Raw genomic sequence first — 72,089 nt, forward strand, 5'->3', positions numbered from 1 at the left:
ATGATCTCTTAAAGGTCTGCAGAGGATGGACTCAAAACGCACTTATTCAAAAGAGACTGACAGTTCAGAAGCAGAAGCACTGCTGGAATGCAAGGTGAGAAGAGTTTGTTCTTGTTCCAGGGATTCAGAAAACACTTAGGGTGCCTAGTCATTCTGGTAGAGAAACAACTTCAGATTTTAGACACATAAATCAGAAAAAAAAAAAAAAGGTACCGTAGCTCCAGTCCTATGTTTTGGATTCTAGACACAATACCTGAGTCCAAAATAATGCTACAGGAGTGGGAGGTCTCATCTCCCCAACTTTGAAGTGGCTGAATCAGTCCGCTGTGCACTCCGGACCCCTCTTGTGGGACAGCCAAATAAACAAGGGCCCTTGGAATAGAAAAAAACATTTTTAGAAAACAACTATCTAACCTAAGCTTTCCTGACTTCCATTTTATTCCCTCCCATTCATTTAAGAAACTTGACTTTAAACTAGAGGATACTTGCATTCAGATGAAGGAAAAGCTTCGCCTGCACGTTGTCCTTCCCCTGGGCAGACTGTGGCTGTGGAGCATACGGTTTGCTCTTTTGACTGTTCTGGCCTGATCGTGGGGTGGCCCAGTAATTCCGGCTTCCAGCCCCACTGGACTTTCTTTTCATTTTTTTGGTCCAGTGCAGGCTTCCCTGAGTGAAGTAGAGGGAAGACAGCTGCTGCCCTTCCCCTCAATTCTTGCTTAGCTTTGAGGATGAGCTGTTTTCAGGCATCATAAGATTTCCTGGATATCAGAGGTTAAGCAAAACTTGGAGGATTTAATAGGCTAGTGAAGTGAAGTGAGTGAGTGAAGTGAGTGAAAGCCGCTCAGTCAAGTCCGACTCTTTGCCACCCCATGGACAATAGAGTCCATGGAATTCTCCAGGCCAGAATACTGGAGTGGGTAGCTGGTTCCTTCTCCAGGGAATCTTCCCAATCCAGGGACTGAATCCGGGTCTCCTGCATTGCAGGCATATTCTTTACCATCTGAGCCACAAGGGAAGCCCTTAACGGACTAATGAATCCTCAATTATCCCACAAGCATAAATGATTCAGATATGTCCATTCACTAGTGCTTTTGACCTTAAGATAGGAATATCACTATGTGTCAGCCCAAAGTACATTTTAAATCATTAGGTCTAAGAGCAACTCAGTAAGGCAGTATTATTACTAACATCTTCATTTTAGGGGAGGAAGGATTAATGTACAAGAAGATAGAGTAAGCTGCCTAAGGTCAAACAGCCAGCAAGTGTCAACACTAGGAATTTAGCCCAAAGTCTTTTTTTTCTTTCCACTCAGACATTCCACAGCCTCAAAGGAGGGAGGGGTCTTAATCCCCTCAAGAGGCCCCATACCTGCTGCAAGAATGCCAAGCATGAACCCTGACCCAGCATGATTGCCGCTCGACCTCAGCGAGTTCACAGGAAGGCTGTCTCAGTTTTCCTTTAGGGACAAAGAGGTGTGTGAAAGCTCACAAAAATCTCCTAAACTCAACAGAATCTGGTCTCTGTCTTCTGTCAGGAAGGAAATTGATGATTGATAGCCATACAGGTAGGGGTTTTCAGGCTTTAGAGGAGGGCAAGGGAAAGAATGGAGAGGATAAAGTTCTATAAAAACACTCATCATAACCATTTATCAGCACAGCTGTCCAGCAGAGACACCGAGCAAGTGTCTGGCTCAGTGCCTGTGGACAAGAAAAGCCAGATAATTGGTGAAAACTCTTCTGAGGGTCAGACGGTTCTGTTCCCTTGGGGGAGGGAAGATTTAGAGGGATTCGGGACTCAGGCAGGATTGTCCAAATGCATGGATTATCAACTCTCTCTTGTCCAGTTCTCAAGTAGAGAGCTTCACTTTTAAGTCTTATTTAAAGTCTCACCTCCTCTCTTGAATTATTCTCATGTAGCCAAGGCAACAAAACGTAACGCTCTCATTTTATCCTTTCTCTTTGTTCCAGCCTACCTGACCTCTTCTGTTCAGTTTCCCAGTCTACCCAAAAGAATTAACGTTGCTATGATTACTACTCTACTAAACTGGAAAGCTGAAAAAGCCAGACAAAAAGTCTTTAAGAAAGGACAGCTCTTCTCATTAGTGTGGTTAATCCGTAAGGGAGGCTATTCATTCCAAGAATGTTCCTGAAAGAAAGTGGCCAAACAGATGGGTAGGTTTGGTTATAAAAGATGGAAAGTGTGAAAAACTGAGTATAGCTCCTGGCCCAGAGAAAAGATGGCACAAAGCGTCAGTTGTCTCTCCCCACAAAGTCCTACTCACAGAGCTTGTGAAAATATTAAAAGACGTGATGTGCATTCAAATGTGTTCTGAAGAGTGAAGTGTCATATATATGACCTACCCTCAGCGTGATTCTGTGGTTGAAAGCTGACCCACGGCCTCTCCTCACTGCAGTCACCTGCCCACGCCTTCAGGCCACTTCTCCTCGGTGCTCAAGGCTGAAGATCACTCCGTCCTGCCCTGTCTTGTCACAGTGATCATTGTCGTCTCAATGGCTACAACACTGATGACGCTCCTAGGACCTTCGCCTCTCGCTTCCTTCCCTCTGTTATCTTGTCTCCACGCTTCCTTAGATCAGTTCAGTTTAGTTGCTCAGTCATGTCCAACTCTTTGCAACCCCATGAACCGCAGCACACCAGGCCTCCTTGTCCATCACCAACTCCCAGGGTTTACCCAAACTCATGTCCATTGAGTCGGTGATGCCATTCAGCCATCTTATCCTCTGTCGTCCCCTTCTCCTCCTGCCTTCAATCTTTCCCAGCATCAGGGTCTTTTGAAATGAGTCAGCACTTCGCATGAGGTGGCCAAAGTATTGGAGCTTTAGCTTCAGCATCAGTCCTTCCAATGAACACTCAGGACTGATCTCCCTTAGGATGGACTGGTTGGACCTCCTTGCAGTCCAAGGGGCTCTCAAGTCTTCTCCTTAGATACTTACCATACAATCTCAGCTGTAAGCATCCTGCTCGCTGCCGCCCCTCCTTTCTCTTCAGCTGCTTTATTTCGTGTCCCTCATCCAACCACCCATCGATTCACCAGGATCCAGTGTCCTTCACCCGCTCACGCCTCACTTACCCAGATTAACCTCCAAAGCAAACCGTTTCAGCCAGCCCCCCGGCTATCCCTTCACCCGCTCTGTGTCTCTCTTGTCTACTGAATTCTTGCAGCCTCGTCCTGTCCACAGCTCCACCCAGGCTCAGAGCTACTGCCCGATGCTGCCCTCAGGAAGCTGGGAACAAGGGCAGAGGCATCTGTGACCCAGGAACGTTTAATGACGTGATTGCATCCTCGCATTCATGACAAATTGCCTGGCAAGTGTATAAAGTTACAATCTCATCTACAGTGTTCTTTTGGGAGAGGAAGGGGCCCCCAGTTCCTCCACGTGGTCACTTCTAAATCCTACCCTGGATGATCCAGGAGGTTGGCTGCCACCTGCCCCTTTCCTCTGAGCTTACAGGTGGGTGTTCAAGGCAGAGCAGGCACATCTGAAGGCTCTGAGGGAAGAGAGAGCCTCTGGTGATGTTGCGTTTCCGGAAGGGAAAAGAGGCCATTGAGACTGAAGAGCCAGGAGTGGGAGGAATAAAAAGGTGTAACTCTGCAGCTGTGAATCAGCCCAGCAGCCATCGCACCCCACAGTTAGAAACTTAGAATTGTTTCTATGTGAGGTGGGAAATCATAGGGTACAGTTGACTAAATTTCAAACTGACTCGTCTGGCTGCCATATAACAAAATTATTTATAACAACAAAGTGAAGTGAAGTCACTCAGTCCTGTCTGACTCTTTGCAACCCCATGGACTGTAGCCCAGCAAGAGTACTGGAGTGGGGTGCCATATCATTCTCCAGAAGATCTTCCCAACCAAGGGATTGAACCCAGGTCTCCCGCTCTGTAGGCAGACACTTTACCATCTGAGCCACCAGGGAAGCCCCTATAATGACAAAAGTAGATGTTAAAGAGCAACAAGGAGGCTGTCATAGGAAGTCAGGTGAGAAATGATAGCATTTGGACCGGGGCCATGAACCTTGGAATGGAAAATAGAGTTGCCATCTGTTTCAGGGACACAAGTGACCAGACTTGTGGATGCCAGGAGTGGGATGTACATTGGATATAAGGACGGAAGAGAAAGAAAGGATTCAAGGATAACTTTTAGGATTTTTGGTTTATTCAGCCGAATGGCTTATGGAACTGAGAAACAAGCAAATGTTGGGAGGGGGGCACAGGATCAAGAATGGGTTTTGTTTTATTTTATTTTTATTTAATTAATTTATTTTGAAGTTTGAAATTTTTATTTTTAAAAATGAGGTATAGTTGATTCACAATGTGTATAAAAGTGATTCAGATATATATATATATATATATATATGAATATATATATATATATTCTTTTTCAGATTCCTTTCCATTGTAGGTTATTACAAAATGTTGAGTGGAATTCCCTGTGCTATATAGTAGGTCTCTGTTAGCTACCTCTTTTGTATATAGTAGTGTGTATCTATTAACCCCAAACTCCTAATTTATTACTCCCCTCTTTCACTTCGGTAATCATAGGTTTGTTTTTTCTCTCTCTCTCTCTTTCTGTTTTGTTAATAGGTTCATTTATATCACAGACATGTTAAGTTGGAGAGACCTGTAGGATCTGCAGATGATGATACCTGTAGGAGGTTGCATTTATGAGACTGAAACCCAGAGAGGAAGTTAGCCAGGAAATGTGAAATTGGGCATTGTTGGGGGTAGAAGAAACTCAAAGGCACAAGAAAGAGCAAGATAACTTAGGAGGAGAACTGTATCAGCAGAAGGAAGACTTCAGAGCCCAGGACCAAGCAGGACAAATAGCAACTGGGAAAGGTTAAATGTAGGAGGAAAACCAACCACAGACACAGGGAAAGAACGCGGAGAGCAGACAGCCTGCAGAATTCGCTTGAGTTACTGGGAGGGACACGCGCTGGCATTTAAGTCTCTGTTTCTGAAGAACAGAGAGACGCTCACTCAAGTTCACGCTTTCTTCTCATATGGCTTTCCCACATCCGCCACACCCCCTAGGCCTGACTTCAGATTAAGCCAAGATACACATCTAGGGATTTAGTCAAGGAAGGAGAATTTGCATGGCAAGGAGGTAGGGAGCACAATCTGGAAGATCAAAAGAGGCTATGGATATTTTCCATCATCTCTCTGTGTCCTGGTTCCCTAATTTTACTTTTAGGGAAGTATCGATTTCTAAGTTCTTCCTTATTTTCAATTCAGAAAGAAAAATGTGAGAGGGAGGAAGAAGGGGAGAATAGTACAGAGAAGTTCAGCTAAATGACCACTTCTTGACTAGATTTTATAAATATTTAAATATAATGCACAAATCAAGAAAACTGTCTTTGCCACTGTTACTAATACACTGAATATTATTAGTGCAAATATTGCAGGGAGCATCTTTTCTGAGACACATAGAATTGTTTTTAATTATTTTTTTATTGGAGTATAGTTGCTTTATAATGTTGTGTTAACTTCTGCTGTGCAACGAAGTGAATCTGCTACATGCAGACATACATCCCCTCCCTCGGGGACCACCCTCCCTCCACCATTCCGCCCGTCTGGGCCACAGAGGGCCCTGAGCTGAGCTCCCGGCGCTGCTCCACTGCAAGGGCCCGCTCGCTGTCTGTTTAACGCAGGGTAATGTATATATGTCAGTTCTAATCTCCCAGTTCTTCACATCCCTTGTCGGTCCCCGCCCTGTGTCCACACATCCGATTTCTACTGCCACATCTCTATTCCTGCCCTGCAAATAGGTTCATCTACAGCATCTTTCTAGATTCAACATATATGCGTTAATATACAATATTTGTTTTTCTCTTTCAGACTTAGTTCTCTCTGTATTACAGATTCTGGGTCCATCCACATCTCTACAAAACGCGTTTTTCCCCCTTTTAATGGTGAAGTAATATGCCATTGCATATGTGTACCACATCTTCTTTATCCATTCATCTGTCAGTGGACATCTAGGTTGCCTAAATAAAATGGTAAGGGAGCTGATAGCCTTTGGGAATCATCGGAAAGTGCTGGGAGAAGATGTCTACCACAGCACCATACACTGAACTCCACGTATGTAAGTATCATGAGGTATACGCATGATTCAACAAGTAGACAAGGGTTCCCTGACCTTCAGTGACCTTTTTTCTCTGTTTTCCCTATAACTTCCTGGAGAAAGTTTTAATTTTTTAAAAAGGGAGATTTCTCTGAGCCTGAGAATGGAGCTTGTAGTTTTCTATCCGAGACTGTCATTAAGATAGCCTGGGATCTGTGAACAGAGAAAATAGGACTAAGAGCAAGAAAATGGAGTATCAGTGGTCTGGAGTCTTACGGATGGAACAATAAGTACCATTGTCCTTACTTTGCTTATGCTGTGGGTTGGATATGGCACTTCGGTAGAGTAGTCAAATAAAAGGGATCAGGGACAGACCCAAGAGAAATCCTTGTTGATTTTTTTGTTTGTTTGTTTGGGGATATGTTGTTGCTGCTGTTTTACAGAATTTTTGTTTCCTGGCGGTCCTTGTGGTGGCCTTTAGTCATCCCCACCTGGTATTCACCCTTTATGAACTTCCCTCTTGCACTGTATCAGGAGCTCTCTGTGTGGCCCTTAGAATGTGGAAGAAGTCTTGGGACATTATTTCCAAAGTTAGGTGGTAAGAGGCATTGGGCATCAACCTTGCCTTCTCTTTTGGATTATCACTCTGATGGACTCGAGTCTCTACTGGTGGCTCAGATGGTAATGAATCTGATCTGCAAAAAGTTCAATCCCTGGGTCAGGAAGATCCCCTGGAGAAGGGAATGGCTAGCCACTCCAGTGTTCTTGCCTTGAGAATTCCATGGACAGAGAGGTCTGGCAAGCTACAGTCCCAGGGCCACAAAGAACTGGACATGACTGAGTGACTTACACACTACACTGCCCTGAAGGAAGCTAGCTCCGTGATGTGAAGGCTTTCAAGGAACTCCATGGAGAGACGTCTGCAGAGAGGGCCTCAGCGCTCCAACCAATGACGATGTAACGAGCCCTCTGGGAAGCCGAAGTTCCAGCCCCTTTGGATGACTGCATGCCTCTACTTGATTTTCCTCCCCTTTGATGTCATTGCCACAGTAAGAGTGCTGCATACAATCTTAGGTTGAAAATAAGGGATCTATTATTTATACTTGATGATTCTGCACCACTTCTTCTAGGAATCAGAGGCCAGAACCTACAGAGGCCAGAATCATGTGGATCAATATTTAAAGGGTCATTAGCTGGACTTTTGGTTTCTAGATGAGATTATTAAAGTATAATTAGGGAAACAGAATCAATGATTTCCCCCAATACTAATATTCAGTTGTATGTGTATACCTTTTTTGTTTATGCTTTTATCCATAGATAAGACATTTGGGTGGTTTTCAACTTTTGACTATTGTGAATAACACTTCTAAGAACATTATTATGCAAATATCTGTTCTAGTTCCCGATTTCAATTCTTCTGTGTTTATACCCAGAAGTGGAATTGCCGGTTCAAATGCTAATCTTATGCTTATTAATTTGAAGCCTCACCACGGTGGCTGTACCATTCTACATTCCCGCCAGCAATGCCCAGGAGTCTCGGTTTCTCCACATCCACGCCAATACTTGTTCTGGGATTAGCACCTTGGGGAAACAGGTCGCAGGGAGTGTTCCTTCCACCAGGCGAGGACAAAGGGAAAAGTCAGTTGTCTATGAACCAGGAAGCCCTCACCCTGACTGCCAACAGCATGGTCTTGGAGGTCCCAGCCTCGGGAACTGGGAGAAATGTCTGTTGTTTAGAGGTCACCTGTTCTAAGTGTTCTGTGACAGAGGCCCAGACTGACTGAGTCAGTGGCCTTCATCAGCGCAGGCCTGGTGCCCCCCACAGGCCTCTTCTCACAGCCTGTTGGAGGGCACAGCGTCGCCCCAGGGAGGAGAGACTGATGGACCGGTACACACGCCCCACCCTCAGGAGAGTCTGCTCCTGAGATACCGTAGGGAGAGCGAGGCTGTCTTTTCTCTCAACTTCCTCGGCATCTTGGGTGCTTCTAATTCAACTTGCTGATCCAATCTTTTGCCAAAAGTGTCTGCCCTAATAGGTTTTCTTTTTTTTTTTTTAATTGGAGGATAGTTGATTTCCAATGTTGTGTTAGATTTTGAGCACATTGAGTGCAAGAATCATTCCTTTCTCACTTTTGTGCCTCTTGAATTGGACACAGTGCTTGGATTATGACATGATCTCAGTAAATATTTGATACATTTCAAATATATAATATGAATGCTGTGTGCCTAGTCACTCAGTTGTGCGTCTTTGTGACCCCATGGACTGTAGCCCCCCAGGCTCCTCTGTCCATGGGGACTCTCCAGGCAAGAATACTGGAGTAGGTTGCCATGCCCTCCTCTAGGGGATCTTCCCAACAAAAGGATTGAATCCAGTTCTCCCGCATTGCAGGCAGATTCTTTACCATCTAAGCCACCAGGAAAGCCCATATAATATGTATACATATATCTATATATATGCACAGATACATATATGCATATAAATGTATATATATATGTGGATACACATGCACACATGTATGTATGTATACAGGCACACACATAGGTCCATACCACACACACATATACACATATCACATTGCTTTTACCAAGTATCCAGCACTAAAACACTGCTCTGGAGGAAGAGAGATGGTTGTTAGTGATCAACTAGCCGTCTTCCTAACTTTGGTTTGCAGCTATAACTTCCATCTTGTGTTTTAGTTCTGATGGCTAGAAACTCATTTTGGTTTCTGTGCTTAAGACTTTCTTTTCCGGTAAAATCCACCGTCCTTCTCTAACTAGTCGTGAGTCCCAGCACACTTGTCGCTTCTTCATGAGGCTCTGTGTCCCGGGCTGGGGCTCTGCGGTCAGCAGTGAGCAGGCTCCCTAGTGCTGCCTTTCTGGGCATCCAGCTCCTGGCTTCTTCTTCACCTCGCTCCCTATAGCTTATGTTGAACTTCCCAGATGTTATCTGTAGCTGTGGACCTGTAACCTGCAGGCTAGATGCACCTGCCAGACTGGATCTCCTCTCATACCTGGGACTATCCTCTAACTGCCCACATAGACATATCTTGAGCTCTCAATTGCTACACGTTCTATAATGGAAATGTAGCAAACTCAGTGACTCTTAAAAATGTGGATGGCTATAAATCCCTTTTGAGCAGCTGTTGAGAACTGTTAGCTCTCTCTGTAGAAAAAAAGTATGCAAGTATACATAAAAATTTGTATCTACTAAAGAGGTAAATGGACTTTTGAACTGAAGGTCTAGTGACCTGGCAGATCCGGGGTGGTTCAGGAGAAGTAGGTAGACACCACAGCCATCACTGGGGATTTCCCTCCTAGCTCAATCGGTTAAGAATCTGCCTGCAATGCCGGACACCCAGGTTTGATTCTTTGATTGGAAAGATCCCCTGGAGAAGGAAATGGCAACCCAGTCCAGTACTCTTGCCTCGGAAATCCCATGGACAGGGGACCTGGTGGGCTACAGCCCATGGGGTCGCAAGAGTCGGACACGACTGAGCGAACAGTCCACCACCAAAGCCGTCATTACGGTGGACAGAGTGCCATCTCAGTTGTCCTTGCTACTGGACAGGAAAGGGCCTGGAGACCTTAGTTGCCGTGGGGGACCGCTAGCTCAGGGTGCCAGTTATTCAGCAGGACCAGACTCCTCTTACATGTGATTTACTTTCAAAAATCAAAGCCTCCAAAGTGGTTTCTAGAATAGCCCGCAATGTTGTGATTACTGAACAAGAAAAAGGAATATATTCCATCTGTCAGCTGGGGACGATTGACACCTTCCGCTTAATGATTTCAGGGCCAACAGAAGCGTGGGCAAACCGAAAATCCCACAATCTAAACTTTTAAACATGTATCAATAATGCGGAATGAAAAAGAGGGAATGTAATGATCTTAAGCAGAGAGTATTTCAGACCTTTTTAGAACAACAATCTTGCAAGTGATTTGGAAGACTGGCGTGAAAAGAAAAGCAAAATCAAAAACAATGTCTGGATTTCACAGCTGTTAAAAGCAAAAAAGAAGAGTCGTGTGGAGGTTTAAACTGAAGTTTTACGAATCATTCTTTTTCACACAGAGGTTAATCAACCTTAGTTATATAATTCTGAGGTGAATTGGATGAAAACTTTTCCGTATTATATGCATTGGAATGAGGATTAAGCCCATGGAAGATATATAATATGCATATGTCAATATTACATGTTTAGGTTTTCTCATTTTGCAAACTGTTGCAAAAATGTCACATTGTATTCATGAGATTCTAGTCAGACTCCAGTGGTAGATTACCTACTCTAGTGAAACTAAGCAAATATCACAGGCTACCAGGATAACAATGCTCATCAAAGAATTAACTTTCTAAAAAATTTCAGATAATGGAAAAGAAAGAATCTGCATCATCCATGACAAACAGTTTAATTTTGAAGGGAACAATTTTTTTTTTTTGCAATGTAAAAGAAGAATTCTTCCCTGGTGGTTCAGATGGTAAACAAACCACCTGCAATCTGGGAGACCTGGCTTCAACCCCTGGTTGCGAAGATCCCCTGGAGAAGGGACCAGCTACCCACTCCAGCATTCTGGCCTGGAGAATTTCATGGACAGAGGAGCCTGGCAGGCTACAGTCCACGGGGTGGCAAAGAGTCAGACACAACTGTGCGACTTTCACTTCACTTCACTTATATTTTCGGTGATAACTAGGTAAAAGCTATTTATTGCATAGATTTTGTGTAGTTACTCCCACTTCATTCAAAGTGATTTTTAAATAATTTTCTTTTTTAAACTTTTTTACATCTATCACAAGAATCTAGAGCTCAATTACAGCTATGCTTCCCTTAAGTAAATGTGAAAATAAATAAATGAATAAATAATCTTTCCTTGCCTAGTCCTGACTTCCTTGTTAAAGAATTCTCATCCTTCAGTTTTGAGGAGAACATAAAATCCTCTTTTCCTTTTCCCCAGATAATTCTCTATTTCTCTTTCTATCAATATAAGCAGGAGTAGCTCTTGAGAAAAAAGCAGTTAAAATGTAGTAGACTCTCCTACTATTCACCAACATCCAGTGCCCTACACATCTAGGCCCACGGGAGGGTCACACTTCTCAATTCCCTTGCATTTGAGTGAGGCCATGTGACTGATTCCAGCCAGCGGGTGGAGGGTCAGTTCCTTAGCTGAGTATTTCATTGCCAACGCCAGACAGTTCAAAGGAGTCTTCTCCCACCACAGTAGCAACAACAGCCTGTGTAAAGATGGCTCTGCCATTGCTTTGGACTCTAGAGACACTTGGATGAACAGAGCCATGAGCCAAGACCCAGCTAACGCACTTTGGAGAATGGCATAAGCTTTACTGTTTTAACCACTGAAATTTTGGGAGAGTTAGTTAGCACAATATAACCTAAGCTATTCTAACTAACACAGAGAGAACAATTAACAATAATTCTAATAAAACAACTAACTATATCTCTAATACAAGCTGATATGGATTTGCTGTATACCATGTGTCAGACACTTAAAGCTACCCTGTAAGAGAGTTATTAATATGATTCCTATTTTATAGATGAGGCAACTGAGATCCTGACAGATTAAATACCAAGATTACCCAACTAAGCATTATTAGAAGGAGAATATGATGTTAAATAGATTTACTCCCCAGTCTAACTATTCACCAGAGTGACATTCTACTAACTGCCCAAACTCTACCCTCTAAGATTTCATCAGTGTGCTCCAGGAAAAATAATGTTCTGGGCTATAGCTCCAAGAGTTCCATCTTCTAGTCAGCAATTGCTGATGAGAAATATTTAACTGCAAAACAGTTTTCTACTCCCCTAATAAAACTATTTAAAAGTTTCAAAGCTGAACAAATATTTAGGGAATATCTATTATGAATTAGGCATTCTATTAGGTTGACTTTACATATGCTTTTAAATTATTCCTCCTCAAAATCCTTTCCACTTATAATACTATTGCCCCTTCTTTATAGAAAGAAATTAAGGGCCAGGGAATATATGCATGTAATATGCTCAAGATCATCCAGCTTGGAGACGGCAGAGGAAGAACTCAAATTCTGTTCTGCCTTAAAACTCCAGGCTTTTTCTATTAGGAGAGAAATGATGCGTGTAAACAGTAAATGAAGCAGAGCTGATTCTTCTAGGATGGACTGAGCCTTGAACACAGTTGGCTCAGAGGACTGAGACTCTCTGCCAGCGTGGTTGGACCGTATCTCATCCTGCTGGTTCAGTGTTGGCTGTGTGCAAGCTGGTGACCCGAGAGCCCTGAACTGGGAACGACTCTCCTTGGAGCCCTTACAGGCCAAGTGCAGAATGGATTTCCAAATATGCCTGAAACATCACTGCAAAAGCCGCAGACACGCCAGCTGACCTGACTTTCAGCTATTCTAAAGGTTTCCTCTGGAACACCCTCCAGTGAGCACCAGGGTTTTGATTACCTACAACTTGTTGTCTTCTGTACCAGTCTGATCTCTCTTTCAGCCCATGGTCTGACATCTGTCTTTCACTGGGTCCTTCACTGTAACCCTTCCACCTTTGTACTTCCAAATACCAATTTTAAAAACGCATTAAGTAGACATTTTCAGACTTTACCCTTTAATAATAATACTGACAACCTGCCAAATTGGCACTATTAACTCCTCTCCACTACAATTCAGATTTGAATTCAGTGTGAACACAAGATTGCCCCAGCAGCAGCAGGAAAACAAGGAACACTTGATTCCTGTTATACCCAGTCTTAAACATATTAATATTTGGCCAGTAAAATTCCTCAGCAAGTTGGCAGTGCCTTGCTCCAGATGTGATAACAGTATTTTTTTTTTTTTTATCATAATACAAATAAGTGAAAAGCCCTGCCTTGTACTTACTCTGAACTTTGAAGTTTCTTTATGGAATGTCTTGAGTTCCTGATGCCTCTCTATGTGAAAACCTTTCCTTTTGCTTCTTTACACACTGCTTGTCAAAGGTTAAGACTAATTGTAACCCTGACTTTGTTTTTGAAGCTAAATCAATCAAAAGTGTCAATGTCCTTAGCAAACAGACTTGTGGTTGCCAAGAGGGAGGGGGTGAGGGAAGGGATGGATGTGGAGTTTGGGGTTAACAGATGCAAGCTATCATATATAGAATGGATAAGCAACAGGGTCTTCCTGGATAGCACAGGGGACTATATTCAGTATCCTGTAACAAACCAAAATGGAAAAAGAAGCTAAAAAAGAACATCAGTTCAGTTCAGTTGCTCAGTTGTGTCTGACTCTTGTGACCCCATGGACTGCAGCACTCCAGGCCTCCCTGTCCATCACCAACTCCCGGAGTTTACCCAAACTCATGTCCATCGAGTCAGTGATGTCATCCAACCATCTCATCCTCTGTCGTCCCCTTCTCCTACCCTCAATCTTTCCCAGCATCAGGGTCCTTTCCAATGACTCAGCTCTTCACATCAGGTGGCCAAAGTATTGGAGTTTCAGCTTCAACATCAGTCTTTTCAATGAATATTCAGGACTGATCTCCTTTAGGATGGACTGGTTGGATCTCCTTGCAGTCCAAGGGACTCTCAAGAGTCTTCTCCAACACCACAGTTCAAAAGCATCAATTCTTTGATGCTCAGCTTTCTTTATAGTCCAACTCTCAGATCCATACCTGACTACTGGAAAAACCATAAAGAGCATATATATATATGAATATATATGTATATATATGAATCACTTAACACTGCAAATCAACTATATTTCAATAAAAAATAAATAAAAGACACATCCTTCTAAAAAAGTGTTAAATTCTTTAAGATTCCTTCCATGAGTGGCATTTAGACTCTTCTTTGATACTTGTAGTTTATGGAGCTGAATTTTCCTGATGGAAGAATCTGAGCATTGTTGGCAAGAGGATCAATGTCCAATGTCTGTGTCATCTCTGTCTAAACTTTCTATCTCCAGAAGTCAGATGTAGGATTGCTAGAAGCAGCTTTTCCTGCCAGACTTCCAGCAGGAAGCTGTTTAGATGGTCATTATTATTTCCTTTCAAACTTTTTGATATCACTGGAGTCACAGATGTTTTAACAAGTAAAAATAATCAAATGTAACATACAGCATGGTAAATAAAACAAGAAAATTATATTAAAGTTTTACATCTCATTAGCCCCAGAGACATGACGCCTACCTGAGAGAAGTCACTGGCTCTTCTTTGGATATAATTTCTTGAATTTATACATTTATGTTTGAGCCTATTTTTTCCCTTTCTTACATCACCCATCTCCCCCAATCTCCCCTCCACCACCAGCCCTACATGCAGACAACAAAATCAAAGTAAAGAAAGAATTTAATTGCAAAAATGGCAGAACTTCCTAATAGTAATTTCGGCTTTTCTTAGCGCTTCACTTAAAATCAAACTGTTTTCAAGTGAAAATGTATGAGGCTGAAATAGTGAAGTAAACAAAGTCCTAAACCCCAGAAAATTTGTCCCCGATTAAAATACAAACGTGACATTTCATCTTCTAGTTCAGTACCTTTAAAATGTGGTAGAACATCAATGTCCCCTGAGATTGTAAAAAATATTTTTCAGTCTCTTCAATCGCTATTCCCTTCTCCACCTCACACACAGGCATGCGTGTACACGTGCACACACACACAATCATACCCACTTACACATACACTTGGAGTTTTGTGGCAAATGAGTGTGGCTAAAGAAGTCTGAGAAGCTGGTGCTCCTGGTGATTCGTAATGTGTCTAAGCATCTTAGAAGCTCTACAAAGTTGTCCGGTAAGTGGCTTCTGTGATGTTGTGTTGCAGGATCATTGTCCCAGGAATGCTGATTTTATTTGGGGGATTCATAGCTTCAGAAATGCCCGACTAGAAATATGAGTAAGAATCAAGCAGCAGATTTGCAGCAAGCGCTGGCCAAACTGGAGCCCTGCGGGGGCGTCACAGAACCGTGGCCGGCGGTAAAGGGACGTGTCCGGGAGAAAGGCCTCAGTCTGAATCCGGCTTCACAACCTGCGTGTGTGTTCGTGGGCAGAGGACCTCACTTCCCTGCAGCTCTGATCCCTCATTTTATAAAAACCAGGGCTGTGAATATATACCTCATGGTGATATTGGGAGAGTTTGGCACACTCTGAGGGCCTGGAAGACTCCCGAAATAGAAATTCCCCAGGAATGTTATTAGACGTATCAAAGTCTCAACGCATAATGTTCTCTATCATGTGTTAGTAAATGGTTCTAGAAATGTCAACCAAATCAACTTCCTCCTTATTTGCTGGTAATTACAGGTTCACCGAGTCTTTTTTTCTTTTGGATCCAAGCAGGTAGCCTCCCTGAGTAACACGGGCGTGAGTTCACGACTAGAAGCAAATGTAAAGAAGAAATGAGTCAGCTTTTCTCAGCCCATGAGAATTATCAACACCAGTATAGTTCTGAAGGCATCGGGGAAAGAAAGGGCATCTCTTTATCTTGCTGCTTTTCCTGTTAATATTGACTGTGATAGCATGACTGTAACATTCATTCTTTATTACTCTTGTGACTCTGAAGTTCATATCATTGATAAATAAAACAAAATATAAGTGTGCTATTTTTCCTTTTCACATATAAATACACTGATGCATGGAAATGAACCATAAAATTGCAGTAAGAAAAGCAACTCTAGCATGCCTACAAAGAGACATCATGAAGGGGAAAGGAAAAAAAGGAGAAGAGATAGTGCTGGCCACTGCCCCTGACACGAGTTGGGTCCTGTTTGGGATTGACGTGTACACACCGCTCTATACAGGAACCTACTGCATAGCACAGGGAGCTCTGCTCAATGCTCTGTCACAACCTACATGAGAAAAGAATTTGAAAGAGAATAAATACATCTACGTAAAAAAATAAACTGTATTTTGTTTAAAAAAATAAACGAATTGAGTCCTATTTCTGAATGGAATTCCGTGATATGAGCTAAAGCAGAAACATGGGTTTGGACTGACAGTTGGATTTTCAGAAGATGGTGTCTGAAGCAAATGAGGAAGCAAATACCCTTCCTTATGCTTGATGTGGGCATCACACAGCATTTTTGTTTTCTGATGTCTTTTTTGGCCATGATGCGAAGTTTGTGGGATCGCGGTTCTCTGACCAGGAAGCAAACTCAACAGTAGTAAGAGTGAGGAGTCCTAAGCACTTGACCACCAGGAGAGTCCCTTGGTAATCCTTTAGATACCATGTCACAAGAGTGCTTGTCTGATGTTTCAAATACTCTTAGCATTGGTGAGTTTTGAAAGTAAATGGATATGAATTGTGTCATAACCAACATACCATTAAATGAGGATTATCTCAGGAGATTCCTGTAAAGTTGCACTGATATTTTTGTCACCCAGATTTTCTTCCCTGAAAAATCCTTCATTGCTGTGGCCCACCATTGCCAGGAAAGACAGTCTTGAAGATATGAAGTATCGGTTCCTAAAAAAGTTGAGAACACGAAAACAACTCTGCTTTATTCAATTGTTTAAAGAAAAAACAAACAAGAACACACAGATATTTTCTGAGATTCTTCTATATATCAGATATTATGGTGGGCTGAAGTATTAGAGAAATAAGGCATGCGTGCGTGCATGCCAAGGTGCTTCAATCATGTCAACTGTTCGTGACCCCATGGACTGTAACCCTTCAGACTCCTCTGTCCATGGGATTCTCCAGGCAAGAATACCGGAGCGGGTTGCCATGCCCTCCTCCAGGGGATCTTCCCGACCCAGGGATCAAACCCATGTCTCTCACATCGCCTGCACTGGCAGGGGGATTGTTTACCACTAGCACCACCTGGGAAGCCCTGAAATAAGCCACATACACATTAATTCATTCAATGGACGTTGAGTGCCCGCCACATTCCACACTCTAGATTAGTTTCTAGTTGGCTAGTGGCAGGGCAGGGGTGGGGAACGTGATCAGTATAAGTAAATTGCAGACAAATTAGAGAAGGATGAGGGATACATGCTAAGGATAAGATGCAATGTTGAGAAATGAAGGGTGGGAGAAGGGAGCTGAAACAGTAGACAGGGTGGTCAGGGAAGGTCTCACTGAGAAAATGTGCTTTGTGTAAAGATTCTAGGAAGTGAGGAAGTGAGCCCTGTGGAAACCTAGGAAATGAGCATCCAGACAGAGGAATCAGCAAGTGCTGGGCGTCTAAGCAAAAAGTGTGCCTGGCACGTTGGAGGAAGAGTTGGAGGCGGGTGGCTGAACAGGGTGGAGGAGGCGCAGGAGATGTGATCACAGGAGGAATGGAGAACCAGGTCATGAGGGTCCTGGTTGCTCTTAGAACAGCTCAGGCTCTCACTCTGAGACAGAAAGTCATTAAGGGCTTTGTGTTTGTTTAGTTTAGTTTTTAATTTTATTCTTTTAGCCTTACCGCATAGCTTACCAGATCTCAGCTCCCTGACCAGGAATGGAACCTGGGCCTTTGGCAGTGAAAATCTGCAGTCCTAGCCACTGGACCACCAGGGAATTTTTTGGCTTCCATTTTAACAGTATTACTTTGGCTGCTGTGTAGTGATGAGAGAGAGGGGAGAAGGTGGAAGCAGGCAAACCATTTAGGAGGCTACAGAAATAATCCAGATGAGAGATGATGTGTCTTGGAATAGAGTTAGGATGGGTAAGAAGTGATCAGTTTCTGGGTACGCTTCGAAAGTGTATCCGAAAGGAGGTTTTTGGTGGATTAATTGTGGAAAAGAGAAATGCCGAAGACTCCTCTGGAATTTTCAGGTTGAGCAAAGCGTGAGATGAAGTAGACTGAGACATTGGCATCTTAGTAATGTTAGGTTCGGGCTGCCTGTTAGACAGCCAGGTGGTCATGGACACAGGAGCTGGGAGTTCAGGGAAGGAGTCTAAGCTGGAGATATAAATTTGGCAATTGTCAGCATAGAGACAGCAAGAGTCAGACATGACTGAGTGACTTCACTTTCACTTTCCACTTTCATGAATTGGAGAAGGAAATGGCAACCCACTCCAGTGTTCTTGCCTGGAGAATCCCATGGACGGAGAAGCCTGGTAGGCTGCAGTCCATGGGGTCACACAGAGTCGGACACGACTGAAGCGACTTGGCGGCAGCAGCAGCAGCAGCAGCATAGAGATGGCGTTTAAAGTAATGCAACTGGATGAAATCATCTAGGGAATAAATTTTTTGTATAAAAGAGGAAGGATCCAATGGGTGAGCCTGGGATCTCTTTCAAGTTTAGAGGTGTGGAGAATTGGAGAAAGCAGCAAAAGTGAATGAGAAAGAATAATCTGTGAGGTAGCAGGAAAATCAAAATAGGAATAAAGCAAAATGTAGAAATTGCTCTGACAGAGAGGGAGAGAGAGAGAGATCTCAAAGTGCGAACTCAGTCAAATGCAACTTAAAGGTCAAGGAGAGATGAGGACTCAGAATTGACCCCTGCATTTAGCAACACAGTGACCTGGAAGCACATATAAAAGAGAAATAATAGTGGAGCAGAGCTCAAGTGCCAGTGTGTGGTTTGAATCCTGTACACGAGGCTGACCTAGAAAGCACAGATTTCTGGACTCCATTCCCAACGAATTGACCCTCAAAGTCTAGGATGGTGCTTGGGAACATTTATTTTGAACATTTTCCATTTCTCCCAGATGACCAGCCAGATTTGGAATCCTGCAGGTGATTCACAGTCAGGAGAGCAGAGAAATATTATTTGGAGCAGAAATTTTAAGCTGAAGAGGCAAAGAGAAGCTAGGAAACCTTGTTGCAATGCAGCCAAGTGATGGTAATGAATACGGGAAAGGAGCCCAAACTGCTTAAATGAGGGGCAGATGTATTCAGAAAAGGAGACTGAAGCTGAGTGCTGCCAGCCTGGCAAGTCCTGCTAAGGCTGTGTAAGTAACAGAGTCACAGTGCACTTCTGAGCCGGAATGGACATAGTAAACGTGATGTTTGTGAGTATTACCTATTACCTGCGGTGATGTTTTTTAAAGAAGGGAATTTGAAAGTGATCCATTGTAAAATTTCTCTTTAAACTTAGGTAGTCAGCATTTTGGTTTTAGGCTCCTTTGTGAGCCTCGGTTTTAGGGTCTCCTAGACTTCACTTTCACTTTTCACTTTTATGCATTGGAGAAGGAAATGGCAACCCACTCCAGTGTTCTTGCCTGGAGAATCCCAGGGACGGGGGAGCCTGGTGGGCTGCCGTCTATGGGGTCCTACAGAGTTGGACACAACTGAAGCGACTTAGCAGCAGCAGCAGCAGCAGTCCTAAATTAGTTTCCAGCCACTGTCACCTCTTTGTGATTTCTATTGCCATTCTATCTCCTGCCTTTATTTATACTTTTCTTGAACAGTGATTCTCAATCAGTAAGCTCTAATATTCTTACAAGTGCACACATTTTGACCAATACATAGTACTTATTTTATTGTGACTGATTTTAAATACCATGACAACTACATTTGTCGGGCAGAATGTAGCACTGAGGAATCTTACGCTGGAATATAATGTAGAGAAACTCAGAGGTAAGAGTAGGGGAACCATATGATTAATCGTTAGCCCAAGAATGCTTCTGAGAGGAAAAAGTGCCACCGATAATTACACCAGGACAAGAGGCACAAACTGGACTATTCAGGTAAACTAGGGCTTCCCTGGTGGCTCGGAGGTTAAAGTGTCTGCCTGGAATGTAGGAGACCCAGGTTCAATCCCTGGGTTGGGAAGATTCCCTGGAGAAGGAAATGGCAACCCACTCCAGTACTTTTACCTGGAGAATCCCATGGAGGGAGGAGCCTGGTAGGCTACAGTCCATGGGGTCGCAAAGAGTGAACTCAAAGAGAATGTATACATCTAACGTGGAATGTGGACATCTACACATCTGACTTTCTTGCATAATTCCCTAAAAATGATTACTCAGAACAGTTTCTCTGAAGGTTTGTTAAAAATAATTAAAAATTAGAGACATAACCTGTGTTCTAACACTTCCATTAACTTCTAGGAAACTCTCCTTAGGTTGCATTTCCTTTGTCTTCGAATATCTTCTGGTATCTCAAAACACGAAGAAGAAAATGTCAGCATGACCCTGACAACATTTTTCTTAAAACTTTACCACGTGGTGTTGAACCTAATGATGGATTTTCAATCCATTCTGTTTGCCAGTCTCACAGTATTCAGCGATCTCTCCTTCTGGAAACATGCCCTACCGCCCATCATCTTTTTTTATTGGAAACATTACAATTTCCTCCTGTGTAAATGGTCTAGAAGTGCTTCACTGATGCTTTTTTCTCCTCCTTTTCCAAAGTTGTCTGTATTGCTTAAGGGTAATTCTCAATGCATCCTTATGCCCTTTCTTTTCTAAGTTGTTTTCACCTGACCCTAGAGTCCAATATCAATCATGCCCATGACCCCAAATCTTATACTAACTTTTTTTCATCTCTCTCTCAGTTGCTGGATTTCTCACTGTATCTCAATTTCAGCTTATTTCAAGCAAAACTCATCACTTCTTTCTCATGATCAGTCCCCACGTCTGACTTTCTTGCACAATTCCATAAAAAGGTTGACTGATGGATACTTTGTTACAGAACAGCACAGCTTTCACACACCCACACTGCTTTTCCAATGCTTGACAGCAATAGTCATCAGCAATTTTTCATTTTATGATTCTGCCTCAGGAATCTCAGCAGTGCAGTTAATTCATATAACCAAGCCCAAGGCGTGGGCAGTGCAAAACTTGGGCAGCCTCCCTACTTAGGGGCAAAGATTGACTCTATAATGTTTCCAGTACGGAGTTGCTGAGCAGAATGTGTGACTCGCAGGCCAGCTTATCCCCAAGAGAAAAAGGAGGGAAGGGAGAGGGTCAGACTCCACTTGTCCAGTTTTTCTTCCAAAACTCATCAAATTAAGTCAAAGATGCCAGGAGTGTAATGGAAATGACACTTCCCTTACACAAAAAGAAAAACACAGGCGGAAAGTACTCAGCTCCACCCCCGCCTCCACCAGTAGTCCCATTCTTTAAAACTACGTGGGCAGCGAGTATCAGGGTGGAGTCATCGAATCGATCACAGAACCCAGCAGTAAATGAGAGTAATGAAGTACCCTACATTTGAAAATAAAACCCATCCTCAAACCGTCCTCCACAGTGGCTGCATCAACTTACATTCCCACCAACAGGGCAAGAGGCTTGTCTTTTCTCCACACCCTCTCCAGAATTTATTGTTTGTAGATTTTGATGATGGGCATTCTGATGGTGTGAGGTGATGCCTCGTTGCAGTTTTGATTTGCATTTCTCTAAAAATGAGCGATGTTGAGCATCTTTTCATGTGTTTCTTAGCCATCTGCGTCTTTGGACATCTTTGGAGAGATGTCTATTTAGATCTTCTGTCCATTTTTTGAGTTGAGTTGTTTGTTTTTTCTGGTGTTGAGTGTCATGAGTTGCTTGCATATTTTGGAAATTAATCCTTGTCAGTTTTTTGCTATTATTTTCTCGTATTCTGAAGGTTGTCTTTTCACCTTGTTTATAGTTTCCATTGCTGTGAAAAGCTTTTAAGTTTAATTAGGTCCAATTTGCTTATTTTTGTTTTTATTTCTATTACTCTAGGAGGTGGGTCATAGAGGATATTTCTGTGCTTTATGTCATAGAGTATCCTGCCTATGTTTTTCTCTAAGAGATTTATAGTTTCTGGTCTTACATTTATGTTTTTATCCCATTTTGGGTTTATTTTTGTGTTTGGTGTTAGGAAGTGTTCTATTGTCACTCTTTTACACATAAGAATAAAACTGCTATATGAGCCAACAATCCAACTACTGGACATACACCCCGAGAAAGCCGTAATTGAAAAAGACGCAAGTACCACGTTGTTTACTGAAGCACCATTTACAATAGCTACTGCATGGTGGCAACCTAGATGTCCATCGACAGGTGAATGGATAAAGAAGCTGTGGTTCATATACACAGCGGAATATTACGCATCCACAAGAAGGAACACAGTGGAGTCAGTTCTAATGAAATGGATGAAACTACAGCCTATTATACAGAGTGAAGACAGACAGAAAGAGAAAAACAAATATCGTAAATCAATGATCAATGTATATGTATGGAATCTAGAAAGATGGTCCTGGTGAACCTGTTTGCAGGCAGCAACAGAGATGCAGACATAGAGAACAGGCTTGTGGACACAGTGGGGAAGGAGATGGTGGGACAGATGAAGAGAGTAACACGGAAACATGTATGCTGTGGCTGCTGCTGCTGCATATGCAAAATAGAGAGCCAGTGGGAATTTGCCGTGTGACTTAGGAAGCTCTAAATGGTGTTTAGTGACAACCTAGAGGGGTGGGATGGGGTGGCGGGGAGGTTCAAGAGGGAGGTGACCTAGGAGCCCATGGCTGATTCGTGATGTATGATAGCAACCAGCACAAAGTTGTAAAGCAACTGTCCTTCACTTTGTTGCTGTTCAGCCACCCAGTCACGTCTGCCTCCTCGCAACCCCACGGATGCAGCTGCCAGGCTTCCCTGTCCTTCGCTATCTCCCAGAGTTCACTCAAACTCATGCCTGCTGAGTTGATGATACCCTCCAACCATCTCAACATGTGTCCCCCTTCTCCTCTGGTCTTCAATCTTTCCCAGCATTAGGGTCTTTTCCAATGAGTCAGCTCTTCACATTAGGTGGCCAAAATAAATAAATTTTAAAAAAATCTCATTTTCAGATTGCCAAAGGGAATTAAAATCCAAAGATTAAATCCCCAGAATTCAAAGTACAAAGCATCAAGTCTACAATCAAATCTTCTTGTCCTGTGGATTAAGTTCACAGGAACTAAAGTACAAAATTCATTAACCATCCCAACTTCCAGTTCTGTTCAGTCTCAGCCAGATGGTTCTTGATGCCTAGGAATTGCTGTGATTGCTTCAGTAGCTACAGGCAACTCTGTCTCAAGCCAAGTTCCTCATGTTTCACTTGAGAGTCCCAAAAGATTATCTGAGAACTGGCCTTACCAAATGACCAAATTTAGAAAACAAGCCAGTCTTCAGGACCCTGGGCCAGTTATTTTGAGCAAAGATTTTTTCCCTGGAACCTGGGGAAAACCCACTGTATTCAGTGTTGTCAAAGATCCTAACAGGTATTCATGACATCGGTGTGAGAGAGGACAGATGACAAAAAATGTGATTTCTGCTTTGCCAGGATGCTAGTTACTCCAGAGCCAGTGGCTCAAAATCTATGATTGAATTTAAATTCATCTGGGAAATAGTACTCAGTAAATTTGATTTGACGTCATGTATTATTGTACCTTGGAGGTAAATTCGACTATATTTATTCTTAATTTTCTTCTGGAGGCTAACATATTTAGACATTGCTGCTTTCTTGCAAGCTTTCGAAATCAGCAATTGTGGTAACATCAGCTACTAGGTGTTATTGAGGCGTGCTCCAGTCTCTTGAAAAGCTCTCGATTTCCATTGAACCCATAGTTTTATTGCTCAACTCCTGAACGAAATGGAGGGCCTACTCCGTGACTTGAAATCACTTCTCTAGTAAGCAGGCGTGTTCAGGTCTGAGCCACAGTGGCTCTTTCTACTGCCTCTTCTTTTGGAATCGCTTCAGCCTTAAAACTCTGCCCCAAGCATGTTTAACCAACCAATTTACAAGTAACCAATTCATATGTAACCGACCAATTCAGAGCCAACTTGAAACTGCATGTGCTTCTGGAGTTAATTCTTGAGTGTGGGCAAGCCTCATTAACTCAAGAATTGCCTCTTTCAGATGTAAAAGCAAAATGAGGTTTGGGACAGCTAATCCAGTGCTACCTAAATTAAGTGTTAGTCCCTCAATTGTGTCTGTCTGTTTGAGACTCTATGGACTATGTAGCCCTCCAGGCTCCTCTGTCCATGGAATTCTCCAGGCAAAAATACTGGAGTAGGTTGCCATTCCCTTCTGCAGGGGATCTTCCTAACGCAGGGCTCGAACCTGGGTCTCCTGCAAGGCAGGGAGATTCTTTACTGTCTGAGCCACCAGGGAAGCCCTAACTGGCCCTGATTAGAAGCAGAGGCCAACAATTGACGGTCCACAGTTGTTTTCATAAACATGTTCCTTCATATGTGTGTTGTCTATGGCTCTTTTGCAGTATGACAGCAGAGCTGAGTTCTTGTGAAAAGCCCCTAGTGCTCTAGTATACAAGCAACTCATCCTTTTGCAGCAAGGAACAGTGCATGGAATTCTATCCCCCAGTGCAGAGAAGGTCTAATCTCACTGACAGGGTTCAAGGCTAAGGACAGCCACATGTATTCTCAGTTCACCTCACACAGCCAATTTCTGCTAAGCAAGCTCCTGGGTTGGCACATGACTGAGGTTTCCCAAGGCCTGAGGCTTTTCTGAGTCTTATCCCCCATTTTGTTAAGACTCGGTACAGACCTGCCTCTATAAAAAGAGTCACTCACTGGTGGCAAGGCTGCTATAAAGTTTATAGCAATGAATCACCATGGTCAAAGTCCCATGGTCTGCACCTAAAGGCCTAGAGCTGTCTACATGGGTTGTTATAATTAAAAGTCCACTGTATAAAACTCAGTCTTTTATCCTTTAGAAGCCTCTACAAACCACCAAGGTCAACATGTCCTGTCTTCATATTCAAGTTCCAAGCCCCAAATCACAGGCCTTGCCCTTCAAAGCCTCACTTTCTATTATTTGACTTCTCAAAGCCACTGGCCAGTGAACACAATATCAAGGTGCCTGTTGGAAGCTAATAAAGAGCGCCCTATACCTGACTTGATTCCAGAACAAATTAAGAGCTAAGTAAGGAGTGAAACTGGGCTTCTCTGATACCTTGGTGGCAAAGAACCCTGCCAATATAGGAGGTTTGATCTCTGGGTCAGAAAGATTGCTTGGAGAAGGAAATGGCAACCCACTCCAGTATTCTTGCCTCGGAAATCCCATGGACAGAGGAGCCTGGCTGGCTACAGTGCTTGGGGTCACAAAATAGTCAGACATGGCTTAGTGATTAAACAGCAGCAACATGTAGAAGGTAAGAACTAAAAATAAAGAGAAAAGCAAGAACTTTAATTATCTTGGCTTATTCTTTTAGACTCTTCTATTCCTTATCCAATAACTGATGTAGAAAACCCAGGCAGGCCGGCGTGAATCCTCCTTCTCCACTGTCGGTCGTGTTACCTTTGGTTGGCCGTGTGCTCAGTCGTGTCTGACTCCTTGTGTCACCCGGGCTTGTTTGTTTTCCTCTTTGACCCCAGTTTCCTCATCCAAAAATGTGGATAACAACGTTCCTACCTCACTGAACTCACAAAGGTCTGTAAACCACTAAACATGCTGCCCATCCCATTGTAAACGCATTGGATTCAAAGATGTTTGTAAAACACTGAGCATCTTGCCTAACCATTGTAAATGCTCAGTTTATGATTCTTAAAGAAGGACAAAGGACGGTTGTCGTTTAGTCACTCAGTTGTGTCTGACTCTGCGACCTCACGGACTGTAGCCTGCCAGGCTCCTCTGTCCGTGGAATTTTCCAGGCAAGAATACTGGAGTGGGTTGCCGTTTCCTTCTCCAAAGGATTTTCCCAACTCAGGGGTTGAACCCATGTCTCCTGCTTGGCAGGTGGATTCACTGAGCCACCTGGGGAGCCCCAGGGGACAGCTGTTCCTATGTTATCTGACATGCAAATAAACAATTGCTTCATTCCCTATTGTTCAGGTAACTGCTCTCTCTCTGAAACCAAATCATAATGTATTTATTAAGAGAGATTTTTCTTTTTGCTTTTATTTTAAAAAATCTTCTGGAGACTTTTAATAAAGACGCAAAAGTAAATGCTGTGTAAACTGGAGGACTAGATTGCTTTCAAGTATGTCGGTCTGAAATTCATGAGTCTTTATAGAATAAATGGCCTTTATTTTTACTTGGATATCATCAAAAAATACCCTATTCTGTTTTACTTTTAGTTCTGCTTTGTATGGAAAGATTATTAATGATTATACACAAGGTGTTAAATAACTCTGAATCATAAAATGAGGCAATTCTTTCTTAACTTTCTTCCATTCCTTCTGATTATGTCAAGGAAAGATGTCTCAGGTTCAAGTAAAGAAGACTTTATCACCTTAGCAATCTTCTTTGTTAACAGAGAGGGCAGATCAAACTGTAATTACTGCAGGAAACAGTATTGAGCAGAAGTTAAATAATACTGTATTGCTTTTATTGTGTGTATTTTTATGTTTAACTCCTGTTTTTGCTAAAGTGGCTACTAAAACATCATTTAAAAATTATTTAAATAAAATAATGAGCCATTTAAAGACAAGTATTTACTAAATAACATCTCAATTGATATCCATATGCAAAAAAAGTATGACTGTAGCTACCAAATAGCCCCAAATTGGGAAAAGTCCCGAGAAGGTGGCTGGCCACTTCTCTTCCTTCAGACTGCAGGGGCTCTGAATGGTGAAGTGAGAACCTCACTCACCCCTCTGCGGCTGGGAGGAGCTATCAGCAGGGTGACGACTCAAGGGGGCCACATTGGAAGGAGTGTTTACCTCACCTCCCACTCAGCCTGCCTTTTCCTCATGGGCTGCAAGCAACAGAAAAGGAGCTAGGAAAAAAAAAGGAGACTGGAGTAGGAATAAGAAGAATATTCATTCTCAGATGGTCTGGCCATGGCATATGTTTCCTAAGTGGGAGGAAAAAAGAGAGATTCTCTGATGAAAAAAAAGAGACAGCTGTAGTCTGAACACATCTCATATCATTTGAACCCAGCAATGAAAATATCTTAGTAGTTGAAGCTATTGGCTTATTCATGGACTAGCTGACATTTTGCCTTTCCTGTTTTAAGCAGGCCACTCTCCAGTATGAACAGGAGATAACATTTGCCACACTGGGCCTTATCTTGCTCTTTCTTTCTCCTTCTCCCTTTCTAATGTGTTTACTCCTCTAGATTCTCCTGAGATGATTTTACATTACCTCAAGAATATTTGCCTAAAGAATATAAAATAATTTCTTCATTAAGTTTAATAAAACATTCAACAGGCAAAGAACTTGAAAACATGAATTAGGAAATTTTAGTCTTATAAAGATTACTCTTAGATGTCTACAATTTTGTCATGCTAATATACTAAAAGCTGACTGGAATTTGATTTTTTGTGTGTGCCTTTTTTAACCATGCCCTGCCGTCGAATGAACAAGCCTATGATTAATTATCTAATTCTTAGTATTCATTTACAAATTATCTCTATCAATGCTAAGATTTTGCATATGCTTACTGGAGCGTGAATATTTCTTAGTTAAGAGGAACTAAGAAGCCAGATATTGTACACAAAAAGTATTTTAGAGATGATCCAATTTGTCCAATTCATTTTATGAGTAGGCAAGCTGAGGTCCAGAGAGAGGAAATGAACTTGCAGGGTTATGCCACTAGCCACTGCCCAGAGGTAGGGAGGGACCTAGCCTGACCCCAGCCTTCCAGGTAAGGAACGCTGTTGCTGTGTACACCGTGTTGTTCATCTGTAATACATATATGACTAGTAACATTTGTTTTAATCTCCTGTAACATATCAATCTTGACAATCTTCTGAGTTCTTTAAAAAAATAGATAATTCTCTCAAATTAATCATACAAAGCCATCCATTACTCTTTTCTTAACATTTTATTAAACACTTCATATCCCCTTATGAGTCGTAAACCTAAACATGCACTTTCCATTCATGAAAGTGAAAGTGAAGTCGCTCAGTCGTGTCCGACTCTTTGCGACCCCATGGACTGTAGCCTACCAGGCTCCTCCATCCATGGGATTCTCCAGGCAAGAGTACTGGAGGGGGTTGCCATTTCCTTCTCCGGGGGATCTTCCCGACCGAGGGATCGAACCCACGTTTCCCGAATCTCAGGCAGACGCTTTAACCTCTGAGCCACCAGCATCCTATAATTGAGATCAAAGCTCTCACTGAAGCTTTCTCAAGAGTTAAGTCTTCCATTTCCCTTTTCAGGAGTTTGAACTTTAGGAAACTGTACCTCTTGTAGTTAGCTAGGGCGTCTATCCATCCTGTTTTCAGAGCAATGTCTTTTCTTTCATATTTGTTCCTTTGATAAATAATGTTGTGGCATTATTGCTGAAGGGAAGAGAGAATAAGATTTATCATCTAGGCTTAAAATGAAATATTTTGAGACATAGAACATAGTGTTTTAATCTGAAGAGTGATTTTCCATGTAGACACATACATCACTTTCCAAGATAATTTACGTATGCAAATGGTTGAGTAAGCTCACCCTTATATATACTACAGTGAAAGTGAAAGTTAGTTGCAAGTTGTGTCCAGCTTTTTGCGATTCCATGGACTGTAGCCCGCCAGGCTCCTCTGTCCTGGTAATTCTCCAGGCAAGAGTACTGGAGTGGGTTGCCATTTCCTTCTCCAGAGGAACTTCCAGACCCCAGGATTGAATCCAGGTCTCCTACATTGCAGGCAGATTTTTTACCAACTGAGGTGCTAGGGAAGCCCTAGTAGCTATATATACTAAAGATCTATATGTACACACATATAAATACATACACCAGTAATATCACATTAATGTACTAGTATCTCTAAATTATACTTCTGGACCATAGTTGTAAGGAGTATTCCAGGCAATGATCTAAACTGTAGCTAAATAGTCAATATAGTCAGCAAAACATTTAAGTAGTATCATTTATATAGGCCACATGTGATAAATCACCTATTGAAAATGATGTAAGAATCATATTACTCTCTCAGTTGCTAATAGAAGTTGCTTTTGTTGTTTGTTCCTTTTTTAATGAGTAAGAAAAAATATGAGAGAAAAGGAGTATAAAAATTTAGTCTGAAAGTTTTAGAAGTCTAAAATTAATTCATTTCTGATTTTCATATTAAATAAAACAAGAATCCTCCCTCTTAAAATACACATAAAATCAGGTACAAAAATGAGGGATTTCCCTGGTGACTCAGAGGTAAAAAAACATCCACCAGCAATGCAGGAGATGTGGGTTCCATCCCTGGGTCAGGAAGATCCATTGGAGGAGGAAATAGCAACCCAATCCAGTATTCTTGCCTGGAGAATCCCATGGACAGAGGAGTCTGACTGGCTGTAGTCCATGGGGTCGCAGAGTAGGACGCGACTGAAGCGACTCAGCGTGAACGGAAATGAGGAGAAGAAGAAAAAGACAATCTTTCTGCTAGAGAACAGAGGAAGGTTGGTGCCCTGGAGTCTAGTGTTCCCTAAAAAAAAAAAAAAAAAAAAACAGATAAATACCTATTGAGCGATATAAATCCTTTTAGCCACCACCCCAAAACATGGATGCACAGCTCTGCACAGCCTTGGGTTACCTTTATCAGTTCAGTTTTGATGTGATTAAACAGAGAATCTTAGTCTTACGTTTGATAGCTACAAAATCTTTAAAATAAAGGAAATTCTTTCCTCTAAATGCCCTGAAACCATAGACAACATTTTGTAGGAAAGTACATTGGTGCATTTTTTTTTTTCTAGGATATTAGCTCACAGAATCCATTAAGGCTTCAAAGGGATTTTTGGCTAACAAAAGTCAAGAACCACAATAAAGGGGTAATGAATTGGAATGGAATTTCAAGCACATCGAAGCAGTTGGGGAAAGATTCTGGGTAGGCCTTCTCTTTCAACAACCTCAGATATGCAGATGACACCACTCTAATGGCAGAAAGTTGAAGAAGAACTAAAGAGCCTCTTGATGAAGGTGAAAGAGGAGAGTGAAAAAGCTGGCTTAAAACTCAACATTAAAAAAATAACAAAACAAAACTAAGATCATGGTATCCACTCCCATCCCTTCATGGCAAATAGATGGGGAAAAAGTGTAAACACTGACAGATTTTATTTTCTTGGGCTCCAAAATCACTGCAGATAGTGACTGCAGCCATGAAATTAAAAGGCTCTTGCTCCTTGGAAGAAAAGCTATCATAAAACTAGACAGCATATAAAAAGCAGAGGTATCACTTTGCAGACAAAGATCCACATAGTCAAAGCTATGGTTTTTCTTAGAGAAGGAATGGCAACCTATTCCAGTGTCTTTGCCTGGAGAAACCCATGGACAGAGGAGGCTGGCAGGCTACAGTCCATGGAGTCGAAAAGAGCTGGACACAACTAGATGACTAAGCAAGTGATTTTTCCAGTAGTCATGTACAGATGTGAGTCATTCAGTCATGTCTGACTCTTTGCGACCCCATGGACTATAGCCTACCAGGCTCGTGCATCCATGGAATTTTCCAGGCAAGAGTACTGGAGTGGGTTGCCATTTCCTTCTTCGGGGGATCTTCCTGATCCGAGGATCGAACCCAGATCTCCTGCATTGCAGGCAGACACTTTAACATCTGAGCCACCTGGGAAACCCAGGATGTGAGAGTTGGACCATAAAGAAAGCTGAGCACAAAATAACTAATGTTTTTGAATTCTGGTGCTGGAGAAGACTCTTGACGGTCCCTTGGACTGCAAGGAGATCAAATGGGTCAGTCCTACTCATTTAGCTACCAGGGCTTCCCTATTCAATCAACTCTGAATATTCATTGGAAGGACTGATGCTGAAGCTGAAGGCCCAATACTTTGGCCAGCTGATGTGAAGAGCCGACTCGCTGGAAAAGACCCTGATGCTGAAGAGATTTGAGGGCAGGAGAATAAGGGGGCAATAGAGGATTGGGTGGTTGGATGGCATCATCGACTCAATGGATGTGAATTTGAGCAAGCTCCATTAGATAGTGAAGGACAGGGGAGCCCGGTGTGCTGCAGTCCATGGGGTCGCAAAGAGTTGGACAAAACTTAGTGACTGAACAACAAGGCTTCTCCTTCCCGTCAAAAAGGGTACATACTATATGACTGCATTTATAGAAAATTCTAGAAAATTTCATGTTAAACTAGAGTGACTAAAAGCAAATTACTGTTTGCCTGAAGTCTGGGAGCAGGGGATAGGATGGGAAGATGGATGGTATGTGTTTTGCAGCTTTTCCTCTTTAAATCTTAGCTTTTTCCACTGAATGATTTCTTATTTTAAGAAGATGGATCATCCCTGATGTTCTTTCTTAGGGATTGGTGATGGAGACAGAAGGTTGGCTGACCTTAGAATGTTCCTTTTAGTTCTTTCTACCTAATATACCACTCTAACGGCAGAAAGCAAAGAGGAACTAAAGGGCTTCTTGATGAGGGTGAAGGAGGAGAGTGAAAAAGATGGCTTAACACTAAATATTAAAAAAACCAAGATCATGGCATCCAGCCCCATTTTGGCATGGCCAATAGAAAGGGAACATGGAAGTAGTGATAGATTTCCTCTTCTTGGGTTCCAAAATTACAGCGGACAGTGACTGCAGCCACGAAATCAAAAGCGATGACAAACCTAGACAGTGTGTTGGAAAGCAGAGACATTCCTCTCCTGACAAAGGTCTGTATAGTCAAGGCTATGGTCTTCCCAGTGGTCACATACAGTTGGGAGAGCTGGACTGTAAAGAAGGCAGAGCACCAAAGGACTGATGCCTTTGAACTGCAAGGTTGGAGAAGACTCCAGAAGTCCCTTGGACAGCAAGGAGATGAAACTGAAGAAGGAATTCATAGGGCCTGGACTCCATCTTAGGCCTGTTCGTGCTGATCATGCTCAGCCACCTTTCCAATGGACTCTGAACTCTGTATTTAGTGCCCATGAAAGCAACAACAGGAGGATAAGACCCCCTCCAGACAGGGGAACCTTGAAGATCATATCTAGGTTACTCATCGCCTAAGAGAAAACATACACTAATCACCCCTTCCTCGAGACAGGCCATACATTTTTCTGTATCCATCAGAGTGTAACCTCAGGTTTATTGATCATTGGCTAATTGTTTGACTGTTTGAGCACATGAGCACATAGCATGTGGATGATGGGGTTACTGGGATTATATTTTCCTTGGTTTATGTAAGTCTCAAGGAATTTGGAGTGGTGGGTTCAGACACGTATGCATGGGGTATAAAAGACTTTCACAAATGCTGGTCGGGGTCCTTGGCTAAGAGGAGACTCTGCCTTGGGCCCGCCAGTGTGATAAACTGCAGTCCACTATCTTCATTGTCCTTCTGAGTGAGTTTGTTTCCTGGAACGCGTGGCTACAACAAAACCAGTCAATCTTAAGGGAGATCAACCCTGAATATTCCCTGGAAGGACTGATGCTGAAGCTGAAGCTCCAGTATTTTGATCCTCTGATGCTAACAGCTGACTCATTGGAAAAGTCCCTGATGCTGGGAAAGATTGAGGGCTGAAGAAGGGAGTCAGAGGATGAGATGGTTGGAGGCATCGCCGATGCAATGAACATGAACTTGGGCAAACTCTGGGAGATGGTGAGGGACAGGAAGGCCTGGCATGCTGCAGACCATGGGCTCACAAGAGCCAGACACGACTGGGTGACTGAGCAACAACAGCAACTTCATATACATAGTAGATTTTAGTACCGTGATCTTTTCCTACCAAGTGTTCTGGTTGTCTTCCTGCCTCAAGGCTGACATCCATCTTCAGCTCTCTGGCTCTGCTTCTGGGACAACTTAGCAAAGAGACTTTATTCTTCTACTCATTATTATGCAGTTGCTAACTAACTTGCTTTTTTTTTTTTTTTTAACTTGCTTTTCCTGCAAAGTAACCACTGATGCTGTGTAGAGCTGTTCATGATGCAACTTTCGATTATTGCTGAGAACTATAAAGGGGCATGTCACAACGAACACTGAAATAATAAAAAAGATGGCAACAGTTTCCATCTACTGTCTTTCTCTTATGTATTGGGGGTTCTGCTTTAAAAACACTATCTGCTTTGATGCTTGCAAAACTTCTGTAATAAACGTTATTCTCCATATTATACAGATTTAAAAAAATGAGTACTCAGAAAACCTGAGCAAATTTCCCGATGTTGTGCAATTGCTAGGCAAGAAGAGGGAAGCTGAACAAAGTAGGGTAGGGCAGTCCAGAGTCAGTGCTTCCTTTACCCCAGCTTACTGACTCTTTTGATAACAACAAATGCATGACACATTAATTACAGTATTATTTGTCCACCAAGATTAACTCTGATTGAAAAATTACTTGACTTAAATTGCCTCTCACATTTCATCCATGGTGGAATCCAGTTGCCAAGAGTATGAGAAGAGGCAACAAAAGCTGGGGTAATCCACCACCTCAAGTGTCGTAGAGATGGATTATTTTATTATTATTATTGATAGTGAAAGGTTGTTGCTGAACCACAAAAAGACACAGGGATTCTTGGCCTCCAGAGGAAAAGAATTCAATCCAGGGCCAGAGATGAGGCTTGATCGCTCAGAGCTTTTGTGTAATAAAGTTTTATTAAAGTATAAAGGAGATAGAGAAAGCTTCTAACATAGGCATCAGAAGGGGGCAGAAAGAGTGCCCCCCTGCTAGTCTTCAGCTGGATGTTATATAGTCACTCAGTTCAGTTCAGTCGCTCAGTTGTGTCCGACTCTTTGCAACCCCATGAATGGCACCACGCCAGGCCTCCCTGTCCATCACCAACTCCCAGAGTTCACTCAGACTCACATCCATCAAGTCAGTGATGCCATCCAGCCATCTCATCCTCTGTCGTTCCCTTCTCCTCCTGCCCCCAATCCCTCCCAGCTTCAGAGTCTTTTCCAATGAGTCAACTCTTTGCATGAGGTGGCCAAAGTACTGGAGTTTCAGCTTTAGCATCATTCCTTCCAAAGAAATCCCAGGGCTGATCTCCTTCAGAATGGACTGGTTGGATCTCCTTGCAGTCCAAGGGACTCTAAAGAATCTTCTTCAACACCACAGTTCAAAAGCATCAATTCTTCGGCACTCAGCTTCCTTCACAGTCCAACTCTCACATCCATACATGACCACTGGAAAAACCACAGCCTTGACTAGACAGACCTTTGTTGGCAAAGAAATGTCTCTGCTTTTGAATATGCTGTCTAGGTTGGTCATGACTTTTCTTCCAAGGAGTAAGCATCTTTTAATTTCATGGCTGCAGTCACCATCTGCAGTGATTTTGGAGCCCCCCAAAATAAACTCTGACACTGTTTCCACTGTTTCCCCATCTGATATATTCACTGCTGCTGCTGCTAAGTTGCTTCAGTCATGTCTGACTCTGTGAGACCCCATAGACGGCCTCCTACCAGGCTCCTCTGTCTCTGGGATTCTCCAGGCAAGAACACTGGAGTGGGTTGCCATTTCCTTCTCCAATGCATGAAAGTGAAAAGTGAAAGTGAAGTCACTCAGTCGTGTCTGACTCTTATCGACCTCATGGACTGCCGCCTACCAGGCTCCTCTGTCCATGGGATTTGCCAGGCAAAAGTACTGGAGTGGGGTGCCATTGCCTTCTCCAGATATAGTCACTAGTAGTCTGTTAATGAAAGAAAGGAGTCTTAAAACCCAGAATGGCACCAGGCCTTTCATCCATAAGATGTATTTTGGGATAATATTGGCACCAGACGGGTCATCTCGGGCCATAAAACGATCGACTTGAATCTTGTAGAAGGGCAGATTACCATACAAATAGTTTTGTTTACATAGATTAGGGGAACAATGTCTGAGTATAACATAATGGCCTGTCAAGTCAGTTCTGAGCCATTAGGCGGAACCGACTTGAAGACAGTCTGGGTAAATGCATAATACATTAACACAGCTTAAGACAAACATTTCCATAAGAAAAATGCATTGGTTAACTCAAGGTTTGAGAATGGTTAACTTCAGGTGAAACCAGGTGTCATTATGGCAACACAGTATTTTAAGAGAAACCTACTTTTAACTTTGTATAAAGAAGGGGAAAAAAAATATCGCTAGTTTGTTTCCTCCTGCCACTTAAGAGAGATAAAAATGTCTGACGTTTGCAGCCTGTTTGCTCCATTTGGGAGACCCCTGGCCTTCCTGCCTGTTACCCTCTCAATAGCTACCAACAGGAAGCCAAGTTAAAAACTAATTCCTTGGGGAGTATAACTGGGGAGTATCATTCTCCTTAGAGTAGTCATTATCCAAAATCATCTTAAAACTTATTAGATGTGTATTTCCATGTCTACCTTGCCCATTCCATGTGATTCAAGGAAAAGTGCTATTTGGTGGGGAGAGGAGCCCATTTCATGAGAACAGAAAACTGTAATGCTTCTAAGCTAGTGTTTGAGTCACATAAAACTGTAGTCAACCCTGATTCTTTGGTCTTTACACATCCAAAGATTAAATAGTGTGATAATCTTTTTTTTTTTAATAAAACCATTTGCATGATCAACCATTTTCATAGACTAAAAGAATTTGCTCTTAAAAATTCAATCTGATGTTAATCCTCTTGGATTATTTAAGGAGGGGCAGAAGCAAAAAGCAAAGGAGAAAAGGAAAGAAATAAGCATCTGAATGCAGAGTTCCAAAGAACAGCAAGAAGAGATAAGAAAGCCTTCCTCAGCGATTAATGCAAAGAAATAGAGGAAAATAACAGAATGGGAAAGACTAGAGATCTCTTCAAGAAAATTAGAGATACCAAGGGAACATTTCATGCAAAGATGTGCTCGATAAAGGACAGAAATGGTATGGACCTAAAAGAAGCAGACGATATTAAGAAAAGGTGGCAAGAATACACAGAAATACTGTACAAAAAAGATCTTCACGACCAAGATAATCACGATGGTGTGATCACTGACCTAGAGCCAGACATCCTGGAATGTGAAGTCAAGTGGGCCTTAGAAAGCATCACTACGAACAAAGCTAGTGGAGGTGATGGAATTCCAGTTGAGCTATTCCAAATCCTGAAAGATGATGCTGTGAAAGTGCTGCACTCAATCTGCCAGCAAATTTGGAAAACTCAGCAGTGGCCACAGGACTGGAAAAGAAAGAAAGTTTTCATTCCAATCACAAAGAAAGGCAAGGCCAAAGAATGCTCAAACTACTGCACAATTGCACTCATCTCACATGTTAGTAAAGGAATGCTCAAAATTCTCCAAGCCAGGCTTCTGCAATACATGAACTGTGAACTTCCAGATGTTCAAGCTGGTTTTAGAAAAGGCAGAGGAACCAGAGACCAAATTGCCAACATGGATCATTGAAAAACCAAGAGAGTTCCAAAAAAACATCTATTTCTGCTTTATTGACTATGCCAAAGCCTTTGACTGTGTGGATCACAATAAACTGTGGGAAATTCTGAAAGAGATGGGAATACCAGACCACCTGACCTGCCTCTTGAGAAATCTGTATGCAGGTCAGGAAGCAACAGTTAGGACTGGACATGGAACAACAGACTGGTTCCAAATAGGAAAAGGAGTATGTCAAGGCTGTATATTGTCACCCTGTTTATTTAACTTCTATGCAGAGTACATCATGAGAAACGCTGGGCTGGAAGAAGCACAAGCTGGAATCAAGATTGCCGGGAGAAATATCAATAACCTCAGATATGCAGATGACACCACCCTTATGGCAGAAATGTGAAGAGGAACTCAAAAGCCTCTTGATGAAGATGAAAGAGGAGAGTAAAAAAGTTGGCTTAAAGCTCAACATTCAGAAAATGAAGATCATGGCATCTGGTCCCATCACTTCATGGGAAATAGATGGGGAAACAGTGGAAACAGTGTCAGATTTTATTTTCTGGGGCTCCAAAATCACTGCAGATGGTGACTGCAGCCGTGAAATTAAAAGATGCTTACTCCTTGGAAGGAAAGTTATGACCAACCTAGATAGCATATTCAAAAGCAGAGATATTACTTTGCCAACAAAGGTCCATCTAGTCAGGCTATGGTTTTTCCAGTGGTCATGTATGGATGTGAGAGTTGGACTGTGAAGAAAGCTGAGCACCAAAGAATTGATGCTTTTGAACTGTGGTGTTGGAGAAGATTCTTGAGAGTCCCTTGGACTGCAAGGAGATCCAACCAGTCCATTCTGAAGGAGATCAGCCCTGGGTGTTCTTTGGAAGGAATGATGCTAAAGCTGAAACTCCAGTACTTTGGCCACCTCATGTGAAGAGCTGACTCATTGGAAAAGACTCCGAAGCTGGGAGGTATTGGGGGCAGGAGGAAAAGGGGATGACAGAGGATGAGACATCTGGATGGCATTACTGACTCGATGGATGTGAGTCTGAGTGAACTCTGGGAGTTGGTGATGGACGGGGAGGCCTGGTGTGCTGCGATTCATGGGGTCGCAAAGAGTCGGACACGACTGAGCGACTTAACTGAACTGAACTGAAATCTATATTTATTGCTTCCTGAAAGACCCTCCCTTTGCATCAGCAGAGCCATAAATCTGCCAAAATGCCAGGTCATGTGATATGGACAAAGGCCATTAAGCCTTGGCATTGCCAATGCGCTCTGTGACTCATCGTGCACTGAGCCTCCCCCAGCAGGTTCGGTCTCACTTCAATTTCACCCTGAGTTAGGCAAAGTGTGGCCTTGAAGGCCCTGAAAACCGTTTAGAACAAAATACACACTTCATGACACAACTGAGCGACTTCACTTTCACTTTTCACTTTCATGCATTGGAGAAGGAAATGGCAACCCACTCCAGTGTTCTTGCCTGGAGAATCCCAGGGACGCGGGAGCCTGGTGGGCTGCAGTCTATGGGGTCTCACAGAGTCGGACACGACTAAAGCGACTTAGCAGCAGCACCAGCACATACTTTTGTGCTTAAAAAAAAATTAAAATAACAAACTACATATTATTTTTACTTTTATGTGTACATTATTATTTTTATGTGCATAAAATCAAAACAAGTTTTTTTTTTTTCTTTACCTGGTGTGCTCATTCTTTCTCCTGCTTTCTTTTTATATCCTGTTGAATCCCAAACTTCAAACAGACTTATTAACTGTTTACACATATGTCCTCACTTAGTTATACCAGGCTATCCGGTGTTTGGCTTAAGATATTTAAAAATTCACAGGGGTGGGGAGCATTGGCAAAGAGGGTTCTTTTTAACCTAATATCCTTTCCTGTTAGAATGACACTTAAGTCAGACATACTTTTTTCTGGTCTGTTCTTCCTGAGTTTATATAAAAGAACTTGCAGGAATTAATTCATCAGAGAGGCAGTCTAAAAATTTACGTATTCTCTTCGACAGAAATCATTGAAGGTAACAAATTAAATTTCCCTAACTTAAGAGAAATTTTTCTTCCAACAGCTGTAAAAAAGTCAATATATTTGGAGGCCAGGATTATGTATAGTAAAATTTAAATAAAAGGCCGTGCTTGCTATTAGGTATATCCACTTTTAGCAGAAAGATTATCTCCTATAGTTTACAGTCTTCGATTTCTGCCTAGCATTTTCTCCCAAGTTTAGCCAGGAAGTTTGGCAGTATTTACAGATTTACAGAAATTGCAGTTATAATTTTATTTTCATTGTTCATATATTCTATTATAAATTTATTTTCATTCATTCATTATTTATTTTTATCATTACAGTTGTCCCTAGTTTGGCTAATCATTTAATATTATTGTCCTTTCTTCATATCTGCTTCAATAACTTCTACTTCTGAAAGACAGGATATGTGAACAAATGGAATTAAGGTCTGATTAAGACACTGATGCTAACCTCTCTGAAATGTTATTTCAAATAATACTATGTGTCTACTATGCAGTCTCCTGCATTAGCGTAACCTCATACATATCCACTTACATGGATGCTTTATGCAGCCTTATTGAGATGTAATTGACATACAAAAGGTGTACTATTTAAAATGTACAGTTTTACAAGATGTAAACTGTGTTTGCCCCAATGAAACCCTGTGATTGTAACTATTAGTGTAGCTGCTCTCATGAGCTTAGTTGCTCGTCATGTCTGACTCTTTGCACCACCACGGACTGCAGCCCACCAGGCTCCTCCGTCCATGGGGATTCTCCAGGCCAGAATACTGGAGTGGGTTGCCATGCCCTCCTCCAGGCGATCTTCCCAAGGCCAGGATCGAACCCAGGTCTCCATACTGCAGGCAGATTACCATCTGAGCCACCAGGGAAGCCTAGCTGTGCTCATAATTACATGGATTTTTAAGTCAAAGTCCGTTTTTAAAATAGAACATTCCTTCAGTGGAATTACAGTTTAGGGATTAACTCCTAGTTTGGTTTCCTTTCTTTATCCAGTGTAAAGACTCAAGTTAGTGGGTGGTAGATGTGTTAGGATTAACTTCATAGTAATGCTAAATGGATTTTTTAATAATTTAAAAAAATGGATTCTGAAAGACCAATATCTTTAAGAACTTGTTTTGAACCTAACATTTTCTTAATGTTATTTTATTATTTAATGGGGCATGTTTGCAGTCTAAGTTTTGCAGGACCTATTTTTCTAAATGCTCCAGTAAGTGTATTTGACTGAACATGCTCGTCGTTAATATTCACTTGACTTGATTAGCACATACGTAAATTCCAAAGCAAAACCAGATTATTTTAACAATTAGCTCTCGTTTTAAAATGACAAAATGATTTATGACTCCCAAGGTGTAGTTTCTTTTCATGTTAGTCTGTACCCTAGTTAAACATTTACGCACATACGCAAGTGCGTGTCCCCAGAAACTCTGTCCTTTATCCGTCCCAGCTGTCCAGAAGGGGTCTCTTCATGGCCACTGGCCTGCAAAATCTGAGAGCAGTCGGGTCTCGCTGAGCCAGGGTAAGGCTGTGACGGGGCCTCACGCAGGCTTTATGTTCAATAACACACTGTCTACACCACAAAAGGGAAGCACAGATGGCAACTCTTCTCACACTTTCTCAGAGTTCTAAAGTGAGTTCTTTTTCTTGGAATGTCAATGTGTGGACGCTTGGTTTTCTGAGCTCAGAAAATTCATCTGTTTCTCAGCTGTAAAAACGTGTTCTTTATGCCAAACAGATACTGATTTTTAAAATATCTTGCTTTTTCTTCTGGTACTGATTCCTTAAAAAAAAAAATATGGATGCTACTTTGGGCTTCTGACCTCTAGATAAGGCGAGGGGGCTGAAGCAGTGCTTCCTCAACATTGACTTCACCCCAGTATTAATATGAATGTGTGTGGCTCACGTTGGGGAGACCTTCCAGAGTCATTGTTCCCCAGCAATGGTGAAGTTCTCAGGAGTTGGGTGAGGTCTTGCATCCTAAAATTCGACATTAGATGGTAAGTCCCTTGAAGGTAATTTATTTTTGCATCTTTGCTGAGCTGGCACAGTCCCCACATTTAGCCAGTGTTAACAACTGAGTCTCTCTCTGGCTGGGAGGAGAGGTAAGCCCGGTGTCAGGCTGGAGGCAGCAGTGAGTGAGCATAAGACAAATGCAGCTCAGTGCGATTTTGAAAATGAATTTCTGGTTCCACAGTTTATTTGATACACATTTAAGTGGCAACTTTTAAAGGTGATCCACTACTGCCCAGACCCTTGGAATGTGAATATTTAATGTTATCACTACATTGTGGGTTAATTGTGGACTTTATTTGGTTACAGGGCAGCCTTGAAGCAGTTTTACAAACTCAGTGGACATCATTACTTCTACTGTCCAGCGAACGACACCTTGGAATGAATTCTTGCTACAGTAAGAAACACTAAAATACGAACTACAGAGAAATCGAATTTTTAACATATGTTTTATATCCCTCTAGCATTCTAGGTAAAGGCCTGTGGGGAAAGATGGAATGGTCAAAGCACTGGCAGAGATTCATGCCATCCTTGAGATTCCGGGAAAACCTAAGACAGAATAAGGAAAAGAAAAGTGTTTAGTTGTGTCTTAGTGATAAAGAAACGATGGATTCTTTTAACTTAATCCTTGTTGAAAATATTTTAAAATATATCGATCTATATCTCTACAGAAATAAATACATTATGTTAATATGCAATTGAATATTGTTGAATATTACCTTAAAAATCTAGAATCGTTGGTTCCTCGGACCATGGTTTTACTTGGTTATTGAATTCCTAAAACATAATAATATTCTAGTGGCTAGAGGTACAAGAATATAGAAATATAATCCTATATACAAGTTTGGGAAATAAAATATATAGACAGGATATGGGATTTCAAATATCAGCAAGATTAACTTTCAGTGAATATAAGATGCCATTGACTATGATATACATGACTGCTTTTATGACAGTGAAAGGACAATAGTCAATTATGTTTGCAACATGTCTCTGAGATGCATTCTGATTTGAGAGATGTTAAAATACGAAAAGTGTGCCTCTCAGAATTAACAGCACATGGCATGTTTGACGTAACAGAGGATGAAGTGTAATCAGTACCCGTGGCAGCAGAGATGATAATGCACGTGAGTGGTGGGTAGGACTCCACTGGGAAGGACAAGCGAAGTATGATCAGAAAGAGCAGACAGTAGACGTAATATATCAGGAGCAAGAGAACAAGGTAAAGAAAAGTACATCTATTCGATGATATGTGTGCTTGTTGTTGTTCAGTCGCTCAGTCGTGTTCGACTCTTTGCAACCCCATGGACTGCAGCATGCCAGGCCTCCCTGTCCATCACTATCTCCCACAGCTTACTCAAACTCATGTCCATCGAGTCAGTGATGCCATCCAACCATCTCATCCCCTGTTGTCCCCTTCTCCTCCTGCCTTCAATCTTTCCCAGCAGCAGGGTCTTTTCACATGAGTCAGTTCTTCGCATCAGGTGACCAGAGTATTGGAGCTTCAGCTTCAGTTATCAGTCCTTCCCATAAACATTCAGGACTGATTTCCTTTAGGATGGACTGGTTGATCTTCTTGCCATATGTGCTAGACCTAAGGTATATCTTGAAATACAAATTCTAGTATGTATCTTCTGGTGTTCATAGAAATAAAACAAATTTCAGATTTAGGAACCTAGATTTTAGAACTTTAAATTATCAGAGTCTAAAGCTCTGTCATTATGATAACACTTGTACGTCTGGGAAAACTGAGCCCGTGTGAGCAGACACAGTTAAAGTTACACAGGCAGTAAATGGTGAAGGGCCAATGCGGCCCAGGCCTCCCACCTCACAGAGCAATGACCCTGGTCAGCACCGAGGTGCTGAGGGCTTCAGTGAGCAAGAATCTTAGTTTACCTTCCGCGTCCACATTGCAAGATAGAAAACCAGGCATCTTCATTTTCAAAAATGTTTATTCAGGATCTTCTGACATGTTTTTAGTTGATGCTTATGTTCTAATGCATGTAATTTTTAGACGCTACTAGGACATGACTGCGGAGAAGGCAATGGCACCCCACTCCAGTACTCTTGCCTGGAAAACCCCATGCACGGAGGAGCCTGGTGGGCTGCAGTCCACGGGGTCGCTAAGAGTCAGACACGACTGAGCGACTTCATTTTCACTTTTCACTTCATGCATTGGAGAAGGCAATGGCAACCCACTCCAGTACTCTTGCCTGGAGAATCCCAGGGACAGGGAGCCTGGTGGGCTGCCGTCTATGGGGTCGCACAGAGTCGGACACGACTGAAGAGACTTAGCAGCAGCAGCAGTTGCTAAAAATATTTCTAGTGGAAAATGCTAGAGGCAACAATCGTTAAATGAACTTGGCATCATGAGAAATTATTGAAGAAAATATAGGCAGTTGTAACCTTCATTGACTTGTAAAGTCCTTGAATACATGCAAAATGCTTTCAACAGTGCCTAGCTGCTAATGTATGTTAGTTGTTATTATAGGTTTCTGATCAGAAAATAATGGAATCACATAGAATTTGGATGAGTATTGCCTAATTAGTCAAGATTAGCCATATATACATATAATATTTAAATACCTGAAGGATGAAAAGATATATGTAAATATATACAGATATATGCAAAGATATATGTAACTGCTACTGCTGCTGCTAAGTTGCTTCAGTCGTGTCCGACTCTGTGCGACCCCAGAGACGGCAGCCCACCAGGCTCCCCCGTCCCAAGATATATGTAATATATGCAATATAAAATAAAATAGAAAAATTAAATATGTGATACAATTATAATTAAAATACATAATTTAAAAGAATTTTGGACTATTCTGGATAATGCAAGAAGTGGGTTTTGTTCATGTCAGTATATGCTGTTGCAGCAAAAATAAAAATGGAAAGCCAAGAGATATGCTGTATTCTGCTATCATCAGTGCGATTTTAACCTTAACTCATTTGTTTACAACATGCAGTCACTTTGGGGGATGTGCTAGGAGGCTGGAAATAAAGTTCCTGAAAGGGCATATTTCTTCAGTGGCCTGAATGTGATCTAAAATATAAAGCTCTAAGGGAATGTTTGTGATTAAAATTCTGTTCAAATCAAGTATTCAATATAACTGTATTAATTTAATCTCTTTGAGGGCATTGGGAAATATTTAAGGCAGTTAGAAGTGCTGGGAATAAGCAATACAAGCATAATTTAAACATCTGGGTTGTTCCATGATAATATATATTCTGCACATGTACATATTCAAACACTCAGCCTATCCCCTGTCTTTGGAATTCTCCAGGCAAGAATACTAGAGTGGGTAGCCATTCCTTTCTCCAGGATATCTTCCTGACCCAGGGATTGAACCTGGATCTCCTGCATTGGCCTCTGAGCCAGCAGGGAAGTCCTTTATCCATTGCTATCTCCTTCACCAAAAATAATTTAGGCTTTTATTTAAAAGAAAGGAATTATAAATATTTAGAATAAATACTTCTAGCATGTCACTGAACCTCTATAGTTATTGAAAGCTATATTTCTCATCAGGGCCTGTGTCTTATTATAGTTTAGCTGGACTCTGGTATATTGTCACATTTGACATGTTTTCCAGAATCAAGAACCTAGGAAGAAATTTTACATCTGGGGTTGCATTAGAAAAGAGAAAATCATTCAGACATTCAGGATATAAAGCAAAAAAGTAAATTTATGTGTATGTGTGATGATTAGAAAAGAGAAAATCATTCAGACATTCAGGATATAAAGCAAAAAAGTAAATTTATGTGTATGTGTGATGGGATAAATACACCTAGTTATTATCCTGGTGAAATTTTAATAAGCCTTTTATAGATGTTTACAGGCTTCTCAGGTGGCTCAGTGGTAAAGAACCCACTTGCCAATGCAGGAGACATAAGAGATAAGGGTTCAATCCTTGGGTTGGGAAGATTCCCTGGAGGAGAGCAAGACTGAAGCAACTTAGCATGCACACATGCATGTATAGATGTGTACACGGATATTTAACCCAATAATAATTATTATTAACAATAATTACTTTATCTCTATTTGTTGAGTTTTTACTATAGTCAGGAGCAGTGTTGATACTTTAATGCACCAGTGAATTGTTAAAACATCTTTGAATAACTATATTTATTCCTATTTACAGATGAAGAAATTAAGTTCAGGGAAGTCTAGTTGTTCAACGAGGTCACACAGCGATTTGTGACCGAGTGAACTCTGAAGTTGATCTTTAAGCTTTACTGTGGATGAAACTGTTAGGTATCCTGTTAGGGATATGAATAAAATGCTGCAGGAACAAGGGAACCACTTACTGTCCCTGTGAGAGTGAGTGGGTGTGTCAAAGAAAATTTACAGAGAAGAGGACATTTGAACTGGAAGACCAAAGAAATGTGTTTCTGGAGAGAGGGGCCAGTATGTGTACAAGGCTGGAGGTCTGAGAGAGGTACTGGAGGAACTGTAAAGAATGTCGTGTGTGTAGATTACAGAGAGGGCTTGGTGAGCGTGAGGTTAGATGATAACATTGTAGGATGACACCAGACTTCAAAGGACCCCAGAGACCCTGTCAAGATGCTGGGCTTTATCCTGCACACAGAAGAAAGCACATTTACCACTTGCTTGGGATGATAAGCTCGGTAGGCTTGTATTCAGACCCTGAAAGAGTGAATTAAATAATGATCTGGGATGGTGGAAGAGGCACCTAATTCAAGGATCATTTCAACTGGGTGAATATTGGTGACGAAGTGAATATGGAGATTGAGGAAGAGAGAGTTAAGAACGTCACAAGCGCATATCATAGGGTTTACTATGTAATTATGAAATATTAGGGCATGATTAGACAAGCACCGTAAGGTTACTTCTTAGATTCTAGCCAGTAGCGTAGACAGGTTTGTTTTGGAATCAACTGGTTTGCCCCTATGAATTCTGGTTGGCAGCATATATCTTCTTGTTTCCATCTGGTAGGGATAAGTTTCTAAATCTGCATGTCAGTTTTAAGTCTATACATGTAATTCTGAGCAGTTTGAATAATTAAGGAGGCATGGCTATGTAGGACATTTTAATAAAATAGCTTTGTTAATGAGCAAATTTATGATGGTTTAATTTATGCCTCACTGTGTAAAAGCAGTGGCCCAATAAATACAGTTTCTCAAGGGTCCCTGATTCTGTGTGGCCGTCCCGAGGCGCTCGGGGACAGGATGTCTGTGGTTGCACCACTCGGTCGCTGCTGGGCCAGCCTTCTCTCCTCTCTGGTTCCCACGCCCGCCCTCCAGCCGTGGTCTCTCCGGTTGTAAGAAGCTGCTATCGCTCCCCTCGGCCCCCAGACTGGACCAACTGTTGAGGCAACAGGAACTTGGTTTGGGATAAGCAGAAGAGATAAGATCAAAGTCTCAACACAAACAGAGTGAGAAACAGCCTGCCCTTTGAGACCTTGGCCGACCACATGCTGGCCTTGTGTTTAGAAAGCCTTCGGGGCCTCACAAGGGTGATGTGGGGACAGAAAGACTGGATGAGATGTTCAAATTTCTCCATATTGTAGGTTTTAGGAGAACTCAGTTACATATCTTAGCATCTTTTTTTTTTTCTTGTTCTTAGAGTTGCTTTCCAAATCAGATCTTGTTGAAATCAGATTGAAATGTCCTCTTTGCTTCATAAGGACACACTCAACTAAATTTTAAAACAATGTAATAGATAGCTAAAACTCTAATAACTGAAAGTGTCCACTTTAGAAGAGAAGAATAATCAAAGTCATACATAGGCTTGAGATTTTTGTAGATCCACCATTCTAGTTTGAGGTCAAGACCAAAATTTTATTTATTTATTTAAATTTAATTTTATCCCAGAATATATTGATTTACAATGCTTTGTTAGTTTCAAGTGTGCAGTCAAGTGATTCAGTTATACATATACATATAATACATATATCCATTCTTTTTCAGATTCTCTTCCCACACAGGTTATTATAGAGTATTGAATAGAGTTCCCTGTGCTAAATTCTAAAGTCATTCCTTTTCTATTAACATTTCATTCAGCAGAATTCTTAGAGCTGCTAATTCTTTTGTTGAATTTTCTGACTTTTCTTTTTCAGGATACAGTAATAAATGAACATATTATTATAAAGAAGTGTTTCATATAATATAGAATTACTCACATAAATCTTTTTGCTAGTCTACATTTTATGAAGCAAATAATATGTTGATGCAAATATATTAGTATAGTCACATGAGCTTTCAATATTAGCCAAATAACTAGGATCTCTGTGATTTGTTTTCATTGAGTATTATCTTAGCACTTAGTGGTATCTTAGGAGAGAGTTGTGGGTATATTTTAAGTCACTTCAGTGGTGTCCAACTTTTTGCAACCCTATGGAACATAGCCCACTAGGCTCCTCTGTCCATGGGGATTCTTCAGGCAAGAATACTGGAGTGGGCTGCCGTGCCCTCCTCCAGGAGATCTTTCCCACCGGGGATCAAACCCGTATCGCTTAGGTCTCCTGCATCGGCAGGTGTTTTTTTTTTTTTTTTTTTTAACCACTAGTGCCACTTGGTAAGCCAAGAAAGTGTCAGCCTAATTCTGCTGCTGCTGCTGCTAAGTCGCTTCAGTCGTATCTGACTCTGTGCAACTCCATAGATGGCAGCCCACCAGGCTCAGCCGTCCCTGGGATTCTCCAGGCAAGAACACTGGAGTGGGTTGCCATTTCCTTCTCCAATGCATGAACGTGAAAAGTGAAAGTGAAGTCGCTCAGTCATGTCCGACCCTTTGCGACCCCATGGACTGCAGCCTACCAGGCTCCTCCGTCCATGGGATTTTCCAGGCAAGAGTACTGGAGTGGGGTGCCATTGCCTTCTCTGCAGCCTAATTCTAATATATATTAAAACCTTATTAGTGCACTCTTCATTTTTTTATGAAAATTGGTATCTTGGAACTTCTGAACTACATAACTCAAGATCTTTTATTTATGTGAAAAAAGCTTTGGTAAAACCCGCAGGAAGTTTGAATTGATTCTTGAGCTTAATATTTCTGTCAAAATGTTTCTGGAGGCCATATATAAATGTTCAGATTCTGAGAAGTTTCTCAGTGTCCAAAGAGTGAGTTTGTAAAAGCACAACACACACAATTGATTAATTTTCCATGAAAATCCTGAAGCCCTAGGAGAGAAAGGAGGCTCCAGGACCTTTTAGCCTGGCATCCCAGGGGATATAGGCTTTTCCCAAGGGCATGACACATCTTTGTAAAGGTTTCATGGTTCTTCTCTAGCTTCTCAAAGGAGTCCTTGGTAAACAAATGGTTAAATACCCCAGGTCTAGGACCTCCTATTGCTCTAAATGTAATCAATCTTATTTTTACCATTAGCTAAGCATCCAGTTAGACAGCAAACACTGGTTCGTCCCCAAAGTGACCTATGCTTATTTTTACATACAGAAAGTTGTAACCACAAAGGCCACACTTCTTTTTTTGAGGAGTGAGTTTTGCTATAACATCATTCATTAACTTCCAGGCTTCGGGATTTCTTTGATTCTCACATACTTGAGTTAGTACAGTTGACTGTGTGAACTAGGAACCCCACGACTCTGACTCACTAACCACTTTCCTGTGTTAATCTGGTCCCCTCACAGTGCCTGCCACAAGATGCTAGGCCACACTCAGGGTGAATCAGAAAAGCTAAAAATGGTTGGGGGTAAAAAATAGATTAATGGTCATAGTTTATTCTTGAAATGTGTTTATTAGCTTGATCCAGTTAAATGTTAAATGAAGAAGGCATATTTAACAAGTGTTTTACTAAATGGCTATTTTTTTTAATAAATTATTTTTACCTTATTTTATATCTCACAGAAATAACATTCCTTGGACAACACTTTGGAAGATGTTACTGAAGGAAGAAGTCAAGAATTACAGTTTCATCACAATTGTTATATTCAATAACAGATGGTCTTGGATACATATAAGATGTCTGTGGACTAGTTTTACTTTTAATCTTCACTGCAGTAGATGAGTGCCTTCACAGCTTTACTAGAAAACAGGGTCTTTTAAAAGGAAAAGTTGAATTAGGGTTAAACTTCCCTAAAGAAACTGAATTAACAGAACTTTTATTGCGCTCTCATCATACAAGGTGCTAGAAATTAGGCAAAGATAAGAAAAAGACAATTGTGGTTTTCAGAGGCCAACATTTTGTGGAGAAGTTCACAGACCTGTGCATTTTATGTACCTAACATGGTTTATACTAGTTACTTTGGTGAACTACAGACAAGGAAAAGCAAAACTGAGGGGAGGAGGAAGGTTCACTAAGAGGTGACTTTGGGTCAAAGACTGCCTGAAGACTAGGAAGCATGTGTGTGATGTTTGGGTTCCCCCCTAGCCCCTCAATCAGAAAAACAGGAGAAAGCAGGAGCCCAGACAGGAGTGTGCCAAGGCCTGACTGGCCCAGAGAACAGTGAGTAATGCCAAGTGGCAGGAGGCAGAGAGCAGGAGAGGACTGGGAAAGAGGCGGAGGGTGAACTCAAGAGTCTGCTCCAAGAACACCGGAAGGAATTCAGATCTTTCTGCAAAGCAGGGCTTCCAAAGGAGAGTGGGCAAGGGGTGTTAGAGTCCCACTGACAATTTACTTTTGTCTCTTTCTTTAAAATTTTTAATGTGTGTGTGCTTTGTTCCGATTTATCTATTAGTGGAGCAGTAAATGGATATCTTATGTGGCTTAATACACATCCATAATTAAATGTTTTCCCAGATAGCACAGTTCAAAACATGTGGACAACTCGTATGATGGACTACATCGTCTCCAATTTCAAGTACAGGACGGAACATATTAACTTCTAAATTAGATGATGGAGATTATTAGATCTGGAAGGATCTTGGAGTAGATATAATTTGACTGAGGGGCTTCCTAAGTGTTGCTAGTGGTAAAGAACCCATCTGCCAATGCAGAAGATGTAACAGATGCAGGTTTGATCCCTGGGTTCGGAAGATCCCCTGGAGAAGGGCATGCAACCCACTCCAGTATTCTTGCCTGGAGAATCCCCATGGACAGAGGAGCCTGATGGGCTACAGTCCCTGGGGTCAAAAAGAGTCAACACGACTGAAGCGACTTAGCACAACTTTCTACACATGAACGAGATCCGAATGACTAGAAATTGTTTGCTAAGACTAACCTAGAGTGTATCCATTAACAGGCCTGGATAATCTGCCTGCATTTCCCTCTTGAAGCACACGTGTTTTTTCTTAACTAAGGACGTTCTTGCCTTTTAACGATGTTCTGTCAGCAAATTGAACGTAAATCCTGTGTTTGTGGCACGGATGGGAAAAACCCAAGTAACATTAGCTGAAGCACAATGAACAAGAGATACGTAAACGTGGACCCTCGTGACAGGAAGTGTTTTAGAAAAAAATTTTATTCCTAAAAGAGCATTTAAGATGAAAGCTTGTGTCTGCAAAACTGTCACACGGTATAACCCCTTCCCCTCCAGACCGCCAGCTAGAACGTTGCTTTTGCTCTGCGATAAGGAGAAGAGGCTGTACAGGCAGATAATCTGACTCAGGCTCTTGACAATTCTCTTGTCTTCGACTCTTAGCTGAATTTTTTACAATATTGCCTTGTTTTGAAATTTGCCGCCTCCATCCTTTTTTTTTTCAGGAAGGCTTAATTTGTTAATTAATTTTTAAATTTATTTTGGGTTTACCACATGGCATGCAGGATGTGAGTTCCCTTACCAGGCTTGTTTGTTTGTTTGTTTGTTATGATATCAGCAATATATTTGAAGAATTCAGGTCAGTTAATTTAGAAAAAGTCTCTCAGTTTGGGTTTTCCAACTTTCTTCAGGATCAGGTTGAGGTTATGCATTTTTGGCTGGAATATTGCATAACAGAAGTGTCTTTCTCAGGGAGCAATGTTGATAGCACAGACACCCCTTCCCCTGCCTTGGTGATATTAATTTTAATCACCTGGTCAAGGTTTTGTCTATTTTCTCCATTTTGTTGTTATATTGTTTTCCCTTTTGCAATTAAGTAATTTGTGGGGAAATGCTTTGAGACTACATAAGTTTCCCGTTCCTTATCCATGTCCCTTCTCTACCTTGATTTAGCACCCATTACTGACTCAAACCAGTCCATCCCGCAGGAAATCAATCCTGGGTGTTCATTGGAAGGACTGACGTTGAAGCTGAAACTCCAATACTTTGGCCACCTGATGTGAAGAGTTGACTCATTGGAAAAGACCCTGATGCTGTGAGGGATTAGGGGCAGGAGGAGAAGGGGGAAACAGAGGATGAGATGGTTGGATTGCATCACCGACTCAATGGACATGAGTTTGAGTAGACTCCAGGAGTTGGTGATGGACAGGGAGGCCTGGCGTGCTGCCGTCCGTGGAGTCACAAAGAGTCGGACATGACTGAGTGACTGAACTGAACCGAAATGACTCTTGCCTAAAATAATTTTTTCTTATAATAATTATGAAGAAATGATTTTTAATTCCATCATTCTGTCTCTCTATGAGTCAGCTAAAGAAGAACTGACTTTGTTTTCCTCTTTCTCTTTTCTTCCTCCTTTCTTCCTCTTCCCTGTCTTTTTATCAACATGAACTCTGATTTTTATTCAGTTTTGTTTTAATCCATCACTGTCTTCATTTATTTTGATTCTGAAATTGTCTCAGCTCTGTCTCCTTCAAACTACCTACCTGTATCCTTTTGACTCATTCATTAATTTATGTATTTATTCATTCATTTTCTGGCACAAGACGGTCTGGATCATCTTTCACTCTCCCTGCCTCAGCTCCAGAATCAACCATGTCTAAAACAAACAAAAACTGCTTTCTTTTGGTGAGGAACTAAGTGAAGAAAACTCTGCACACTGACCGAGACACCGAGATCGCTGCTTCTGAGATGTATTATGTCCACGGTCTTTCAGAGGGTTTTGGCTCTCTGTTGCTACATAACAAACGACCCCAAAATGTAGTGACTTGAAACAACGATATATTATTACCTCTCATAACTGTTGTGTTGGCTGGCCTCAGCTAGGCAGTCCTTGCTTGGGCTTTTTCCCACAGTTGTTAAACGGTGCCTGGGACTGGAGTTGTCTAAAGGTCAGACTGGAATGATGACCAAGACAGCTCCCTCACAGGGCTGGCAGCTGGTGCTGGCGGGCAGCAGAGAGCTCCGAGAGGATGTCAGCTGGAGTCTCTCAGGGGTCTCTGAATGAAGCTTGGGCTTCCATGGCACCGTGGCTGCGTTCTGAGAAGAGTCTTGACAGCAGTGAAAGAAAGAAGCTGAAACTGCCCATCCTTTAATAGGCAAAGTCTGGAACTGGTCCAGTGTTCTCTTCTGCATCTTCTACTGGGGTCATGAGACACAGGTGTGCCCAGATTGAAGCCAGTAAAGAAAAACAGATAACCACCTCTCTCTCTGGAAGTCTGGTGTGTGTGTACAGGGAGGGGAGATGTTGGTAGTAGCCATCTTTGGAGACAAGCTACTGTTTATTTTAGAAATGGTGAGTTTACACTGATTCCTCTGATTTCATCCCAACTCCACAATGATCTCCTATGTATCTTCCTTCTTCCCAGTTGTTAAGTCTAACAACACACTCAAAATAGCTTCAAGATTGCTGCATATATAGCATGGAAAGCAGACCCACTGCCAAGAGATGAAGATTTGCTTGTAGTACTTATTTTTATAAACTGAGGATTTATCATTGAAATCTTCATACACCTTTACCTTTTTGCTTGTTCTTAATGATTTCTCTCCTTTGTTGCTTTTGTGAACAGGATTTTATCTTTCATAATGCTCTTGAACTTGCATTTATTTGCCTACTCATCATTTTTAAATACATTGATTGTGAGTGCTTTTAGTTTGAAATGCACTATTTCAGAATGTCCACAAGTACTCATTGTCTTAGATGTTGCCTGTTATTTGGCTAGCTTTTAAAGGCATTTGAGTTTTTTCAACCATTGAAAACATATTTCAAATTATTTTATAATAGAATACTCTGTAAATAGTTTGGAAATATAAAGAAATTATCCATAATGCAAATCTTACCCCAATAGAGGTGTTTTAAAATTTTTATTTTAATAAGTATGTGTGTTTTTTGTTTTTTTTTTTTTTAAATAAAGCACACTGACCTCATAATTCCTTTCTTTTTCTAAGGCATGCACTTGGCTACCTGGGGCTGCTCCTAAGTTAAGCAATGGGTTATGTATTTTGAGAAGATTCTCTCAGCAGTACAATAAAAATTAACACTGCATGTGCATTAAACATGGCCTACTCTAGTGAACTTTGCATAAACAGCCTTCCTACTGCTTGGCATTTACACCTTCAGTGGCCTTTAAGAAAGAAGGTGCATCAGAAATTTCCACCTGTTCTACTTTTAAGTCATTCAAAAAGTAAGCAAGTCAGCCCTTTGAAACAAGTACAAATATAATAAATAACCCTTAAATACTTTATTAATAACCAAGGACCTAATTATCACAGGCAGTTATCTAGTCAGCCATTAATTCTGAAGCATTTGGAGAGTGCTGTTTTCTAACATCCAACAATTCTTCAGTTCTCCAGGACCGATTGGGTGTCCAACAATTCGATTCAGTTCCGACCATCTACCCGGAGTTCACATCAGATCCCCCAGATTAGGGGCTCAGTCCCACAGGATGCTCCCTCTTTGGATACCAGGGGCAAAGTTCAGAGCCACTCAGACTTCTGACGGACGGGTGATAACCTGGGTTCCCGCAGCCTGCTCCTCAGGTTTGATAATTAGCTGGCATGGCTCACAGAACTCAGGAAAACACTTCCGTTACGTTTATCAATTTATGATCAAGGATATGATCCAGTAGCGGTCAAATGGAAAGATGGATAGAGCAAGGTGGGGGAGGGCCCAGAATGTCCACTGCTTCTCCGGTGGACCACGCTCCAGCAGCCTGGGTCTGCACACCAACCTGCGAGTTCCCTGAATCCTGTTCGAGAGTTTTAGAGAGCTTGATCTCCACCTCTGAGCTGTGTGGATGAGGCGAGAAATTCCACCCTGTCACCTCTTGGTCAGTGACTACTTCAATCCAGAAGTTATCTAGGGGGCCATTGAAAGTCAGTTGTTTTGTAATGAATAACAAAAGACACTTCTGTCACTCAGGAAATTCCAAGTGTTTTCGGAAATCTGTGCCAAAACTGGGGACAAAGACCCAATATATTTCTTACTATGCTACATGTAGGTATTTACATACAAACTGTGGCTTTTCTTTGTCTTTTCATAAGGAATGGTAGAGAGAAGAAGCAAAGAGAGGGGGAAAAAGTGAATAAACTGAAAAGGAGAAAACAAGAGGTGGAAGGATGTAGAGATAAAGCAGAAAAATAACAAAGTGGAGAAAATCGTTTCTATGCTTTAGGCAACTTTTCAAATCTCTTACAACATCCCAGAGATTTTTTCAGAATTAATTTGAAGTTAGAATTCGTATTAACTCTGAATGTTAATTATGATAAAAGCTCTGATCATTTCTAATTATTTTCTCTTTCTTTTAACAATGATGATGATAAATCATACTACTGAAAGATAATATCTTTTAAAGTTTGCTTATTGATAAGATATCAGACTGACCACAAACTTGGATGATTATTTTCATAAATAAGTAGTTCATTTTCTTAACTGGAGAAAAGATTGCAGGTATTCTTGAACACTAGGAGAAAACATGACTAAATAAATGTCACTGAGACTTAATGACTCAGGAACCCCCTCTGTGTGTGTGCTCGGTCATGTCCAGCTCTTTGTGACCCCATGGACTGTATAACCTGCCATGCTGCTCCATCCGTGGGATTTCCCAGGCAAAAATACTGGAGTGGGTTGCCATTTCCTATTTCAGGGGATCTTCCCAACCCAGAGATGGGAGCAGCCAGAGTCTCTTACATCTCCTGCACTGGCAAGCACATTCTTTACCATTGAGCCACCTGGGAAATCCCAACCACTTTAATGCAATGCAATTATTTCAGTAAAGTTAAGCTATTAGAGTCATTCATTAACTAGTTATAGAGTGGTTTAGTGATGTTTTCTGTTTGAAATACATAGCCACCAAACTCACATTCAGATCAGATCAGATCAGTTGCTCAGTCATGTCCGACTCTTTGCGACCCCATGAATCTCAGCACACCAGGCCTCCCTGTCTATCACCAACTCCCAGAGTTCAACCAGACTCACGTCCATTGAGTCAGTGATGCCGTCCAGCCATCTCATCCTCTGTTGTCCCCTTCTCCTCCTTCCCCCAATCCCTCCCAACATCAGAGTGTTTTCCAATGAGTCAACTCTTCACAGGAGGTGGCCAAAGTACTGGAGTTTCAGCTTTAGCATCATTCCTTCCAAAGAAATCCCAAGGCTGATCTCCTTCAGAATGGACTGGTTGGATCTCCTTGCAGTCCAAGGGACTCTCAAGAGTCTTCTCCAACACCACAGTTCAAAAGCATCCATTCTTCGGCGCTGAGCCTTATTCACAGTCCAACTCTCACAACCATACATGACCATAGGAAAAACTATAGCCTTGACTAGATGAAACTTTGTTAGCAAAGTAATGTCTCTGCTTTTGAATATGCTATCTAGGTTGGTCATAACTTTCCTTCCAAGGAGTAAGCGTCTTTTAATGTCATGGCTGCAGTCACCATCTGCAGTGATTTTGGAGCCCAGAAAAATAAAGTCTGACACTGTTTCCACTGTTTCCCCATTTATTTCCCATCAAGTGATGGGACCAGATGCCATGATCTTCGTTTTCTGAATGTTTTAAGCCAACTTTTTCACTCTCCACTTTCACCTTCATCAAGAGGCTTTTTAGTTCCTCTTCACTTTCTGCCATAAGGGTGGTGTCATCTGCATATCTGAGGTTATTGATATTTCTCCCGACAATCTTGATTCCAGTTTGTGTTTCTTCCAGTCCAGCATTTCTCATGATGTACTATGTATATAAGTTAAATAAACAGGGTGACAATATACAGCCTTGATGAACTCCTTTTCCTATTTGGAACCAGTTTGTTGTTCCATGTCCAGTCCTAACTGTTGCTTCCTGACCTGCATACAAATTTCTCAAGAGGCAGGTCAGGTGGTCTGGTATTCCATCTCTTTCAGAATTTTCCACAGTTTATTGTGATCCACACAGTCAAAGGCTTTGGCATAGTCAATAAAACAGAAATAGATGCTTTTCTGGAACTCTCTTGCTTTTTCCATGATCCAGCGGATGTTGGCAATTTGATCTCTGGTTCCTCTGCCTTTTTGAAAACCAGCTTGAACATCAGGAAGTTCACAGTTCACATATTGCTGAAGCCTGGCTTGGAGAATTTTGAGCATTACTTTACTAGCGTGTGAGATGAGTGCAGTTGTGTGGTAGTTTGAGCATTCTTTGGCATTGCCTTTCTTTGGGATTGGAATGAAAACTGACCTTTTCCAGTCCTGTGGCCACTGCTGAGTCTTCCAAATTTGCTGGCATATTGAGTGCAGCACTTTCACAGCATCATCTTTCAGGATTTGGAATAGCTCAACTGGAATTCCATCACCTCCACTAGCTTTGTTCGTAGTGATGCTTTCTAAGGCCCACTTGACTTCACATTCCAGGATGTCTGGCTCTAGGTCAGTGATCACACCTTCGTGATTATCTGGGTCGTGAAGATCTTTTTTGTACAGTTCTTTTGTGTATTCTTGCCATGTCTTCTTAATATCTTCTGCTTCTGTTAGGTCCATACCATTTCTGTCCTTTATTGAGCCCATCTTTGCATGAAATATTCCTTTGGTATCTCTGATTTTCTTGAAGAGATCTCTGGTCTTTCCCATTCTGTTGTTTTCCTCTATTTCTTTGCATTGATCTCTGAAGAAGGCTTTCTTATCTCTTCTTGCTATTCTTTGGAACTCTGCATTCAGATGTTTATATCTTTCCTTTTCTCCTTTGCTTTTCGCTTCTCTTCTTTTCACAGCTATTTGTAAGGCCTCCCCAGACAGCCATTTTGCTTTTTTGCATTTCTTTTCCATGGGAATGGTCTTGATCCCTGTCTCCTGTACAATGTTACGAACCTTATTCCATAGTTCATCAGGCACTCTATCTATCATATCTAGGCCCTTAAATCTATTTCTCACTTCCACTGTATAATCATAAGGGATTTGATTTAGGTCATACCTGAATGGACTAGTGGTTTTCCCTACTTTCTTCAATTTAAGTCTGACTTTGGCAATAAGGAGTTCATGGTCTGAGCCACAGTCAGCTCCCAGTCTTGTTTTTGCTGACTCTATAGAGCTTCTCCATCTTTGGCTACAAAGAATATAATCAATCTGATTTTGGTGTTGACCATCTGGTGATGTCCATGTATAGAGTCTTCTCTTGTGTTGTTGGAAGAGGGTGTTTGTTATGACCAGTGCATTTTCTTGGCAAAACTTTGTTAGTCTTTGCCCTGCTTCATTCCGTATTCCAAGGCCAAATTTGCCTGTTACTCCAGGTGTTTCTTGACTTCCTACTTTTGCATTCCAGTCCCCTAAAATGAAAAGGACATCTTTTTTGGGTGTTAGTTCTAAAAGGCCTTGTAGGTCTTCATGCTATGCTATGCTATGCTAAGTCACTTCAGTCGTGTCCGACTCTGTGCAACCCCATAGACGGCAGCCCACCAGGCTCCCCCGTCCCTGGGATTCTCCAGGCAAGAACACTGGAGTGGGTTGCATAGAACCGTTCAGTTTCAGCTTCTTCAGCGTTACTGGTTGGGGCATAGACTTGGATTACTGTGATATTGAATGGTTTGCCTTGGAAATGAATACAGATCATTCTGTTGTTTTTGAGATTGCATCCAAGTACTGCATTTCGGACTCTTTTGTTGACTATGATGGCTACTCCATTTCTTCTCAGAGATTCCTGCCCGCAGTAGTAGATATAATGGTCATCTGAGTTAAATTCACCCATCCCAGTCCATTTCAGTTCACTGATTCCTAGAATGCCTACATTCACTCTTGCCATTTCTTATTTGACCACTTCCAATTTGCCTTGATTCATGGGCCTGACATTCCAGGTTCCTATGCAATATTGCTCTTTACAGCATCGGACCTTGCTTCTATCACCAGTCACATCCACAGCTGGCTATTTTTTTTGCTTTGGCTCCATCCCTTCATTCTTTCTGGAGTTATTTCTCCACTGATCTCCAGTAGCATATTGGGCACCTACTGACCTGGGGAGTTTCTCTTTCAGTATCCCCTCATTTTGCCTTTTCATACTGTTCATGGGGTTCTCAAGGCAAGAATACTGAAGTGGTTTGCCATTCCCTTCTCCAGTGGACCACATTCTGTCAGATCTCTCCACCATGACCCGCCCATCTTGGGTTGCCCATGGGCATGGCTTAGTTTCATTGAGTTAGACAAGGCTGTGGTCTAGTGTGATTCGATTGACTAGTTTTCTGTGAGCATGGTTTCAGTGTGTTTGCCTTCTGATGCCCTCTTGCAACACCTACCATCTTACTTGGGTTTCTCTTACCTTGGGTGTGGGGTATCTCTTCACGGCTGCTCCAGCAAAGTGCAGCCATTGCTCCTTACCTTGGACGAGGGGTATCTCCTCACTGCCACCCTTCCTGACCTTCAACATTACTAGGTTAAAGTCACGTTACTAGGTTAGCAAATTTGCTTAGGACTGACTTGTCAAGTATTTATCAGGTATTTAGCTCAATAAAGACATTACTTTAAAGTGTCTAATTTAGCTCCCAGAGGTAATCCAGGAACATAGGAATAATGAAAATGAGAACAGTTCTTCATGGAAGAAAACTTGATTAATTGCTCTGTTCAGTCAGAATCTCTAATGGATAAATGAATAAGTGGCAGTGTCTCTTGGGAGAAATATCAATGGGAAAACTTTTATGATTACCATAGTAGCAGGAATAAATTTTATTCTCATTGACTTTCTAAATTATTTTACTTTTCCTCTTCATTGCCATATAATTCTAAGAAGAGAGATATAACAATTAACTGAAGAAATCTGAATTTGTTCTTGTATATCAGTACAGTAGGAGAATCAATGAGAAAGGTTCAAGAAATGACATCCCAAAGACTAAACACAATACCACCAATAGCTGCTGTGTATTGAGTAATCTGTATGCAGGTCAGGAAGCAACAGTTAGAACTGGACATGGAACAACAGACTGGTTCCAAATTGGGAAAGAAGTATGTCAAGGCTGTATATTGTCATCCTGCTTATTTAACTTCTATGAAGAGTACATCATAAGAAATGCTGGGCTGGAAGAAGTACAAGCTGGAATCAAGATTGCTGGGAGAAATATCAATCACCTCAGATATGCAGATGACACCACCCTTATGGCAGAAAATGAAGAACTAAAGAGCCTCTTGATGAAAGTGAAAAAGGAGAGTGAAAAAGTTGGCTTAAAGCTCAACATTCAGAAAACAAAGATCATGGCACCCATTACTTCATGGCAAATAGATGGGAAAACAATTGAAACACTAGCAGATTTTATTTTTGGTGGCTCCAAAATCACTGCAGATGGTGAAAGCAGCCATGAAATTAAAAGACGCTTGCTCCTTGGAAGAAAAGCTATGACCAACCTAGACAGCATATTAAAAAGCAGAGACATTATTTTGCCAACAAAGGTCCATTTAGTCAAGGCTATGGTTTTTCCAGTTGTCATGTGTGGATGTGAGAGTTGGACTGTGAAGAAGGTTGAGCACCGAAGAATTGATGCTTTTAAACTGTGGTGTTGAAGAAGACTCTTGAGAGTCCCTTGGACTGCAAGGAGATCCAACCAGTCCATTCTAAAGGAAATCAGTCCTGGGTGTTCTTTGGAAGGACTGATGTTGAAGCTGAAACTCCAATACTTTGGCCACCTCATGCGAAGAGCTGACTCATTGGAAAAGACCCTGATGTTAGGAAAGATTGAAGGCGGGAGAAGAAGGGGACGACAGAGGATGAAATGGTTGGATGGCATCACCGACTCAATGGACATGAGTTTGGGTGGACTCCGGGAGTTGGTGATGGACAGGGAGGCCTGGCGTGCTGCGGTTCATGAGGTCGCAAAGAGTCAGACACGACTGAGCGACTGAACTGAACTGAACTGAACTGATTGAGTGGTTTGACGGTGTCAGTCACTGTGGTAAGTCTTTAACAGGAACTTTCTTCCTCTTCTTCAGAACTTTTGAGGTAGATATAGAACCATAGACTATATGGGTGGACATGATTTTTCACCTATTGTGCCCAGTCTGTTCTATTGAGCTGCAAAGAAATGTGTCTAATCTTTCCTATCTACAAATCCAGTGATCAACAAAGTCTCTCCAGTGTTTCGTTTTTTTCTTCAAAAGCCTTTCTTCTTCATACCAAATAGTCTATATTTCCTCTTCCACTGTCTTCTTAACATTGAAATTTGTCAAGCACTTCTGTAGATGTGGCTCCCTGAAATGTGCATAGAAATTTGATGATCTTCTAATACGGACACAATTGTGGAGGAAAAAACACTTCCTTTGTCTGGTCTATAAAATGTATGTTGTTATTCAGTCACTCACTGGTGTCTGACTCTGTGAGCCTGTGGACTGCAGTACTCTAGGCCTCCCTGTCCACCACCATCTCCTAGAGTTTCCTCAAACTCATGTCCACTGAGTCGGTGATGCCATCCAAACATCTCATCCTCTGTCGTCTCCTTCTCCTCTCACCTTCAGTCTTTCCAAGCATCAATATTTGATGCTGTTGATGCTGGGAGGGATTGGTGGCAGGAGGAAAAGGGAACGACAGAGGATGAGTTGGCTGGATGGTATCACAGACTCGATGCACATGAGTTTGTGCGAACTCTGGGAGTTGGTGATGGACAGGGAGGCCTGGTGTGCTGCGATTCATGGGGTCGCAAAGAGTCTGACATGACTGAGTGACTGAACTGAACTGAACTGATTGATAATACCTGTTGGCTCAGCTCCTTGGCATTATTGATGGTATTTAAGTTTCGATGGCAATTATGGCACCAAACTGATTTTCACAGGTGAGCTACTTAGCCATAATCATCTATCCTGAACTTGTAATTGTTTATGGGATGGATTTTTTAATTTATATTTTATGTATTTTTATAATGCTGTATAAATATGTAACATTTATTTAGTACTTATATATTATTTAACCATCTTATATAAAATGCAGAAATGAGCTTTGTTTTATATTTTGCTTTCATATTTGTTTACATATTGATATTATATGTCATAAATATTTACCTCATTAAATTTGTCTTATTAGCTTCATCTATCATAACCTTAAAATCAATTTCTCTAACATTTTCTTTCTTTCTACTTTCATGTCATCTCAATAACTACTGGTTTAATACATTTTCCAATTTGTCATGCATGTCTTCACTGGAATCACAGACCAAAAAATTTATATACACATGCACATAACTCATCTTGGATAGAATTTCAGGTCTATACCTTTATAAAACATCACTCAAATTTAGATTTGTTCATTAGCCAGTCTTTTGTTTGTTTCATTGTGTCTATAACAATATGCTTTGCCAGATACCTTGCTAAAGCCCTCATCAAAAAATGGAAAAAATGTTTTCTTAGTTAATCCTTATTTAACAGTAATGAGTCTCTATTCTCTAGGCATTCTCCAAATCATATTTGTTCAAAAGTTCTGTATGACAGACTAATAATGCCAAGATCACCTCTGCACAGTTTATAGCATTTATCTTTTTCTTGTTTCAAATTCGGGAAAATAGCAACTTTTCTACTGTCTTCCTACTACTTTTTATGAGGTCAACATTTCTTTAAAGATTGTGGACAATAGTTCAGTGGTTAAGCTGGAATTTTTCACTGCATCTACAAGTCTCTTCATCCAAGAGACTCAAGCTCATTCAGAATAAAAACTGGATCTCTTGCAATTTTCTACCCTAACTTCTGGTATAATTTTATTGAATAATTAAAAAATTTTTTATCCCGATATGATAATTATCTTGACAGAGCAGAGGAAATGCTGGAACATTTTCACTTTGTCATTTGTTAACATGATGCTGCTCATCCTAATCACCTATTCTTTATTTTCCTGGGGCTGCACTTACCTAAAAAAATGGTTTTTAGTTTGTTCTTGTTGTATTTTCAAGCCCTGGCTCATTCCTAACTTTGCTAAGATGCTTCAGTAGTGTCCAACTGTGAACCAGGCTCCTCTCTCCACGGATTCTCCAGGCAAGAATACTGGAGTGGGTCTTTCTCGAGTTCTGAGCTTTAACTTTTGTCAAATTATTCTTACAGAAGGCTTATTTCACACTTTGTCTCCATCTCAACCATGTCATGATTTAATCTATCTTTTATCGAGAATTTTATATACATTATCTTATTTGAAGTTCACAATGTTCTATGAAGCATGTATTATTATCTCATTTTACATATAAGAAATTGAATATTTTGACAAAGTCTGGCCTTTGATATGCAGTAGAGCTGGACTCAAATGAGCAATTTTATCTCACAGTCTGCACGCCACCAGGATACATTTGCTTCTCATTCCATGTTTTCTCTAGGCCATCTAGAAAGCTCCTTTTATAACCATTTTAATAAGCCCTTTCTGGTTATTCAAAAGTATTAAGTGCAGAATAATCTTTCTGTTTTCCTGAGTCATTCTTTTCCCTTTAAAGTAATCTACATCTCACTTTCTTTGGACTTATTGATATTTAGCTTTCTAAATTTTAGGAAGCATGTATAATAGTGACTAAGAATTCCCTCCTTTCAGTTCAGTTCAGTTCAGTCACTCAGTCATGTCCGACTCTGCGACCCCATGAATCGCAGCATGCCAGACCTCCCTGTCCATCACCAACTCCTGGAGTTTATTCAAACTCATGTCCATTGAGTCGGTGATGCCATCCAGCCATCTCATCCTCTGTCGTCCCCTTCTTCTCCTGCCCCCAATCCCTCCCAGAATCAGGGTCTTTTCCAATGAGTCAACTCTCCCCATCAGGAGGCCAAAGTATTGGAGTTTCAGCTTCAACATCAGTCCTTCCAATGAACACCCAGGACTGATCTCCTTTAGAATGGACTGGTTGAATCTCCTTGCAGTCCAAGGGACTCTCAAGAGTCTTCTCCAACACCACAGTTCAAAAGCATCAATTCTTCAGTGCTCAGCTTTCTTCACAATCCAACTCTCACATCCATACATAACCAGTGGACAAACCATAGCCTTGACTAGATGGACCTTTGTTGGCAAGGTAATATCTCTGCTTTTGAATATGCTATCTAGGTTGGTCATAACTTTCCTTCCAAGGTGTAAGTGTCTTTTAATTTCATGGCTGCAGTCACCATCTGCAGTGATTTTGGAGCCCAGAAAAATAAAGTCTGTCACTGTTTCCATTGTTTCCCCATCTATTTCCCATGAAGTGATGGGACCAGATGCCATGATCTTTGTTTTCTGAATGTTGAGCTTTAAGCCAACTTTTTCACTCTCCTCTTTCACTTTCATCAAGAGGCTTTTGAGTTCCTCTTCACTTTCTGCCATAAAGGTGGTGTCATCTGCATATCTGAGGTTATTGATATTTCTCCCAGCAATCTTGATTCCAGCTTGTGCTTCTTTCAGCCCAGCGTTTTTCATGATGTACTCTGCATAGAAGTTAAAAAGGCAGGGTGACAGTATACAGCCCTGACGTACTCCTTTTCCTATTTGGAACCAGTCTGCTGTTCCATGTCCAGTTCTAACTGTTGCTTCCTGACCTGCATATAGGCTTCTCAAGAGGCAGATCAGGTGGTCTGGTATTCCCATCTTTTTCTGAATTTTCCACAGTTTATTGTGATCCACACAGTCAAAGGCTTTGGCATAGTCAATAAAGCAGAAATGGATATTTTTCTGGAACTCTCTTGGTTTTTCCATGATCCAGCAGATGTTGGCAATTTGGTCTCTGGTTCCTCTGCCTTTTCTAAAACCAGCTTGAACATCTGGAAGTTCACGGTTCACATATTGCTGAAGCCTGGCTTGGAGAATTTTGAGCATTACTTTACTAGCATGTGAGATGAGTGCAATTGTGTGGTAGTTTGAGCATTCTTTAGCATTGCCTTTTTTGGGGATTGGAATGAAAACTGACCTTTTCCAGTCCTGTGGCCACTGCTGAGTTTTCCAAAATTGCTGGCATATTGAGTGCAGCACTTTCACAGCATCATCTTTCAGGATTTGAAGTAACTAAACTAGAATTCCATCACCTCCACTAGCTTTGTTTGTAGTGATTCTTTCTAAGGTCCACTTGACTTCACATTCCAGGATGTCTGGCTCTAGGTGAGTACCATGGTGATTATCTGGGTCATGAAGCTCTTTTTTGTACAGTATCCCCAATTTAAAGATTACAGTTTATTACAAGTCTTTCATTAAAACTCTATGATCAGATTTGTTCTTGAAATTCAAGATTAGAAAAAATATATTCTCACAGCTTCTTCCACTTTTGGAAAAAATTAACTATCAACAACATAATTAAAATTCTCAAGTATATTTATTAGCATCAAAAGAGACTCCAGTGATTATACCATGGATTTAAAAAATGAGGATAAAAGAAAAATGCCAGGCAATTTTCACATAATCTGGGTTATAACACAATAAGAATAGGTTAATAAGTGGCTAGTTGGGACTGAATGGGCAGAAACTATGGATGACCCAGTGGGACAGGAACTGACTCTTGTCCTGGTGGGAAATGTTGTGGAAAGAGGAAGAGAAGTGAGGTGCTTTCAATCATCAAAAGCCAGCAGACATTAAAAATATATTTGCCAAAGGAAAAAATTTTTAAAGAATACTTTTAAAATGCATGAAAAGAAATCTTCTTGGAAATACAACAAAACTGCAAAGTCAAAATAACTGGAGAAAGAAAAAAAGATTAAATATGTGTAAGAAAAGACAAAAGAGTCTACCCAAGAAAGCTATATCCATGAGGCCAATAGGAATTTTAAACATACACACACACAAACACTCACTCACATATAAGGGAAGAAATGGCCTAAATAAGTGCCTTGCGCATTGAACGACAAAAAATGGTACAAAGAACTTTGTGTGAAATTTTACAAAAGAGAATTTTCTAAAAGCTCTGAGGAAAAACATCTTGAACATTTCCTCTACAAACTCAAGATAATCAGAATAACATTGAATTTCTCAATAATATGCTCAATGACTTGTTGACAGCATGCCAGAGATGGTAGAGAAGTGTTTTTAATTTTTTGAAGGAATGGTTTTCATCCTGAATTCTATACTTAGCCAAACTATCAATCAAAGTTGGAGAATAGAAAAACTGTCAAAAGATATGCAAGAGCTCAGAAAACATCTCCATGAAATCTTCATTCTATCAGGAAGCTTCCTGAAAGAATAAATCAGGTAAAAGTCCTGGGATCTAAAAATATTGATGATGGATAACATTTAAACACCAAAAAATGATTATTTAATTTTAGCAGAAAGGTAGATAATGAGGTGGGAGTGAAAAAGAACTAAATCATTGTCTATTACAGCAGGAAATAAATAGTGTCTGAAATTGATAAAAAAAAAAAAAAGCAGTATAAAATACAATTTAGTGATGGCTATCAGAAGAAATAGCTAAAAGCATTAAAAATTGATTATTCTTGAGAGTGGGAAGGAATTAGAAAATGGATGGTGGTTTCTCATTATCAGCTATTAAGCACCTTATTATTTTTTAATCAAAAACTTTTGAATCGGTTAGACTAGGCTAGGTTATGCTTTAGTAGTAAGTGACCCTGAAATCTCTGTCTAGCCATCTTTGGAGTTAAGCCTCTGCATAGATCAAAAATGATGGGTTTTACACTGAGGCCTTCAATTTCATGATGTCTTTTGTTTGTGAATTCCCTTCTTCTCAGCCGTTCTTCCCAATTTAATAAAAAGTACAAAGCAGATTCAGGACTGCTGCACACATACCACTCTGAAAAACAAATGTATTCCTTAGAGAAGAAATCAAGAGTTGTTTGCAGTTCTCTATACAATCTCTTAAAAAGCAGAGACATAACTTTGCCAACAAAGGTCCGTCTCAAGGGTATGTCAAGGGTATGGTTTTTCCAGTGGTCATGTATGGATGTGAGAGCTGGACTATAAAGAAAGCTGAGTGCCGAAGAATTGATGCTTTTGGACTGTAGTGTTGGAGAAGACTCTTGAGAGTCCCTTGGACTGCAAGGAGATCCAACCAGTCCATCCTAAAGGAGATCAGTCCTGGGTGTTCATTGGAAGGACTGATGTTGAAGCTGAAACTCCAGTATTTTGGCCACCTCATGTGAAGAATTGACTCATTGGAAAAGACCCTGATGCTGGGAGGGATTGAGGGCAGGAGGAGAAGGGGACGACAGAGGATGAGATGGCTGGATGGCATCACCGACTCAGTAGACATGAGTTTGGGTAAACTCTGGGAGTTGGTGATGGACAGGGAGGCCTGAAATGCTGCTATTCATGGGGTCACAGAGTCGGACACGACTGAGCGACTGAACTGAACTGAACATAATCTCTGGCACTTAATTTCTAAACAATAAAGTCAGAAAATTAATGAAAGAATTAAAAAAAAAAAAGAAACCTCTTCAAAGTAGGTTCCACCTAGTTTCCTAAAAACATTCTTCTAAAACTTGAGGTTAACTTGATATTTAGAATGTAGCACCTGGAAAAATATAGTGTCCAGTGTTTAATAAAAGGAAGTACAAGACAAGCTCAGATAATGTCAATAGGCGGAAGTGGCACGGATCACTGCCATGGAAAACTACGCAGAGAGCTCACTGGTGTTCTTAGCAATTCTAAACACTTTGCAATTTCTGAGTCACTCTACATGGGCTTTCTTTCCTCATATGCTTTCTTCTTTATCACATGCTGACTTTTGGTTTCTATTTACCCGTGCTTTTTCTTTTTTTTTGATGGGACTATATAATTCTCTGCTCTCTATCTCCTTAATAGGCACACCTGTAACTGTGTGTTATAACAAAAATGAACCAGTCATTCTTCTGACTCCATTATTTTTGTTGTTCATGGATCAGATCTCTTGGCACAGAGCCCTTAGGCGACAACTCTCCCACTGAGTTACAAAGGTGGAAGAATGCCCTTTGCCCTTTAAAGGAAGAAAAAGTAGAGCAAAAGCATCTAGTCGGGTTGGGCTCCAACTCAACTGAAGTGAGAGATGCTGACCTACTGGAGCTAATTAATATCAGTGATCCAAACAATGAAAGGCTAGGGTCACATGGAAATAAGAGAAACTTGCCAAACTGAACACCATACTGACACCCAAGAACAAGCCCAACATCCTCAAAACATAGAGAAAAATTCAATTCCTATCAAAATACTGTGTGGATCACAACAAACTGCAGAAAATTCTTACAGAGATGGGAATATCAGACCACCTTATCTGTCTCCTGAGAAACCTGTATGCAGGTCAAGAAGCAACAGTTAGAACCAGACATGGAACAATGGACGAGTTCAAAATGGGGAAGGGCATACATCAAGGCTGTATATTGTCACCCTGCTTATTTAACTTATATGCAGAGTACATCATGCAAAATCCCAGACTGGATGAAACACAAGCTGGAATCAAGATTGCCAGGAGAAATATCAATAACCTCAGATATGCAGATGACATCACCCTTATGGCAGAAAGCAAAGAGGAGCTAAAGAGCCTCTTGATGAAAGTGAAAGAGGAGAGTGAAAACGTTGGCTTAAAACTCAACATTCAAAAAGCTAAGATCATGGCATCCAGTCCCATCACCTCATGGCAAGTAGATGGGGAGAAAATGGAAACAGTGTCAGACTTTATGTGCTTGGGCTCCAAAATCACTGCAGATCGTGACTACAGCCATGAAATTAAAAGATGCTTGCTCCTTGGAAGAAAAGTTATGACCAACCTTGACAGCATACTAAATACCAGAGGATCACTTTGCTGACAAAGATCCGTATAGTCAAAGCTACGGTTTTCCAGTAGTCATGTACGGATGTGAGAGTTGGACAGTAAAGAAGGCTGAGCGCTGAAGAATTGATGCTTTCAAACTGTGATGCTAAAGAAGACCCTTGAGAGTCCCTTGGACTCCAAGGAGATTAAACCAGTCAATTCTAAAAGAAATCAACCCTGGATATTCATTAGAAGGACTGATGCTAAAGACTGACACTCCAATATTTTGGCCACACACACACACACACACACACACACACAGAGGGCTTCCCTGGTGGCTCAGTTGGTAAAGAATCTGCCTGCATGCCACCCGCTCCTGTTCCGCTCCTTGCCATTTGCAACAACATGGATGAAACTAAGAGGGTATTACGTTAAAAAGTGGTTACCAGAGGAGAGAAGGTAAGGGGAGGAAAGAAATACATGAGGGAGACTGAGGTACAAACTTTGAGGTACAAAATAAATGAGTCTTAGATATGAAATATATAGTGAGCACATAGGTGTTATCTTTGTATGGGGACATATCCTAACTAGAGAAATGATAAAATATAGGAAAAACCTCTGTGTTTTGCAAAGCAAAAACAAAAAGGGAAAAAAGTCTTGAATTTAGAGGAAACTGACAAACTTTTCCTGGAAAATTTATCCCATAAATTCAGTTTTGACTGGAAGGAGAAATCCATCAATCTAATATTTATTCTCATTAGCTCTAATCCATACGTTCAGATTGAGAAATAAGACAAACAAGTAAATATCTTGGAAAGGCCCATGAAATTGAAGCCTTACGTCCCCTATATCATTTAGAACACACTTCAAAACCTAGAATTCATTTGATTTTGAAAATGAATTTCAGAGTGGTTAAACCACTTGTACCTTGCAGAGTAAAGCAATTCTTAGATAAGCTAAGAATTTAAATTTTGATCTGCATTTTGAATTATACCATCACTCTACACTTGCATGCCTACCCCAGAAGTATATCATGGTTTGTAAGAGAAGATTTCAGCCAAACCCAGTCATCATTGCAATGGACCTCACACCCTGTCCTCAGTTACTCACTCAGCTGGGGCTCATTCTGACTTTTTTTTTCAGGTCGTTTCCACCTTCAACCTCTGAAATCAGAAAGGAAAACCTTTAGCAGTTTACTGATACAGTCCTCATTAATGAAAACAATACTATGAATGAAATTTCCAATATTTTCCAGGACTAATGCCCTTTTCAGTAAACAGTCTCTTGACAATTGCTCCATGAACACTTAAACGTAATGATTACAGCTCTTAACATGGGTAGAAGTCATTACTCAAAATCTTCCTTACCACACAGTTACTGGGTCATGTGCTTCTTTTGGCTTCTGTGCTACAATACCATGATTCAACTTTTGTTTGGGAAGCAGACTTTGTGTCAGCAACAAAAAACTTACTGCCTCTCATGGAAACTTAAAAAAAAAAAATTTGCATTTTTAAAATGAAATCAAGAACATGGAAACATGTATTAGGAGTATTATAATTCTAGTATCTTATTGAACACTTATTATGTACCAAGTTTAATGTTGCTGCAGGAATTATCGCATATAATTTAATCTAGACATTGCCCTTCTGGAGTGGATACTAAGATTAACCCAATTTTGAAGATAAAGAAATTGTTTAACAGCAATTCCTGTGTCACTCAAAGAAAGTGAAACTATTAAAGTAATTTTTGGAGAAGAAAATGAAAGTCCTAACAGCAATGGTGAAGTTGGTGAGCAGGAGGCTGATTGCTGTAGGGACAGTTGGGAAACTCCTTGGTGGATGTACCTGGGGAGGCACAGAGAATCAGAGGAGACTCAAGCCATTTCTAAACTTCATGAAACTAGTCTTTGCTCATCAAAAGGCATGCTTTACCTCAAGGCATCTGGGTATGGATTGAAACTTCTTTGGGGGAGTTCAAAGGCTGTGTGAGAGGCTTGGCACTGATTAGCTCTAGCCAGGGAATTCTCCAGGCAAGAATACTGGAGTGGATTGCCATTTCCTTCTCCAGGGGATCTTCCAGACCCAGGGATTGAACCCAGGTCTCCTGCATTGCAGGCGAATTCTTTACCATCTGAGCCCCCAGGGAACCCCCAATATCTCTATCAAATCTCTCCAACTCTCCAACTAGATTCTAAGGTCATCTTAGACTTGGTACAGAACGCTGTCATTTCTCTTCTGTCAAAGATGAGAAAGAGATGGAGGAGGTCATGCTAGAAAAGACTGCTAAACTCCCAAGGGAAGTTTAAGGTAAGGGCGGGAATGTAGAGAGGAAGACCAGGGATTATTACCAGGTTGGATGTCAGTCAGCTACTGTAGGGCATCTTCACTATAGGCTCTGTCCCAAAGTTAAGATTCTCTTTGACAAAGAGGAATCAAACCAATGATCTACAGAGCTTCGGGGATTTTGTTTTTCTTTATACCCTAAGTTTAGCGAGGACTAGATTCTTATAAGCTATAATTTTGCATTGTGTTTCCCAAACTAAAATCACAATAGGTATGCAGTCTTTTGTTCTTTGTCAGTGTTGTCAGACTCCAGTCTGCCCACTGGCATTAATCTACATGGTCACTACACTTCCTATATTTGGTAACAAAAGCTCCAGCCTGCATATGTATGAACCAAACAATAGCCAGGGAGGACAAAAGTTCATTCATGAGATCATGTCAAAGCTGCAACAGATTAGAGAAACTATTTTTTTTTTCCCATTTAAATGAAGATGGAACACAACCATATATTATTCACATTGTCTGTCCTGTCACAAGGGTAGTTAGTGACAATTGCTGCTCATAATTCTTTCTTTCATTCCTGCTAATAAATATCCATTCAGATCAGTCCGTGAGAGGAGGTGGGAAAGATTTTACATGAATATGAATGTTTATACAGAGGAACAACAAGATTCATGCTTGATTTTGGAACTAGTTCTATTTAAAACATATCTTTTGCAAGTTGCCTTTGAATATTTAATATTCAGTTCAGCTCAGTCGCTCAGTCATGTCCAACTCTTTGCAACCCCATGAATCGCAGCAGGCCAGGCCTCCCTGTCCATCACCAACTCCCGGAGTTCACCCAAACTCATGTCCATTGAGTTGGTGATGCCTTCCAGCCATCTCATCCTCTGTCGTCCCTTCTCCTCCTGCCCCCAATCCCTCCCAGCATCAGAGTCTTTTCCAATGAGTCAACTCTTCGCATGAGGTGGCCAAAGTACTGGAGTTTCAGCTTTAGCATCATTCCTTCCAAAGAACACCCAGGGCTGATCTCCTTTAGAATGGACTGGTTGGATCTCCTTGCAGTCCAAGGGACTCTCAAGAGTCTTCTCCAACACCACAGTTCAAAAGCATCAATTCTTCAGCGCTCAGCTTTTTTCACAGTCCAACTCTCACATCCATACATGATGACTGGAAAAACCATAGTCTTGACTAGACGGACCTTTGTTGGCAAGGTAATATCTCTGCTTTTGAATATGCTATCTAGGTTGGTCATAACTTTCCTTCCAAGGTGTAAGCGTCTTTTCATTTCATGGCTGCAACCATCTGCAGTGATTTTGAAGCCCCAAAACATAAAGTCTGCCACTGTTTCCACTGTTTCCCCATCTATTTCCCATAAAGTGATGGGACCAGATGCCATGATCTTCGTTTTCTGAATGTTGAGCTTTAAGCCAACTTTTTCACTCTCCTCTTTCACTTTCATCAAGAGGCTTTTGAGTTCCTCTTCACTTTCTGCCATAAGGGTGGTGTCATCTGCATATCTGAGGTTATTGATATTTCTCCCAGCAATCTTGATTCCAGCTTGTGCTTCTTCCAGCCCAGCGTTTCTCATGATGTACTCTGCATAGAAGTTAAAAAGGCAGGGTGACAGTATACAGCCTTGACGTACTCCTTTTCCTATTTGGAACCAGTCTGTTGTTCCATGTCCAGTTCTAACTGTTGCTTCCTGACCTGCATATAGGCTTCTCAAGAGGCAGGTCAGGTGGTCTGGTATTCCCATCTCTTTCAGAATTTTCCACAGTTTATTGTGATCCATACAGTCAAAGGCTTTGGCATACTCAATAAAGCAGAATAGAAGTTTTTCTGGAACTCTCTTCCTTTTTCCATGATCCAGCAGATGTTGGCAATAATATATTAACAATATAATTGGCACATTAATTAAATGGATAATTTATCAAAAATATCTAAAGATAATATTAATAAAATAGCAATGCCAATGATATAAAAGAAGAGCCATTTTATATAAAATTATTAGGCATAAAGCTAAAAGAGGCAACATGCCCATTCTGATACAATGAGTAAACGGTTTAGATTTCCATCCTGTTTTGTTAGACCCAGAAACTGGATTCTAGTAAAAAACTAAGGGTTATATGAGGGCTTCCTTTGTGGCCCAGTTGTAAAGGATTTGCCTGCAATGTGGGAGACCTGGGTTCGATACCTGGGTTGGGAAGATTCCCCTGGAGAAGGGAAAGGCTACCCACTCCAGTATTCTGACCTGGAGAATTCCATGGACTGTATAGTTCATGGGGTCACAAAGAGTCAGACATGACTGAGCGATCTTCACCTAACTTAGTTGTATGACAAACAGTATCTTAGAAATCTTTCTCAGTCTAGTAAGAGACCAGATCTGCCTGCCTCAAAATGTAATTGACGTACTTAACGACTCCATTTTACCACCATTTTTCAAATGTAAGTCTTACTCTAAGTCTTTTCTGCAAACAGAATGACAGTAAAACATTTAACCATCAGTAATCCATTTATTTATTTATGAAACTCTTTCTGAGCACCTTCCATGTGACAGGTACCATACTAGGGGCTGGAGACAGAGATGATTTAGTCATTCTCTCTACCCTCAAGGAACTCGTGAATGTTTTGGTCAGATCAGTAAAGGAGATAATCATAGCAGTAGCTAGTATTTATGGAATGCTTCGCTTTATACCAGGTGCATGCATGAGTGCTAAGTTACTTCAGTACTGTCTGACTCTTTGTGACCCCATGGACTGTAGGCTGCCAGGCTCCTCTGTGCATGGGATTCTCCTGTCAAGAATACTGGAGTGGGTTGCCGTTCCCTCCTCCAGGGAATCTTCCTGACCCAGGGATTGAATCCAAGTCTCTTGAATTACAGATAGATTCTTTACCAACTGAGCCACCGGGGAAGCCCATGTACCAGGGAGGGTTCTAAAACTTTATTGGTACAAGCTCTTTTAATATATAGCAGTATACTTTTAGAGATAGATATATT

At 41.2% G+C, this 72,089-nt stretch overlaps 1 long non-coding RNA gene across 2 annotated transcripts; it reads left to right on the forward strand.

Moving 5' to 3' along the window:
* Nucleotides 1-18,682: 18,682 nt before the first annotated feature.
* LOC113904449 lies at nucleotides 18,683-48,983 on the forward strand. Of its 2 annotated transcripts, none has more exons than XR_003514515.1 (3): nucleotides 18,683-18,971; nucleotides 40,359-40,446; nucleotides 47,875-48,983. It is a non-coding gene; the product is annotated as an uncharacterized LOC113904449 (long non-coding RNA). The 2 variants fall into 2 exon arrangements; XR_003514516.1 differs by lacking the exon at nucleotides 18,683-18,971 and adding an exon at nucleotides 39,531-39,669.
* The last annotated feature ends 23,106 nt before the right edge of the window (nucleotides 48,984-72,089 follow it).

Source organism: Bos indicus x Bos taurus, chromosome 14 (genome assembly GCF_003369695.1).
Source record: "Bos indicus x Bos taurus breed Angus x Brahman F1 hybrid chromosome 14, Bos_hybrid_MaternalHap_v2.0, whole genome shotgun sequence".
Taxonomy (NCBI): Eukaryota; Metazoa; Chordata; class Mammalia; order Artiodactyla; family Bovidae; genus Bos; species Bos indicus x Bos taurus.